The sequence below is a fragment of the Mastigoproctus giganteus genome, chromosome 4 (genome assembly GCF_048544385.1).
Source record: "Mastigoproctus giganteus isolate SK-2022 chromosome 4, ASM4854438v1, whole genome shotgun sequence".
In the NCBI taxonomy this organism is placed as follows: domain Eukaryota; kingdom Metazoa; phylum Arthropoda; class Arachnida; order Uropygi; family Thelyphonidae; genus Mastigoproctus; species Mastigoproctus giganteus.
This window is the reverse complement of record NC_143578.1, coordinates 185,370,091-185,442,179: the sequence shown is the minus strand read 5'-3', so window position 1 is coordinate 185,442,179 and position 72,089 is coordinate 185,370,091. Positions and strand designations below refer to the sequence as shown.

The 72,089-nt window shown below is 37.0% G+C and overlaps 1 long non-coding RNA gene across 1 annotated transcript; it reads left to right on the top strand.

Moving 5' to 3' along the window:
* The first annotated feature begins 21,950 nt into the window (after positions 1–21,950).
* LOC150087254 (uncharacterized) lies at positions 21,951–43,830 on the top strand. Its single transcript, XR_016546875.1, has 3 exons — positions 21,951–22,025; positions 37,884–37,983; positions 43,763–43,830. It is a non-coding gene; the product is annotated as an uncharacterized LOC150087254 (long non-coding RNA).
* Positions 43,831–72,089: the final 28,259 nt, after the last annotated feature.

Sequence of the window (72,089 nt, the reverse complement as noted above, 5' to 3'; positions counted from 1 at the left end):
TCCATTTACTACTCAAAGACTCATGAATTTCATCTATCCATCTCCGCCTTTGTCTTCCAGGTTTTCTTCTAGCTCCTCTTGGGTACCGTTCTGTTATTTTCTTAGTCCATCTGTCATCATGTCTTCGAGCTATGTGTCCTACCTAAGACCATTTTAGTTCTTTAGTTTTGATAAGAATGTCCTTTACTTGAGTCTGCTGCCTAATCCATGTGTTTCTCTTCTTATCTAACAGTCTGATTCCCAATATAATTCGTTCCATTCTTCGCTGTGTAGTTCTTAGCTTCTCTTCCATTCTTTTGGTGAGTGCCCAAGTTTCACTTCCATAAGTCATGGTGGGGAGTATACATTGGTTCATTATTTTACGTTTCAGACAAACTGGGATATTGCTCTTCAGTATGTGACTATATTTCCTGAATGCTATCCATCCAAAATTTATTCTTCTCTTGACTTCCAGCCATTTATCATTATTACAGCTAATAACTTGTCCCAGATAAGTATATGACTCCACCTTTTCAATTACTGCTCCTTCAATCATTATTTCCCTTTCCGTGGCATACTTGTTCATCATTACTTTTGTTTTAGCCATATTCATCTTTAGTCCAAAATCCTTACTAACTGTGCATAACTAATTAAGATTTTCCTCTAATTCTTTGGGATCGTGGCTTATGACCACAATGTCATCTGCAAATCGTAAATGGTTTAGGTACTCTCCGTTCACATTGACTCCTTTCTGTGACCAGTCTAATCTTCTGAAAGCTTCCTTAAGGGCAGCAGTAAACAGCTTCGGAGATATTGTGTCTCCTTGTCGAACTCCTTTCTCGATTTTAAATTTGCTACTGTCTTTGTCTAGTCTAATAAAGGATATAGCACTCTCATATATTTTATTCAAAATCATAATATATGGAGTATCTATGCCTTGTCTTTCCAGTGCCTGAAACATTGCCTTATGCTGTATGGAGTCAAATGCCTTTTCATAATCCACAAATGCCAGGCATAATGGTGTTTTATATTCATTTGTTTTCTCCATTAGCTGTGATATTACGTGAAGGTGATCCATAGTTGAGAATCCTGTCCTAAAGCCAGCTTGCTCTTTCGGTTGATTCTCATCAAGTATTCTTTCTAATCTGTTAGTAATGACCCTTGTGAACAACTTGTAGATATGGGATAACAAGCTAATTGGTCTATAATTTCCAATTTCTGATTTATCTCCTTTCTTATGCAGCAAAACTATGATTGCATTATTCCACTGCTTAGGCATCACACCTTTTCTAATGCACTTTGTGAAGAGCCTTCCCAGTTTTTGTGTTATGTCTCTTCCTCCCAATTTTAACAACTCTACAGTAACTTCATCTTCCCCCGGGGCTTTCCGATTCTTCATTTTCTTCAATGCATGTTCTACCTCATCAGGAAGAATATCGGGTATGTCGTATGTGTTGCTACTTTGCAATCCATGTTCCCCACTGCTGGTATCATTCCCTCGCTCCTTGTATAATTCTCTATTGTAGTCTTCTGCTATTTGAATTATGCCTTCTCTGCTGTTTATGAGTACATCATCGCTATTCTTCAGTTTCAGTATCATTTGTCTTTCTGTATTACTGCTCATGGCTGCTGATTTAAATCCTTTGTTTTCCCTTAATGCTTGTTCTACTTTTCTTGTGTTAAATCTTCTTATGTCCTCTCTGAGTCTCTTTCTAATGGCTTTGCATAACTTAGTATACTCAATTTTCTCCCTGTCAGTGTTTTTCTTGCTCTTCATTTGTCGTCTTTGGTTCATCATGACAAGTGTTTCTTGACTAATTTTTTCTTCTTTGGATTTCTGTTTCCCTATAGGTTTCTTGGGCTTTATCACTTTCAGAAAGTTGTAATATTCCTCGTCGATATCTTGGTCCTGAGCAGTCTGCAGAAGCTCAAACTTGTTCTTAAGTTCCAGTACATACTGCTTTTTCTCCTCCTCTGTTATTTCAAAGACCTTTGTATTATTTACTCGAGTCAGTTTTTTCCTTTCCTTTCCTACATCTATATCAAGTGTACATCTTACCATTCTGTGATCACTTCCAACATTTACCTTATTCAGGACGTTAACATCATTCACAATATATCTTCTGTTAGTGAGGATGAAGTCGATTTCATTAGTTGTTAATCCATTTGGACTCTTCCATGTCCACTTTCTGTTCACCCTTTTCTTGAAAAAAGTGTTCATTACTGACAGTCCTTGAGATTCTGCAAATTCCACAAGTCTTTCACCTCTTTTATTTCTTTCACCAATTCCAAAATTTCCTATAGTTCCTCTTTCTGCGCTGCTTTGCCTTTTTCCAACCTTAGCATTGAAGTCCCCCATAATAATAGTGTAGTGGGTTTTCTGCTCATCTAGAAGACTCTCAATTTCAGTGTACATTTCTTCAACCTCTTCATCATCATGGCTCGATGTTGGTGCATAAATCATTATAATCTTTAGCTTGTACCTCTTAGAAATCTTGAATATTAGTCTTGACACCCTTTGTGATGTACTTTTGAATTCCAAAATTTTGTTTTTAAAATCTTTATGGACCAGAAACCCAACTCCACCTTCACTCCTTTCACTGTTTCCATTGGTGTACATCAGATTTCCACTTGATAAAGTGGAAATCTGATGTACACAGTGGAAATCTTAAGATTATAGGGTATATTCCATCAACTCCAGGAGCCTTACTGGTCTGTAGGCTCGAATGTTTTTTCATTAAATAATCTTGCGAAATTTCAATATCATTAATTACATATTTTTTAACTTCGCTCCCACAATTTCCCATTGCCACAAAAGGCTTTTTATTTGTAAATATCGATGCAAAATAACTGTTGAGTTCATCTGCAACGGCAGCTGGTGTATTTATTACTATCCCCTTTCCCTTACGTAAAGGTCTGATCTGGTTTGTCCTGCTCTTCTTGGCATTTATATATGTGAAGAATTCTTTATCCCCCCTCTTTGCTCTGTTTGCTAGTGATTTCTCATAAACTGCCTTTGCCTGTCGAACCTTTTCTGTGGCTCTATTGTAGATCACCTTGTAGCTGTTATATGCTTCAGTACTTTTTATTGCTCTGTATCCTTTCCATGCCACATTTTTCTGCTCAAGTAATGTGGCAACTTCTTATTCATCCAACTTGGAACCCTACTCGCGGAGTATTTTTTTTAGTGGTAAATACGCATTCAAGGCATCTGTGATTAATGTTTTAAAAGCGTACCACAGTTCAATTGTATTCATTCTCTGCACGATATCTACCCAGTTAATAGAGGCCATGTAGTACCTTAAGGCATCGTAATTTCCTTTTCTGAAATTAAAATCCATTCCTTTGCCTTTTACTTCTGCTACCTCTCTCGTCATCATCCACCGTAGAACTCCGTGATCACTTCCTGCTACTGGTTCCTCTACTGTCAGCCCTGTTATGTCATCTGATTCATGTGTGGTGATGAGGTCTAGGATATTCTTTTCTCTAGTACTTTCCCTGACATGTTGATACAAATAACAGTCATATAGTTGATTTAAAAATTTTGTTCCCCATGTCGAGTTTCCTTCCCATTTACTCCAATCAATTAGAGGCAAATTGAAATCACCCATAATAAGGCATTGACGCTTACTTGCCCATTCCATTTGCATGTAGAGGCTTTTGTCATAATCTTCACAATCAACTGGTCTGTAGAATACTCCTACTCGCATTATACCTTTGTTTCCAACTATCTCACACCATACAGACTCTATACTAGCATGTGAAATGTCTGAATCCGGGAAAGCTATCGTAGCACTCAGGCTGCTTCTGATAAGAAGCATTACCCCACCACCCCTTCTATCTACCCTATCCTTCCTAAATACATTATACAAGCCATACTGAAACTCATCATCCCCAATTTTCGGGTGGCACCACGTCTCTGTAAGCCCTATTATGTCCGCGTTACTTGTTTTAACAAGCAGTTCGAATTCGCTCCTTTTATTGATGACACTTCTTACGTTACTGTATGCTGAGGCTTTTGCATTTACTAATGACCTTGCATAGATTGTTCATTTACCTACAAGAATACCGGACAATCCTAATCATACAGCCAACACGCTTGATCTTTTTCTCACAAACAACCCTTCTAAGTACACAGTCTAAGTGAGAGGCCCTTTAGGCACTTCAGATCACAACTATGTGATTGTCTCTTCTCCAATGAAGCCTTTATCTCATGGCTATTCCCAACCTTGTGTTGTTTGGCATTACAGGAATGCAAAATGGGATGACCTGCGAGATTTCTTTTCTTCTTTTCCTTGGTCGGATTACTGTTTCAAAACTTCTGATGTCAACGTTTGCTCAGATCGTGTCAGTGAAATTATTCTTGCAGGAATAGAATCCTTTATCCCACACTCCACTTTAAAATCTCGTCCTTTATCTAAACCTTGGTTTTCCAATAAATGTGCTAAGGCTGTTCAAGAGAAGAATGTTGCATATTGTAATTGGCTTGTTTCTAATTCTTCAGTTTCATTTTCTGCCTACACCAAAGCTCGTTACAATTGTAAAGCAGTTATTAATCAGTCCCAACTAGAGTTTGAACAGGCTAAGAGTAGAAAACTTGCTTCTTGCCCTAATGGTAGCCGAGCATTCTGATCTCATTCTGGTCTCTTGCCAAAGCTATTGGCCGCAACTTTTGCCCATCTCTGCTCCCACCTCTGTCCAAACCAGATGGTTCTGTTGTCACTTCAGCCAAGGATAAAGCTGACCTGCTAGCATCCCATTTTTCTTCCAACTCATGTATTAATGATCTTGGTGAAACACCTCCCACCATTCCTAACACGCTCCATTCAATGCCTCTTGTGGTCTTCTGTCAAAAGGATGTCAGAAGAATTTTGACGAATCTTAATGCTAAGAAAGCTCCAGGTCCCAATGGTATTTCTCCACTTGTTCTCAAAACCTGTGCTCCTGAACTTACTCCTATTCTTTGCCACTTTTTTTCACTTTCTTATTCCAAAGGTGTTTTTCCTTCTGCTTCAAAATTTGCTTATATCCAGCGAGTTCCTAAAAAGGGTGACAAATCCCTCCCATCCAATTATTGTCCCATTGCAATTACTTCTACTCTCTCTAAAGTAATGGAGAAATCAATTAACTGCCAACTCTTAAACTACCTAGAAACCTTCCGTCTGATGAACGATCATCAGCATGGATTCCATCAGTGTTGATCCACTGGTGATATTCTGGCTTATGTTACCCATTTATGGCCTAATTCAATGGAAAGGTTCACTGAAACACAAGTAGTTGCTCTTGTCATCTCAAAGGCTTTCGATCGTGTTTGGCATAAAGGTCTTCTAAACAAGCTTCCATCTTATGGTTTGCCAACTGTTTTTAGTAATTGGTTATCCAGTTTTCTCTCTGATCGCTCACTGAGGGTGATGGTAGATGGCTCTGTGTCTTCTAACTTCTCCACTAATGCTGGTTCGGTTCTTTCCCCCAATCTTTTCCTCTTGTATATTAATGACCTTCTTCCATTGACTGGAAATCCTATCCATAGTTTTGCCGATGATAGCACATTGCATTCCACTTTCCATTTTGAGAAAACTTGCCCAGCTCAATCAGCTTCAACTTCTCGAAAATCTTCTACCAATTCCTTAAATGCCGATCTTCAGGTAATTCTCCACTGGGGCAAAGACAACTTAGTTGATTTCAACCCTTCTAAAATTCAGTCTTGTCTTATATCTCGCAAAAAGGATTCTTCTGCTCCTGTGCTTATCTTTAGTGACACTCCGATTTCTAGGCAAAATGATATATCTCTTTTGGGGATTACCCTGACTTCTAATCTCTCTTGGCACAAGCACATTACAAATCTTGCTTCCTCTGCATGTAAAAAATTTGGTTTTCTCTTTTGCTCTCGGTGTTACTTTTTTTCCAAACAGCTGTTCACTCTGTATAAATCGCAAATCCGCCCTGCCATGGAATACTGTTCCCACATCTAGGGTGGTGCCCCCAAAACCTCTCTCAGGCTTCTTGATTCCATTCAGAAGAGGGCAGTTAGATTAATTAATGATTCATCTCTAACAGAGTCTCTCCACTTGCTGTCTCATAGACATACTGTTTCTGCTGCATGCCACTTCTACAGATTCTTTCATGGGCACTTTTCTTCTGAATTGGCTTCTATAATTCCCGCTGTCTCTTTCAAAATAGTCCGAACACGTGCCACCACCAGCCGACATTCATTTACTGTCCAACTTCAAACTCACAGAACCAATTTTTCCTCTTTCTCATTTATTCATTCAACTGCCGTTTTCTGGAACAATCTTCCTTTATACGTATTTCTTGAAAATTACAGTCTACAGTCTACAGAAGTTCAAGTCCAATGTCAACAAATATCTTCTTTCACCTTCTCAACCTCCAACCCAAGCATGGTACTAAGTACTATAGGTTCTAATACCTACCGTGTTTGGGATTTACATAAAAAAAAAAAAAAAATGGCGCTCCATTGTCCCTGCATCAAGACAAGAAGAAGTAGTCCTTTCCAGGGCAAGAAGAGGTCATACCCATCTGACCCATCTTTATTTACTCACAGGAAACAATCCACCACAGTGTCCACATTGTTATATAAATCTGACTGTTAAACATATTCTCACTGACTGCCCCTACTATAGACAAGACAGAGCTTCAACCCTTCTATCACTGGTAAATCTTGATAAACCAATAACTTTGGAGAATCTCATTAGTGACAAAGCAAATATTTCTGAATTTTTCAACTTTCTGAAGCAAATTGGACTTTTTAATCATTTCTGATTTTATGAAAATTTCTCATTTCCTTATATTAAAAATGAATAGGTGCATTATAGCCATAGTAGCCTACGCTCTATTAAACCCCCGTAACAACAAATTTAAATAAATATTTTTTTTGTTTAACTAATTATTTATATTTTCCCTTACAGGATGATATAAATAATGATATGGAAGCTTTGAGAAATGGTGTAATAGTAGCTAACAAAAGGCGAAGAAAAGGAGCTCTTGTCTATATTAGCAAAATGATTAGAGGTTTGGATTATAACATTTATTCTGAAGGTAATATTTCAAAAACAAAGCTTCATTCTTTAGTGTAAAAATTTGAAATGTGTGTACAAACATGTAAAGATTATAATTTTTGAGCAGTCATGCTGTTGCACTGTATGCAACTTGACTTTTTTGCATGCCCTGTAGAGGATTAATTATTCGCATGTTTCAGTTAAATAAAATAGCAAATCTTACTGTTCTCTGTGATTGAATCCCTTAAACATATGATCTAAAATAAATCAGAGTATAATAGAAATTAGGAAGTGACAAAAAAAAGAAAAAAAACTTCCACCAAAGGAACCGAGTTTGCCATAATCTATAATGTTAATGTAATAACATTTGTATCAATTGTGAAAATCTTGGTTTTATCACCAGAAATTTTGAATTTATTTTATTTACTGTTTTTTGAGAATTGCTGATCCAAAACAAAACATTCACCAATTTTTCTTAATAAAAAATGTATTTTAATATGAACAGTTGCATTAAAGCATATAAAAAAAAATTATCAAAAGTGGGGGTTTCCTAGGATCAGTTCTGGGACCACTGTTGTTTCTGCTTTGCATAAATGACATTGATGAAGGGATAGAGAGTGTGATGTCAAAAGTTACAGATAATATTGAAGATTGGGAGAGTGATTAATTGATCAACACCAACCAGCACTCCTTCAGGGTGACTTGGAAAAGCTTCAGGGATGGTCAGAAAAGTGGCGGCTATGTTTTATTTTAACAAAATGCAAGGGCTTATACTTAGGAAATAGCAATGTCAAAATAACTTTTACAGCTAGTGAGGCTAAATTAAAAATAGTAGAGGGAGAAAGGGATTTGGGTATGGTCAGATATGAAGTTCTCCAAGCAGTGTAGACAGGTGGCAAAGAAGGCCCATGGTGTTCTCTCAATAATTTATCAAACATTTGCTTATAGTGGTAGGTAGGTCAACAGTTTGTAAGGCCACACTTGGAATACAGTGTTTTCAAGTATGGAGACTGCACCTAAAACAAGTCATCTTTTTGAAAGAGTCCAAATATAGGCATCCTGCTCACTGAGATCTGCAAATGATCACCTGTAGAGGAAAGACAATGTATGGGCTACAGAGCTTGGCAGTCAGGCACTTTAGACAATGATATTATCATAGAATATATTTTGACTGCCTAATATAACTCTTAATTGGTTTTGATCTTGGGATTTAAGGAAAAAATTTAAAAAAAAAAAAACAGAGGAAGGGGTGACTGATGGACACCATTTGAAATATCTTGAAACACAAAATACACAATTTCTCCCCAGGGCCCACATTAAAAATACAGATCTATATTCGTACTGAAGACTATCAGACAAAGCCAGAAAGAGTTCACCGAACTTCAAATCATCTGATGGTTGTATCCCTTTACTATAATCAGAAGTCTATGAGGGAACCCACCCATTCTCTCTCAGGTTACTATTTTTTCAAATCCCCAAAAAGCAGTAACCTGGGAGAGAAGTCTCTCCCGGGTTACTACAGAAAGTAGTTACTTCTCTCCAGAAAGTAGTGGACTTCAGAAAGTAGTTACTATAGAAAGTAGTGACAGACCTCTCCCGGGTGCTACAGAAACCTATGGTAGATATAAACTAGTCTGCGATCAAGTAAGAAAGTAAGTCAAGCCAAGGTAGATTATGAGAAGTCTCTGGCAAAGAAAGCCAAGAAAAGCAACAAAGACTTCTTTACTTATATTAATAGTAGTAGGAAGGGTTTGAATCACATTGCTCCACTTGATATTGATGGTTTAACTGTTGATGAACCTTCACACATTAACTGTTGATGAATCTACATTCACACATAAGGAATTCTTTAGGGAAGGGGATGCCACAAGTTTGATAAAACTCTAACGTGGAGGTAAATGATTTTGTAATAGCTTAAAGGAAAGTGGAAGGGAATTTATTGCAGTTAAACATAAGAAAGGCACCTGGAGTGGATAGGGAGGCAGCAAAGGAGGTAAGCAAACCCTTAGCCATAATTATGCGAGCATCTTTGGATTCAAAGGAGGTCCCTGTGGATGGGAGATGTGCTAATGTATTCCCAATTCACAAAGGAGAATCAAAGGGGGTGACAAGACCAGTTAGTTTAATGTCTATTCCAGGGAAAATAATGGGGTCACCGGTTAAAGAAGTAATGCATTACCATCTAGACCAGTGGTCTCAAACTCAAATTGCACGTGGGCCGAATGCACAATCTGAAAGCAGCTGACGGGCCGGAATTTTTTTTTTAACAAAATGAGAGTGAATATATATATATATATATATATTGCATCGTACTTATCCCTAATGTATGGATACCACCCCTTTATAACCTGGTGTTACGTGTGTGTGTGTGGTGTGTTGCGTGTAAGTTTATAATAAGTTTGGATTAATTTATTTATTAAATGTTTCTTCGACGCATACAGAAAAAATACATATGTTTGTATGTAAATAATTATAAACTTCTTTATTTCTTACTACAACTTGACACTTGATGGTGTTTTGATTCTGATAAAGTTTATAGCCTTGGAAAAAAAATTACTAGAAACTATCTTCATCACGGATTGTAGATGCTCATCGGTCAATCGGGTTCTTTTCTTAGACTTATTAATTTTCAACTGCAAGAAAAACTGTTCACATATAAATGTACTCCCAAATAAAGAGATTATTCTTAATGCAAAAATTCGTAACTGAGGGTATTTATCTTTTGACAAGTACGAATAAAGGTTAATCAAATCTGTATCTTCAAATCTTTGAATAAGATTTATATCACACTGTAAATTAATTAGCTCCGTTTGTAGATTTTCTGGTGCATTATTCACGTTCGTTTTTAATGGTAATGAAAATAATGTAAAATCGGACTGCAAATCATTAAAATATTTAAATCTTTCTTCAAATTCTTGTCGTAATAATGCTATTTTTCTTGCATATCCTTGGGATTTTTCATTTGAAATAATAGGGCAGGATTTAAGATGTAGGAAATGTACGAAATTTTTTGGTGTTTCCCATAATTGCAATTTAACTTTAAAAGCTTTAATACAAGCATACATGTCAGTGATAAGTTTATTCTTTCCTTGCAGCTCTTTATTGAGAATATTTAAATGGCCGGTTAAGTAAACAAGAAATGCTAAATCTGTTATCCATGTATCATTATGTAGCTCGTCTATGGTTTTATTTTTTTGTGTCATGAAAATTTTGATTTCATTTATTAAATCAAAAAAACCGTTTTAATACAGCTCCTCGACTTAACCACCTCACCTCGTTATAATAAATCATTTCTCCGTACTCACTTTCAATTTCTTCAAGCAATGCAACAAATTCTCGATGATTCAGAGCTCGTCCACGGATAAAGTTTACTGTTTTAGTTACTGTTTCCATAACATTATCCATCTGCAAACTTTTGGCACAAAGTGCTTTTTGATGAATAATGCAATGTATAGTGCAAAAATTAACTGTAACTTTTCTTCCCTCAGTTTGCCTTCCAACATTTCAAATTTTTCTTTATGATTCGTTTCGTAATGGCGACGAAAATTGTATTCTTTTGGAACTGATATTCCCTTATTACAAATAAAACACAATTCTATTGTGCACAACACCACAAAAGTACATAATTTCCCATTTATCTTGAAAAACACATCCTTCCTCGTCCACTTTTCTTTTACCCTTTGTTAAAGACATGGCTTGCAGTTTAATCTCTTAATTAAAATAACTATTATAATTTTATTTACAACTTTAATTTAACAATATGAATTTTCGTATGAAAGCAACACTCAAAAGTTATGCACAATTCTAAACGATAGGTATTGATATAATGTAGAATCTACATTATATCAATACCTATCGTTTATCGTTAGATCTACATTGTAGACCTAACAACAAGCACAAATAAACAGGGTTTATAAGCCATACGTTAGTTTGTCTCCATCTATATAGCAATATGAACTGTGTAGCTGTGCATCCAGCTAACCAACTAGTGACTGACTCAAGGAAAATTCTGTATATATCAGAAGTACCAACTCAATACAAAAAATCGGAAACACCAGAATACTGAAGCGCCACCAACTGTCGGCTGGTGAACTAAATTTACTGATTGTACCGATGTGGGAAGTTCTCCCACCTTACCCCAGTCACGTGGCCTGGCATACAAGAATACAGTGACAAAGCCCAACCTATTCATTCTATCTCTTTTTCCTTCAATATCAGTCACGCATGTAAGCTCAGTCCATATCTCTATGTCTCTAAAACTATAAGCACCGTATTTACAACAAATACATAATTGAAATGTATTTGCGGGCCGTGTAAAATTGCTTCAGGGGGCCGGATGTGGCCCGCGGTCCGCCAGTTTGAGACCACTGATATAGACCATATAGAGCATGAGGTTTGTTAAGGGGATCTCTTGTCTGACCAATTTGATTGGATACTATGATGCAGTAACAAAAAATAATTTTGCATCTAGTTCCTTTGTTACTGCACCATTTCAGTTTTGGATTTTAGGAAGGCTTTTGATACTATTTCACATAAGACTTCTGTACAAACTGGAGCAGTTGGCATTAAGGGCAAGTTACTGCTATGAATAAAGGGATGGTTGAGTGGGAGAAGACAGTTGTTATCAATGGATGCTGCTCTTCATGGACTAATGTTATCATTGGGGTCCCCTAGGGTTTGGTGCTGGGCCCACTATTGTTTTCTGTATTTATCAGACTTAATGTCCAAGTTTACACACAATACAAAGGTTAGCAGGGTTGTTAATGACACTAATGGCAATATGCTACTGCAACAGGATCTAGAAAGTTGAGCAGATGAGCTGAGAGGGGGCAACTGAAATTTAACATTGACAAATGTAAAGTACTGCATATGGGTAGCAGTAACCTCAGAGTAACGTATCAACTGTGTTGTGCTATACTTAGGGTAGTGGAAAATGAAAAAAGATCTGGGAGTAATTGTGTAATGAGATATGAAATTCTCTGAGCAGTGCAGAAAAGGCTGCTAGAATGGCACATGGGGTTTTGTCAGTAATATACAGGAATTTTTCTAGCAGGGATAAGGAGATGATTATTCCATTGTATAAGGCAGTGGTCAGACCACATCTTGAATACTACATACATGTCTGGAGGCCTCATTTTAGGAAGGATATAGAGCTGCTGCAATAGGTACAGAGAAGGGGAACAAGGGGATGTTCTTATCAAGAACAGCTTGGGTCCTTCAAACCACAGTGTCCGGAGACTAGGCACCTGCCAGACAATCTGATTGAGATGTTTAAGGCTTAGAATGAATGAAGGAGCATAAATTCAAATTTAAACACACATGAAGGAGCATAAATTCAAATTTAGGTAGGATGGTTGCAGAATAGATGTGTGGAAGTTTGCCTTTAGCCAACAGGTAATGATTGCTAGAACAAACTTCCATCTGATGTTGTGGAAGTGGATAGTCTGAATAAATTCAAGGAAGAACTAGACAAACCATTGGAAGGGATGGATAGGTGAAATGGGATTTATTTTATTTTTTATTGTTTGGCTGATACTATATAAGCTTGTGTTCTTCCATCATCTGCACCATTAATACTAATATACCAAACACTAAACATATCACTAAACATACCTGATCCAGTATGGACCAGGTATGTTTAGGATAGTAAAAATTTCCATACTGATACTGTATAAGTTTGTGTTCTTGCATCATCTGCACCATTAATACTCATATATCTAACACTAAACATACCTGATCCAGTATGGACCAGGTATGTTTAGAATAGTGAAAATTTCCATACTAGCTACAGGACAATTTTTTCCATCCACTGCTATCTAGTCAGAATTATTACTGCCCTCTTAATTTTTATTGATAGAATGATCCATCAATGTAGATGCAGAGGTTTCAACGGGGCTGGATCATCATTATATGGTTATCTGTTTTCTTTGTATAGCTTCATAGTACCCAGTTTAATTTTCAAATACTTGAATTTCCCCCGAATTTTGTATTTTTATTTATTAAAAAAAATTTTTTTTTTTTAGTTACCTTTGGTTTGTGGTTCCTGTAGCATGCTTCTTTATAATAGCATTATGTACACATGGATATCTACAGGAATTCTTTTCTTACTTTTTTATTTTAATCATTTGTAATTTTACTCAGTTTATTTGAAATCTGATTTTTAATTCCTTTAGTTTTTATGTTGTATTTTATTTTAGATGGAAGCTATTTTTAAATAGCTCTATGTGTGACATAGGGTTTTTTTATGTCTTGTTCCCTATCCATAGACTATTTCGCCCCACTCCTCAGAAGAGTATTTAGGGAAGTAAGGTTGGAGAAGGCAGATTCCTTCAGTTGTATATTATTAATATTATTCTGTCTCTATTTATTGTAGTCTTGTTTTTTATTACTTTAATTATACCTTAGTTTAGATATCTCTATTTTTATTTAATTTCCTAAGAGTGGGTATTTAAAATCATAATTATTATGCATTATTGAGAATTGGTTTAGTTAGTCTTTCTTGTTCCCCCCACCCAGAACCAACCATTTTTTTCTTCCTGGCATGCTTTGACCATTATTTTATTTTATTTTTTCCTTGTTTTATAATTTTTCCATGTTCTAGACCCTACAGCTGGGTTGAACAAGACTGATCATTGCCTCAGTGGACTTGGAATGACTTAGGATGGCCTATTAAGGCATAGCATCATTATAGAAATGACAGCTGTATTATAGATATATCTGTTGGCAGTAGTTGTTCAGATAAGCAAAAATAAATAAGTGGATTGTGGAGTTTGGACAAAATCCAAAATAGATTTTCCAAACACAAAAATCTGCCAAGTGCTCTAAAGAACAAGTTTTAAATATTTCTAAATTTGACCATGCTCTAAAGGTTTATTTAACTGAAGTTGTAAATTTTGTAATGCTCTAGAAATCTGTCCTTTTCATTATTTCTAAATATTTCTAGCAATTAGTGTGGGGATAATGATTGACACCAGTTGTACTCTTTGCATTTTTATTCTGGTATAATGAGTGTGTGAGTAATTATTATCAACCTTTGTGGATCATACCACTTTGAACAATGACCCATTTAAAGCCATGATTATATTGTGACAATATTTGTAAATTTCGAGGGACTGCAGTGAGATTTGTAGTCGCTTTGCATTTTTGAAATTTAGGATTTAGCAGTGGCAAATGATGCAAGAAAGCAAGCTTATACAGCGTTAGCAAAAAAAAAAAAACCCACCTCCCATTTCACCTATTCATTCCCTCCAATAGTTTGTATAGTTCTTCCTTGAATTGATTAGCATTTTGTCTTTCGGCAATGATAGGATGTAACCACCCTTTTCATGTTTCCTGTATCTACTTTCACAGTAGTTATCAGTCAATGAATACAAAGTAGCAAAATTGGATATTTTCTCCAATTGCTAGCCCACTAGGAGTCAGTTTGCTTGTCATAACTCCATATTGGATAGGTGAAATAGCCACATTTTTTAGTGATTTTGGTCACTTGAAACACTGCTATTGCTTACAAAACAGTTCATGTAAGACACCATTTAGTCATTCTTATGATAAGAATTTATTATAATTCTTGTAATATATGCATTGATTATATTACAAGAATTGTTTTAAGTGTTATTCTTTTTGCCATTGAAGTAAATTTCATTACCAAACAACTTACTCCAACTGTAAATAGTGCACTCTATGTCAATGTATGCAAGGTATGTGTTATTATTAAGGTAATAGCCAAACAACTACCAAACCAACCTTATTTTAGCTGAAAGAAGAGTCAGACATTTTTTCACTAAATTTAGAATTTATATTAGAACCTTCAGTTTTTTGGTAGGCTGACAGTAAACTTTCTTTCTCCCCCTCATATTTGACATAGTATATCATGGTATATTTGACATGGTATTTGGTTTCAACTTATATTCAAAATAAATCACATTTGCATAACCCCTCTATGTGTATACCTGTACATGGTGAGGGGATCTCCCAGTGACATTGCTGGTTCTTCCACATTAGCATCACTGGGATCCAACACCCACAGCCTAGTTTCCAGGCTAATACCATAGGAATCTAGCATGTTTGCCATACACTATGACCTGTGGAAACTTGGAAAGGGGGATCCTGGTGGTTGAGGGACCCAGCTTCAACTTTTTGGTCTCTGCTTTGACAAGACAGGTGCCCAGTCAGCTAGTGCCTGAAAGAGTCAATCGTGTTGATACCATGCCCCTACTCTCATGGTTTTAGAGACAGGATTCAGGCTAGTGTAGATATAGGTAGCCCTGGCATTCCACTCCCCAGCACATTTATTGCTTGCCAGGTAGTGGGCATCCCATTTGGACTCCGTGGTGGTTGGGGAGCCTGGGCACTGAACAAAAATAAAAAGTAATATGAATCCTGATAAATTAAACTTTTCTTCAAGGGGCCCCCAACTCAGTCCCTACCAGAAAATAATGAAACAGAAACAAACACCACCACTTCAGCAAAGAGGCCTAGAACTGAAACAATATCAGGTCTTACACCTAGATACCTGATATTTCATTCAACCGGAGTAAAACCTATAGGGAAAAGTCACCCTTCTTTATCCAGAAGGGTTAGCAAGTCCCCCTTGAAAAAATGGATGTTGAAACCAAGGAGGTACATGACAGAACATTCTATTACCTAAGTGACCAGCTGTAAGGTGGTCTGGAAAAAAAATCCAGTAAATGAAGGGAAAATGCACTGCACACCCCTCATCAGTCCTGGAATATAATGGATGTACTATTGCAGACTCAACTGCATTAGCCATTGCACTTGGGGAAACATTTTCTAACCTCTCAGCAGCATCATCTTACTTCCCAGAGTTTCTACTCCTTAAATACAAAACTGAAAAAGAGGCCTTGGATTTTATATCAAAGGATATTTACTTATATAATGGTATTTACCATTCACAAGCCTGGAAATAGCTCTCACTCTTATGAAGGCAAGTACCATTGGACCAGATGACATTCATTATGAAATAATTAAACACCTTTCATCAAAATCCATGGACTATCTGCTCTTTCTATACAATAGAATCTTTCTTGAAGAGCAGGTTCCGGACACCTATTTTTGCTTTTGCTAAACCAGGAAAGGATCCCAAAATTCCAACATATTGCTCTGATTAGCTGTCTTTGCGAAATACTGGAGAGAATGGTCAACACTCGTTTTTTATGGTTCTTAGAATCAAATGACCTTCTCTCTCTTGCATTCAGTGTGGCTTCAAAAGAAATAGGCCCACTTTAGACCACTAGGTTAGAATGGAAACATCTGTTCAAAGTGCTTTCCTAAAAAGAAAGCTCTTGATGCCCATCTTCTTTGATATGGAAAAAAGAGTGCGACACAATTTGTATTTTAATAGATCTTTATAAGCTTGATCCTAGAGGTCACCTTCCAATTTTTATTAAAAACTTTTTATCCCGTCATTTTTTCTAAATTCAAGTAGGATCCACCCTCTCTTGGTACTTTTTGCCTAGAGGGAGTACTACAAGGATCTGTTTTAAGTGTTATTCTTTTTGCCTAGAGGGAGTACTACAAGGATCTGTTTTAAGTGTTATTCTTTTTGCCATTGAAGTAAATTTCATTACCAAACAACTTCCTCCAACTATAAATAGTGCACTCTATGTTGATGACTTCAGCATATTTTCTCAGTCATGCAACATGAGGGTTATTGAGAGACAACTGCAACAAGCCATTGGTTGTCTTGGCTTCCTTCTGGTCAATGGTTTCAGGATCTTACTGGATGAGGTCATTTGCATCCATTTCTGTTGCAAGCATAACCTTCACCCAGAACTTGAATTAAGACGTGGACAAAGCACCATTCCAGTAATAGGACGAAATTCTTGAGACTCATATTTAACAAAAAGTTGACATTTCTCCTTCAAGATGCTCTCTCTCTCTCTCTCTTCTACTTCTTGGATTGACGCTCTCTCTCTTCTATTTCTTGGGGTGCAGACTGGTGCACTTTACTCCATCTGTATTGTGAACTTGTGCAATCAAAATTAGATTATAGGTCTCAGGTATGTGTGTCTGTCAGAAATAGCATCCTTTGGCAGCTTGACCCCATTCACCATCAGGCTATTCATATCGCTCCTGGTGCATTCAGAATATCTCATGTTCAATGTCTATATGTGGAAGTGAATGAACTATCCTTGTTGCCTCTATAAAAACAGTTGTTGTCTCTACAGTATGCTTTTAAATTGAACTCCCTGCCAGACTACTCTACGTGGACATCCGTGTTTGAGCCACGATGTCAAAATCTTTATAACACCCATCAGACTGTCAACTGCCCATTCGGTATTCATATCCAAGAGCTACTCAGAGAGCTTAGCATCATGGTAGACAAGGTTGCCCAATTACCAAAGCAACCCCTTCCACCCTGACATGCTCAAATTCCAGCATGTGACTTCTCCCTTAAGAACTGGATGAATTCTGATATCCTGTCTGCTGGCTACTTTCAGCTCTATTCACAACACCAAGCCAACCTTTCTGACTTCTTTCTTATACACAGATGGCCCAAAGTGAGAATTGTATAGGATCTGCTGCTGTCTTTTCTGACTATATATTATATCCGAGCAGATTCCCCCTGTATATACAGCATATATACTGCAGAGCTACAGCACAGAGTTAGCCTTGACCACATAAGGACTTTGCCAGTACCAGCAGTTTATTATATACACCTATTTGGTGAGTTCTCCACAGGCAATGAGGTACATTACTCATCCAACCCTGTCCTGGGTTCAGTAGATGATATGCACTCTCTATGAAGGTGGTTTTGATATCAACTTCTACTGGATCCCCAGCCACATCAGGATTAGTGGAAATGACTTGGCTGCAGCCAAATCAGCTGCCCCACCAAATCTCTGGTCTGTAAGTCCCCTGTACAGATTGCAGGCAAGTAATCTGCAATAAATTATATTCCCAGTGACCAGATCCTTGGCATCGGCAGGTAACAAACAAACAAACTTAATCAGATCAAGCATTTAATAAAATTATGGCAGTCTGGTCTGTGCAAGGACTGTCAAGAGGAAGTTGTTCATGCTCAGCTCTGCATAGGACAGTCATCTGACACATTTCTTGCTGCTTAGGACTTGAAGACCCTCCTGTCATGAGCAATGTGATACTGTTTTATCTGTGAAGCACATTTTAACCAAATGTACAAATTTTAGAAATTTGTTTTACCACCTTTTACCATTTGACAGCCTTATACACTCAGCCAGTGGTGTATTCGGGCCAGAACACACCGAAACAACGTTCTGGTACTTTTTTTCTAAATGTCATAATAGAAAATCATTAAATTTATACACCTAATATTATGAAACAATGGCATAATAAAAGGAGAGGGAGAAATAGTATCTATTTTACCCATTGCTACTAAAAATGTATATTAATAGTAATCTTTAAAATTAATAAATTTCTTTAAAAATTTATTTAAAAACAAAAATATAAATTTCACAATGAAACTTGAACGTTTCTTACTAAAGTACAATGTCTTAGATAAAGAGATCAACAAATGAGATATACTGTGATGCATGCGAGCACTGCATTTTGATTCGCCATGAGCTGAATGCTAGAACTGGTTGTTCTATGAACCGTGAGTCTAAAGTCTGATTCAGTTACTGTACAGTCGATGTGGCGTGATCATATAGTCTTCTGGAGAACAACGTACAGGATTTTTTTTTTTTTTTTGTCATTCTTATATGAATTATATATACTTGTATAATATGTACATGTGAGTTTATGACCGATCTCTACTATTTAGATTAATTAATTTATTTATTAGTTTCTTCTAAGGTAAAAATTAATCTTTATAGGATTAAATATATAAATTTAAATTTACTTAATTCAAGTATTTCAAAAATTAAAAGAAGAAATTTTCGTTAAATACAAAATGAGCAAAAAATGCAAGCAAACAACATTAAATAGATTTCCTGATAAAAAACCGAAAACTGTGCAAGAAAATGTACAAACATGGGGAAATGATAACGACATGACCTCTTCTTTTCCATCAAGATCTAAAGATGAGAGAAACAGTGACACAGAATTAAAATTTAATTGGCCCCACGTTTGGAATGCTGATATGTGGACTGAGAAGAAAAAAGCATATCCTTGGCTTACATGTGACGTCGAAAAATTAGGATGTTTGATTTGTGCTGCTGTAAAAAAAAATTAGGGCCGTCTAAAACACAGGGAGTTAGCATTTCAAAGGAATGAAGTTTGGTATTGGTATCATTTTATGGCAAAGATAGAAGTGCACAATTGACATCTTTGCATAAGAAAATTTATGAACATTCAAAAAGTACTTCACATATACAGGCTGAAAAATCTTGCAAGCTGCAAATGAACAACATTTAGGAGCCGTAATTGATCAAATGAATAACTCTGAAATTTCTAGCACCTGTAAGGTTTTTAGAACTGCATATTATTTTGCAAAACATGATTGACCATATTCTGACCGTTCTGAGTTGTAACTTCAAGAATTGAATGGCACTGATATTGCTCACAGTTTGCATTCAAGATTAACTGCTACTAATATAATAGAGCACATTGGAAGGCAAACGAAATTAAAATTGTGCCAACAAATTGTGGATATACATGGAAACTTATCAATTCTCATTGATGAGTCTACCACTCTAAGTAAGAAATCTACTCTGATTATTTATTTAAAATGTGAAACTAATAAAATGAAAGATCCACATTACTTGTTTCTTGATTTAGTCGAATTGCCAGATCAAACAGCTTTTACAATAACAAATGTCTTGAAAAATACGGATTTTGACGACAATTATTTAAAACACTTAATTTCTTTTATGAGCGATGGGGAAAGTGTTATGTTGGGCAAAAAATCTGGAGTTGGAAATAAATTATTAGAAAAATATCCAAATTTGATCATATGGCATTGATTAAACCATCAACTTGAGTTGGAGATGCAATATCAGAAGTTCATGGAATTAACCATTTTCAAATATTTATGGACATGCTGTACACTTTGTACAGTCAATCTCCAAAAAGCCAGAGAGAAATAGAAGCATGCGCTACCAGCATCGGCGAAGAAATTAAAAGGATTGGATGGATATTTAATGTAAGGTGGGTGGCCAGCTCCTTTAGGACCGTATCAGCAGTTTGGCAAAATTTTGCGTCTTTATGCCATCATTTTGAAAATTCCAGTAAAGATAACAACCGAAACAAAACTCAACAATCCATGTTCAACGGATTATATAAACAAATTTCATCCAAACAGTTTGTTCTAAATTTAGCCCTGAACCCCTGATGTATGATGTATTGTTTGAGCTATTGATTCTTTCAGAGTCATTGCAAAAAAGAGATACGACAATAGTATATGCAGACAAATTGATTTGCCGTACAATTCGTTACTTGGAATTTTTAAAAAACCTCAAAAAGGAAAAAAGTTGTTAGAAGCCTCAGATGCTATTGAAAAAATGCAATTATTTTCAGTAACATTAATGGACAATAACAAAGTAACATTAATTCATAGAAATCAATTTCTAAACAGTATTATTAATAATATGAAGCATAGGCTAAGCATTAGTACAGATTCTACTGAATTTACTGAAGGAATTTCAACTTCAGGCATTATAAAAGATTTGCGAATTCTTGAACCAAGTGAATGGCCATCTGAAATTGATCTTGGATTTGGAGAAAATGAAATAGAATCTCTCTGTAAACGTTTTAATTTTATCTTTCACAAAATGTTTGAATGCCTACAGGGATTATTTAGCTAATGGTGGTCGTAGCATGCTCACACATTTGGAACATTTAAAAACTTATTCCAAAATTGCAGTACTTCTGAATGCAAGCATGGCTTCAGCAGTATGAATTTAATATTAACTGAGAAAAGATCCCATATCCTTGTCAAACATGTGACAAGTTTGTTGTTTATTAAACTACATGGTCCACCATTAGAATTATGGAATCCAAATTTTTATGTCCGAACTTGGTTGCAGTCTCATCGTTCTGCTATTGACCAACAAACAAAAAGGACAGTCACACAAGAATACGTAATCGATCCTGTATGGGAATTTCTATGATTCTTCTGAACAGTGTTTTTTATATTATTGTGAAGTTTTTATTTTCATTTTTTTCTTTTCTGATTTTTTAAAATTTTTTGTCTTTGTTTATTACTTTTGAAATTGTTATTTAATAGTTATAAATAAATACTGAACAAATACTCTAATCTTTGACTTATTTATTTTTGCAAATGAAAAAAGCATGGGTAACTACTTGTAGTTAATCGACGAGTGTTCCGGTACTATTTTTTTTAGCAGTACACCTGCACTCAGTGCAGTTTTATCTGACAGTGACCACATGTCAGCAGTTTTTAAGTTTTTACAAGATATTAATATGTATACACATGTGAAATAGACAATTTTCTTTTACTGTTATGCTGCCTTTTATTTATTGATGTATATGTATAAACCTTTTATGAGGTAACCTTTTATAAAAGTTACCAATATCCCAATCTTTTTTTGAAATCTTAACATTGTCCTGGTGCATTATAACCATAGACTCAAGTAAATAGTGTAGCTTAATTTTATGGTACTACCAAGGACAAAGATGTGCACTTCTATTTCCTTGGGCATATTTTAACCTTTGTTTTAAAACTAAATTTATCCATATTAATCCCAATTTAAACTCAAATTAGTATCCATCCTATCCTAAGCATCAACTGCAGATTATACAAAAGGTCAGTACCGTAAAATTAAGCTACGCTATTTACTTGAGTCAATCTAAATTGGTATCTTAAGAAATTCTACAAATCATTAAATTATAACCATAGTAGTTTTTGCGCCATTAAAAATCAAATCAAACATTTGCATAAAAGCATTTCTCAGATTTAGATATCATTACTTACTTTTTTTTTTTTTTTTTTTTTTTAGAGGAAGTTTATGCTGAATTATGTTATGCTGAATGCTTACTGCAGATGGCCCTCTTGAATTTTGTTGCTGATCAGAGCCTGGTAAATTTTGTCAAGGGAGGATTAAGAGTGTGAACATGCTATCATGCATACAAGTAAATATAAAATTATTACATAAAATGAACTCTATGTATTTTTAATAATTTTATATGTAATTTTAAAGATAAATACTATTCTGGTTTTATGCTGGAAGTAATAAGTATAATTTAATGTATGAAATACTTATGTATTTTGGGACAACTCTCAGTAATTATCTGTAGGCAAACAAGATGTAATTAATATTTGGGCACTTGTGTGCTTGACTAGCTGATTATCATGATATGTGTCCAGAAAGACTGTGCACAATGTGAAACCAACCTAATTGAAATTGTGCATAACTGAAATTTAACTGAAAAAAAAAAAAAAAAGATGATTTAAATTGTGAAGTCATCTATGAGGTTGTTCAAAATAATATAAAGTGTTTTATAAGTAAAACACTTCATATATTTTGGAAATGTTTAAACTGTATTCAGTTAGCATATTAAGATTAATATTTAAGCAGGTATTGCTCCCTTGTTTTTTTGAATGGATAATCCATTCTTAAAGAAAATCATGGGTTTTATTTTAGTAGACAACATAAGACTAAGCACAAATGTGAAGTGCACAAAAAAAAAAAAAGAGAGAGAGATTCTCCCATAAACCTGTTGCCAGTCTCAACAGACTTTTAACTGTCAGTAGTTCTTTATTGGTCTTAAGTAATTTTACCAGCCCAGTTGCAATTTACAATAATACCCTTCCAGAAATATTTGTAAGGAAACTAGCATTCTTTTAAACACTGATATTGCCTTATTAGTAGCAGAAAATATTCTTGCACCCCTTCTTGTTAACAATCATAATCTATGCTGAGAAAAAATTCTGCCTCAGGACACAATTTCTTCAGTATTGTGCTGACTAACAGCACTCATCATTAATTCCTTCCTCTTGTGCTTTGACAAATTCTGGACACTTTCAAACTGACTCCTAACTCACAGCTTTTAGCATTAGCAATAGTAGAGGCATATGATGCAAGAAAAAAGCAAGCTTATGCGGCATCAGCAAAAAAAAAAAAAAAAAAAACCTCTCCCATTTCACCCTTCCGTTCATTCCAAGTACCTGTCCAGCTCAGCCTTAAATTTATTTAGCCTATCAACTTCCACAACAAAGGATGGAAGTCTGTTCCACCAACCAACCACCCGCTGGCTAAAGGCAAACTTCCGCACATCTATCCTACATCTGTCTTTCCTCAATTTGAATTTATGCCCTCTCAAATGATTATTTTGAGCAAGAGGAAGAATTCCATCAGCATTGAGCATGCTCAAACCATTCAGGGCTTTATACACCTCAATCAAATCACCTCTCAGGTGCCTGGTCTCCAGACACTGCAATTTGCAAAATTTAAGCCTTCCTTCTTAAGAGCAACCCTTTGTTCATTTCACTAATCTTGTTGCCCTTCTCTGTACTTGTTCCAACAGCTCTACATCCTTCTTAAAATGAGGCCTCCAGACCTGTATTACAGTACTCAAGGTGTGGCCTGACCATTGCCTTATATAAGGGGATAATCACCTCCTTATCCCTGCTAGAAAGATTCCTGTATATCATTGACAAGACACTATGAGCTACTCTTGCAGACTGTCTGCACTGCTCAGAAAACTTCATATCTGCCTGCACAATTACCCACAGGTCCTTTTTGTTCTCTACCACTGTCAGTGTAGTACCACAGAGTTCATACATCACTCTGGGGTTGCTGCTTCCCATATGTAGTACTTTACATTTGTCGATGTTAAACTTCATTTGCCACCTATCAGCCCATCTGCTCAACTTTTCTAGATCCAGGTGCAGAAGTGTACTGTCATTAGTGTGCTGAACAACTCTACCAACCTTCGTATCGTCTGCAAACTTGGACATTAAGCTTGATATACCATCATCAATATCATTTATAAATACAGAAAACAACAATGGACCCAATACTGAATCCTGAGAGACTCAACTAATAACATTAGTCCACGATGAGCAGTGTCCATTGATTACCACTCTCTGTCTTCTCCCACTCAACCATCCCTTTATCCATAGCAGCAATTTGACTCCAGTGCCACACTGCTCCAATTTGTGCAGCAGTCTTCCATGTGCAACAGTATCAAGAGCCTTTCTGAGATCCAAATATATGATATAAAAGTTATTCCCTGCTTGCAGTTCCTTTGTGACCACATCATAGTATTGAATCAAACTGGTCAGTCAAGACTTTCCCTTAACAAAACCATGCTGTGTCTGAGCTATAACTGAAGTCTTGTGTAGATGATCCCGCAGTGCTTCTTTAACCAGTGCCTCCATTAATTTTCCTGGAACAGAAGTTAAACTAACAGATCTATAATTACTTGTGTTGCCCTTTGATCCTCCTTTCTGAATTAGGGCCACATTTGCACATCTCCAGTCCATGGGTACCTCCCTTGTGGCCAAAGAAGCTCTCATAATTATGGCTAAGGGTTTGCTTACTTCCTTTGCTGCCTCCTTTAATATAACTGGATAGATCCAGTCCACCCCGGGTGCCTTTTTTATGTTTATCTGCAACAATTTCTCCTCCACTTTCCTCTGAGTTATTACAAAATCATCCAGCTCACTGCCAGAGTTTAACTAACCTCTGGCATTCCCCTCCCTGAATAACTCCTCATGAGTGAATGTAGATGCAAAATACTCATTTAGTTTGTTAGCCACCTGAGCAGGATCATAAACAGTTGAACCATCAATATCCAGTGGACTAATCTGATTCATCCCTTTCCTTCTAGAGTTTACATAGGTAAAGAACTTTTTGTTGTTTTTCTTTGCATCCTTTGCCAAGAATTTCTCATAATCTGCCTTTGTCTGCCTAATCTCCTTTGTGACTTGGTTACAGACCAGCTTATATCTATCATAGGCTTCCATGTCCCCCATTAATTTATATGTATCCCATGCATTTTTCTTCTCTGCCACATGTCTCATTAGTTCATCTGACATCCATTTAGGCCTAAACCTTGAATAATATTTCCTAGTTGGTATGTAAAGCCTAGTAGCTTCCAAGATAAATTCTTTGAATGCTTCCTATTTTGAATTTGCTGTTGGTAACATCATCAGTTGGTCCCACCGTATAGAATTTAAATACTGTCTCAGACCACCGTAGTCACCTTTACGAAAGCAAAAACCTTCCCTTTACCCCTGATGGTAGTTACCTCTGAGTAAATCCCACTTCAGCACACTGTAATCACTGCCACCTAGTGATTCCTTTATCTGCAGATTCTTAATGCATGAAGAATCACTACTGATAATCAGATCAAAAGTATTACTCCCTCTAGTTGCCTCCCAAACATGCTGATGTAGAAAACAATCATCCAGTAAATCTACGAAAGCCTTGCTAGTCACAGTCATTTGGCCTATAACACATCACAGTCATTAGGCCTATAACACACTCCTACTCCCAATTTTTGATCTCCTAATGCTTATGTCACACCAAACTGACTCGACACTGCACTGTCCACCGATGTCGACTGGCTTCATTTCCTTGGATTTTATGTGTTTCTTAACTAATAGTATAACCCCTCCTCCCATCCTATCTTGTCTCTCCTTCTTGTACACATTTTACTCCCCAAATTCCAGTTCTGCATTCCTTATATCTGTGTGACACCACATCTCTGATATCTCAACAATAACTGCCTTTGATGTTCTGAGCAATACCTCAAATTCATCAAATTTATTTACCAAACTCCTAGCATTGGTGTACACGCAAGTATACATGCACCTTTTCCTATTATTAGCTACCCTAACAGAACCCATGTGTTTACTTGTACCGCAATGACTCCCAGCAGTCTCTGAAATATGCTGCATATTGTTTTCCAGGTTTCTGCTCATTCCAATAGAAGCAGTGCAAGAATCACTTACACCTCTGCCAGTGGCTACTGTTAATCTATTAGTCCTTGTATCTCCCCAAGCTAACAGTTTTCCAACCCATCTAACACTGCCTCGATAGCATCAGCAAATATTCTTGAACCCTTTCTATTTAAGTGTATCCCATCCCTGTAGAAGCAGTCTCTCCTGTTAACAAGTACAGACCAGGCTGAAAAAAAATTCTACTCCTTGAGCCTTGCACAATCTTTCCAGGGCCGTATTGATCGACAAGGCTCTCATGATATACTCCCTCCTATCGTGTCTGGGCAGAATTGCAGACACTTTCAAATTCAACCATAATTCACGGTTTTTTTCAACAGTGACCTGTACTTGTTAAGTAATTCTGCCAGTCTCCTACTCTTAATATCATTAGTGCCAACGTGTACAACAATATCACCCTTTGTGCCCTTAAAAGATGATATCTGCTCTACAACGTTATCAACTTTTGCCCCTGGCAGACATACTCTGGTCCTGTTCAACCTATCCTTTTTACATAGCATGTTCCCCGTTTCCCTGACAATAGAGTCACCAACAACTACTAGTTCCTGTGGGACCAGCGAATTCTGTCTTGGGGGTTGCCGCTGTGTTGCATGATGATCAAGTGCAAGCTTTGGCATTGATGTGGGTAGCTGAGAGCTTGATGGGCCCTCAACTTAGATCCTTCGAGGGCATCCACCCTGTCCTTCAAGCCCTCATATAAGCCCATAACAATGCTGAGTTGTTGGCTCATTTCCTCATCCTCCTTACATCGCGTGCACACAAAGACATCCTCCTTGGCAATATCATGTCCTGTACCTGATTGTCCACAAACATCAAGCAAGCAGTGCATTTTAAAAGGCTGTGATTCAGAGGACAACTGCCTCCCCCCCCCCTCAGTTCTCCCCTGAGCCACAGCACTCCATTTTGCTTTAACCTTTTGCTTTGCTGCTCTGGTCTGAGTCATGATTCCGATTCAATTTCAATAAAATTTCAATTTCAGTACAAAATTATTACCCTAAACTTGTATCCCAATGCAGTTGTAACACTATATATCTATATATATTTTTTAAGTGTCAAGTATTATCTTCGAGTTTCTTTATATAAGTTCCGTATCAAGTTATGTATTAATTAATTATGTTACGTTCGTAAAATCTAAGTCTTTATATGTATTTAATTAAAAGTACAATTTAATTGACAATGACGTTCAACAAGATTAATAAATTTACTGATTAATTGATAATATTATATACTATACTAAGCTAATGCTATCTAGTTCGGGATATAACGTTGTATCGTATAACAATGGCGGCAAGTTACGAATGGTAAATCTACGGACACTTAAATATTAATTAACTTCCAAAATCTCGCTGTCCTAATTCAGAATAAATCAAGGATCTTGCTTAGGTCTATAAGCTATTTACAGAAAATAATTTAATATAACAATTGGTCAATAAAGCTGCTAACTATAGCTAAAAAACTTCCGGTTCGCTGGCTCTGCAAATTTGTAAAACACGTGGATTGGATACCCTTACCGATACTAAGTAATAACCTACAAAATCTCTATCTACATTAAAATTTAAACTAAGTATCCTAATTATGAATATTGAGCTACTCTAGAAAATAAGTTAATATGCCAGTTCAAGCCAATTTAAGTTAATAAACAGAAAAAACTTCTCTATGTTCCTCAGCCGTAAAAACTTTGCCTGCACCAGGCTACTCTCATTCCCAGCATCTCAGCATCTTCTGTTATTTATAATACACACTAGGCAAAAAAAGAAAAAAATACAAATCTTTGTATTAAGACAGTCACACACAGAAGAAATGCAAATAAATGTGAATAAATTCAAATAGATGCAAAGAAAATTGTGACTTGGGAGTGATGACAGGTTACCTCATTGAATATAAAGACTACAAAAGCTGATCGACTGTAATAATCTGATGCTAGAATGGGGAAAATGCATGATCTATCAGACTTTGTAAAAGCTCCTATTATGGGTTCAAGTTTAGTAGGAGGTACGATTCAAGAAACGAAAGACATAATTGATTTCATGAAGGCATCCATCTCAGAGGTATTTAATGACTGGAAAGCAAGTAATTCTTCCACATCTAAAAAGTGTAAATGTTGCAGAAAAACAATACTTCAAGAGCAAAGCCATTGTACTCTAAGGAGGACTGTATGGAAAAATATGACATCCAGTGTGTAGCAAATAACAAATTCAGCAAAGCCCAGAATCGCCCTATTTCATAGAAAATCAGAAAAATTTCTTTGCAGCGGTGCCAAAAATGTCTGATTGGACAGTGGAACAATGTAACTTTGTACTTTGTTTTGCACTGATGGTAGGTAGAGAGTGTGGTGAGAACCTCGTGAAGCAATGGACTCTGCTTGCCTTGTTAAGACAACGCAAACATCTGGAGGTGGTATCATGGTACGGGGAATATTTTGTTGGCATAGACTGTGTGTGTTGATACCAGTGGAAGGTTCAGTGTCACACAGGGCTTATCTATGCTGCTACACCTTGATCCTGAAGGTGATGAGCACTTTAGGATGATACAATAGCATATCATGCCAGAATTGTGCAAGAATGGTTCGGAGATCATGACATGCATTTCCATCACATTCACCTGATCTCAATCCCATTGGGAATGTGTGGGATATGCTGGAAAGAGCTGTTTGGCAATGAAGCCTTCTTCCTTCAGCTTTATCTTTATAGCTACACTATATTTTGCTGGAAGAATGGTTACAATTTAACCAGTGTCGTAATTAGAAAAAATGAGCCCCAGTGCAAAGTTTAGCGTGGGCCCACCCCTTGAAAATATTTGTTTTGGTAAAAATAAAAAAAATCCTTAAAAAAATTGCCCTGGAAGCAGCAGCTATGCTAATACCATTGCACTTCTATTCACTGCAGTTTCTCTTGTGCTGTGTAGCTAGCTAACAATAAACATGCTTCATGTGAAAAAAATTATTGTTTGTAGACCTAGTAAATTTTATCATAAACATAACTAAATAACTTACATTTTTACTCAATTAAATTTTTTTCTGTTTCGGGCAGGAGAGCAGTGGGCTCCCTTTCAGTTGTGGGTCCAATGCACTGCATTGACATAATTACGCCACTGAATTTAACCAAAAGGCACTAAAACACCTTATAGACGCCATGCTGTGCTGCACACTTGTTGTTATTCGAAATAAAGGTGACTCGATTCAGTTCTGAATAAAGGTTCTTAGGCAATGTTTTTTTGGCCAGTCTGATGCTTGCCAAAAAAACATTGCTTAATATTAATGCTCAGGGCCACCGCAAGTGGGTAGATGAGGTAAGTGTCACTTATTTGCAGCAGTTGAGGGGGGCGCAAAAATTTTTTTCCGACATGAACAAGTCGGACCTCTGTTTAATGAACTTATTTAAAATGAATTTTCTATTTAACGATATTTTTTGAGTTCCCCTTGGTAATTACATTTAAAATAGTTTCCATAGAAAAAAAAATTTCCATATAATGAACGGATTACGAGAGACTTAACTGGGAACTCATTAACAGTTCGCATCTCTGTCCTTCAGGCAATTGAGACAATAAGTGCTGCTACTAAGCACGAATTAAGAGTTAAAGAGATTACCATTCTGTAACTTAGCAGTACTCATGAAACCTATCCAACCTCCTGTTTCACATACTCAGAAGTCGTGCTGGTCAGCTGATTGGTTGTTTACCAGTATTCAACACGGCAAGCAAATAATTCATTTGAATAAATACAGTACATGACATTTCAGACTTACATTAATTTTCTTATTATCTGGATCTGTGTTCAGTGCTGGATTAAGGTACGGGCTAGCAGGACTCTCTTTTGGGGCACCAAAAGCAGAAAATCATTATCATTCATCATTATCCAACCATTGTGTCCGTTTCGATATCTCAAACATGGACCCGTAAACTTTGCACATTCATTGACAATAGAGATATATAATTTTGTATGAAATCTTGCAGTTCATCTTGTAGAGACGGCAGCTTATTATTTTTCAAGTGATCTAGTTCACCACAAAGTTCTATATTACTAATAGCATTGCCATGGTGAAATGTAAAATCATCGTGGGGATTTTTAATATATAAACCTTGCAATGAGGTCACTCGAGATAACGCCACATATACAAGTTGCTGTTGATGATCTTTCTCATAATTATATACAACTTTGTCGAAGGTCCCTCCTTGAGATTTATGTATGCTCAAAGCACAAGCACATACTAAAATAAATTGTGTACATCTATATGTTAATTTCCTATTGCTCATGAATGGAATCATAGTTGTTCGTTTTCTAATAGGTACTGATTGACTAGGTAAATGTTTATCTTTCACATATTGTTTATAGTGAGATTGAAGGTTATGTCCTATTTTTGACTCAGGAAATTTCATCCATACTCGTTTAATTGTTTCATCATCCTCAAATTCAAAATATACTAAAGTACCAATTGCACCGTTTACCAATCCATCGACCACATAAATATTTGTAATAATCACGTACAGTTATTCTTTCAATAATGGTAGAATATATGGAAGTCCTGCAGTTTCAGTCACTGACATTTTATGAATTTTGTTTTGCATACTTTCTAATTGTTCTTCAGAATGATATCCATGTATAAATCTTGTGCAACCACTTCATGGTTTTCATCTGTAACTAAAGCATTTTTATTATAGGAATTTACATCACTATTTCTTAAAAATAGTCGAATCCCTTGCAGACATAAATTAGTAGCATCTTCTTTGGTAAAAAACCTTGATTCTATAATTTTAAGTTCATCTGGTAATAATGCTTCTCCATTGCCTATTTTTGTAAGAATTTTAGAAAATGTACTATCGGACTGTCGAACAACTTGTACTAATTCACGAAATTGTAGTGAATGCCATAATTCTGGAGCAGTCTCTAATGACTTGTTTAAAATTTTTTCGATTCCAATATAGAATGAGTAATGTTAGCTGTTATTCCTACTGATTTAAATGCAATTTTCAAATTTTCTGTGGTACGCATTTGCATAATTTTCATTGCCATATATAGCAAATGTTGGGGAGTTACTCCCCGATGATCAGATCTACGAATTTCACTTGATGCCATCATAAAGGGAGTAATTTTCAATCCATTTTTAAATTTTTGTGCATGTCCCAAATATATAGCTGGAAAAGAAAGTTCTTCTGCATGTATATCAAATATGAAACTTGTTGGAGATGATTTCTGATCCGTTGTTATACATAAATATTTATCTTCAGACAATAATAATGTTTGTTGTTGAATTAACAATAGTTCATCATCATTGTTGTCAGGTTCCACAATTTCATCTGAATGTCCCCAAGAAATTGTCACTCGCTTTTATGATGTAGAATTTATACAAAGGTGAATTTATCAAATACCGTAACCATATTTTCACTATTTTCTTCTGCACACATCCTTGTAGATATGATGATTTATGTATGAGTCTTTGTTTTATATGTACATCAATGGCATAATCGTCATCTAATCCTGTAGGTAATTGATGAACCATCGTATTTACATTAACTGGTACATTTATTACTTGTCCAATGATCCCATATTGTCGATCTTCATAACGTAAATGATGAATTTGCATAAAGGATAATCGGGAGGTGATAACAAACGCTCAGTTACAACATCCCGGCAAATGAGTAGGATATGTTGGATATATAAATCCATTTGAAGTGTATGATTGATGACTTTTGAGGTTATGATGAACATCGTGGTGAGACCCAATATTTCTTACATTTCGAGGGTACAGCTCTAAAACAGTGTTCGCAGGCCGGCCGCTAGTTAGTACACCGGACCAAACCTATTGGTAACTCTCTAGGAGGCTTCCGGATCAGCTAGTGTATAATCTTGCTACCTCTAATCTGTCAGATAGTGACTGGAGGGAGTCCGAGTAGTGTGTATGCAGGGAGCATTGTCGAGGCCACGTTATGTCAAGGATCTGAGTATATTCTTACCATGTGTATGCCATATCCAAAAATTTCATTACTTCATACAGCATGTCCCACCCACTTTTTCTTACTATTGAATACACCATGAATTGTCAAACTAATAGAGCAAGCTTATCTGCAAAAAGATGTAAACCTCCCAAGCACTTCCTAATTCATTTCACAAATATACGTGGTCTCAATTCTAATCTCAATGATGTTCATTACAACTTGCAGTCTGCCAAACCCCATGTACGTTTTCTGGCAGATCTGAGTTATTGGTTGATTCAACTACTGCTCATCCCAGATGCCCAAATTATTCGCTGTATGATTCCTCTCGCCTCAAAGGTGGTACTTGTTCATATGTCCATTCTGATATTCCCTGTCAGAGATTTGGCAATTTGGAATCTCCTCTCTTTGATCTTCTCTGGCTTAAAATCTCTCTACCTCATTGTGTCAAATTCATCTGTTGTCTCTACCGTTCTCCCAACTCCACTGATCACTTGGAGCTCTTTGACTTCCCCTCTTTGCAACTTGACTTTCTCCAGTCCAACTTTCCTAACAGTGAGGTAATTTTCCTTGGTGATTTTCCAGCTGGTTTCCGTTTTCTAGTCACACCAACCCAGCTGGTCGAGATGCTGAGGCTTTTGCAATTACTAATGACCTTGCACTGATTGTTCATTTACCTACGGCACCTCCGTAGCCAGGTGGGCAGGAGCAGAAGTGCGTAGCACACGCTTCTTGATTAGACCGGGGTTCAAGCCCCTGACCACCAAATACGGAGGATGCGGAAAGGTCAGAGATTGACCACCGCATATCCACGGAGCAATATGGCCTTAGTTGCTAATGCTCCTAAAAACCAAATAACAAAAAAAAAAAAAAAAAACATCATTCACCTACAAGAATACCGGAATCCTAATCATACAGACAATATGCTTGATCTTTTTCTCACAAACAACTCTTCTAAGTACATGGTCGAAGTGAGAGGTCCTTTAGGCACTTCAGATCACAACTTGGTGATTGTCTCTTCTCCAATGGAACCTTTATCTCATGGCTATTACCAACCTCGCGTTGTTTGGCATTACAAGAATGCAAAAGGATGACCTGCGAGACTTCTTTTCTTCTTTTCCTTGGTCGGAATACTGTTTCAAAACTTCTGATGTCAACGTTTCCTCAGATCGTGTCAGTGAAATTATTCTCGCAGGAATGGAATCCTTTATCTCACACTCCACTTTAAAATCTCGTTCTTTATATAAACCTTGGTTTTCCAATAAATGTGCTAAAGCTGTTCAAGAGAAGAATGTTGCATATCGTAATTGGCTTGTTTCTAATTCTCCAGTTACATTTTCTGCGTACACCAAAGCTTGCAACAATTGTAAAGCAGTTATTAATCAGTCCAAACTAGAGTTTGAACAGGCTAAGAGTAGAAAACTTGCTTCTTGCCCTAATGGTAGCCGAGCATTCTGGTCTCTTGCCAAAGCATTGGCCGCAACTTTTGCCCATCTCTGCTCCCACCGGTGTCCCCCAAGGTTCAGTTCTTTCCCCAACTCTATTTCTCTTGTATATTAATGACCTTCTTCCATTGACTGGAAATCCTGTCCATAGTTTTGCCGATGATAGCACATTGCATTCCACTTTCCATTTTAAGAAACCTTGTCCGGCTCAATCAGCTTCAACTTCTCGAAAATCTGCTACCAATTCCTTAAATGCTGATCTTCAGGTAATTTTCCAGTGGGACAAAGACAACTTAGTTGATTTCGACCCTTCTAAAAGTCAGTCTTGTCTTATATTTCGCAAAAAGGATTCTTCTGCTCCTATACTTATCTCTAGTGACACTCCGATTTCTAGGCAAAATGATATATCTCTTTTGGGAATTACCCTAACTTCTAATCTCTTTTGGCACAAGCACATTACAAATATTGCTTCTTCTGCATCTAAAAAACTTGGTTTTCTCTTTCGCTCTCGGTGTTACTTTTCTTCCAAACAGCTGCTCACTCTGTATAAATCGCAAATCTACCCTTCCATGGAATATTGTTCCCACAACTGGGGTGGTGCCCCCAAAACCGCTCTCAGGCTTCTTGATTCCATTCAGAAGAGAGCAGTTGGGTTAATTAATGATTCATCTCTAACAGAGTCTCTCCACTCGCTGTCTCATAGACGTACTGTTTCTGCTGCATACAGATAATTCCATGGGCACTGTTCTTCTGAATTGGCTTCTATAATTCCTGCTCTCTCTTTCAAAACAGTTTTGAAAGAGAGAGCTGGAATTATAGAGTAAATAGATGTTGGCTGGTCACGTGCTGCCACCAGCCAACATCTATTTACTATCCAACTTCAAACTCACAGAACCAACTTTTCATCTTCCTCGTTTATTCATTCAACTGCTGTTTTCTGGAACAACCTTCCTTCATACGTATTTCCTGAAAATTACAGTCTACAGAAGTTCAAGTCCAATGTCAACAAATATCTTCTTTCGTCTTCTCAACCTCCAACCCAAGCACGGTACTAAGTACTATAGGTTCTAATATCTCTCGTGTTTGGGGTTTACATAAAAAAAAAAAAAAAAAAAAAATTTGAGGTGGTCATAGTTGGTATCCATCCCTATTTTAATGAAGTATGAATTGTATTACAAGTTATGAAAGTACTCACTTCTTGTAAAGGAAATTCATTTTGAAGTAATTCATAGGAAGTTGTTGGAAATGGTTTCAAATCTAATTTAAACCATGACGAAGGTAAAGAAAGCCAACACGAGAACGACGAAAAATGTCGGATAACTTGCGCAAAAAATTAGTTTCCTGATACGTCACTCTTGCGCTGCTGGCTCGGTAAACAGACGGTAGGTGTTATTGGTCTGGAGCAGAAGTCGAGAATGATATATTGATTGACAGGTAGGCATGGCAAACGATGTGCTGATTGGTGCATGAGCACAACACACAATAACATCGGTTTAGTATCACTTTAGTAGTACTCAGAAGCACCACTTTAGTAGTACTCAGAAGCACCACTATAGTACTCAGAAGCACTAATGGTCACTTGCCCTAATCGCATCTGCCCTAATGAACACTTTCCATAATGGTGAAAAAAGGTCAGCTTGCCTCCACTTGAATCCCATACGAGCTTGAACCCTTCCCGAAGTGGAGGGCGTAACCTAACCTAACCTTTTTTCTTTAGAATCATGGTCATATTTAGAAATACATTCATAAAAAAATAAATTTTTTTTATGAATGAGGCAAGTGACCATTAGTGCTCAGAAGCACCAATGGTCACTTGCCTCAATGGTAACTTGCCCTAATCGCACCTGCCCTAATGAATGCTTTTCAGGTAATTAGCCTTTTCCATCTTGTCCTCAAGGGTTATGTCCGGTCTGTTGTGCGGGATGGTCTTATCCAATATTATGGTGCGGTCCCAGTATAGCTTATGAGTTCGGATCTCTAGTACTGCCTGGGGTTCGTACTTGTAGTATGGTACACTTTCTTTGGTAAACTGGTATTTCCTCACTAGCTTCTGATGTATTATTCTGGCTACCTGGTCGTGTCTATGAGTGTACTAAGTCTGGGTGATCACCTTGCATCCCGCGGTGATGTGTTAGATCTTTTCTGAGTACAGGTGGCATCATCGACATATGTCATCTGACATTCTGGGCCCCTTTGCCATGTATTTTCTGTAGTTTCTGGTGTTGATTACCTGGTCTTGGATGGCCAGCATGAATCCTTCAGTCTCGGGGAAGAACGTCCCACTTGTGAGCCATGCATTGGATGCAGTGTTATCGATGTGATCTTGATAGAGGTCATTGTAGTGTCTTCCATGGAGTGTCTTCTTTGCCCATCTTTCTAACTTCATTTCTTGTGCCGTCTGAGTGGGTGGGGGTTCCTCACTTAGGTTGAGTGGGGTACTAATCTATCTTCCTTATGGCCTGGTGGAGTAGTGCTGTGCTGTTCTCGAAGTAATCCTTCAGGTTAACTATTGCTGTTTTTTGTTGCTCTATCAGGTCTATCAGGCCCCTTCCTCCCTCTTTCCGAGGTATTGTTAGTCTCTCCACTGCTGACTTCGGGTGGTGTTGGCGACTCTTGTTCATCATTGTCCTTGTCTTTCACATGATATCTTCTAGCTCGGTGTTAATACAATCTATGACCCTGAACATGTATGTTAGTACTAGAGCTGCATAAGTGTTTATGGCTTTAACTGTGTTCCCTCCATTCAATTTTGTTTTCAGCAGGCTTCTGAGTCTCTGATGATATTTTTTGGTCAGGCACTTCTTGATTTCCTTGTGCTCTAAGTGCTCAGCCTGCAGCATCCCTAGCCGGGTGGGTAAAGTGCCTGCTTAGCAACCCAAAGGTCGCGGATTTGAATCCCGCCTCAGGCATGGATCGGAGTAGTGCAAAAACCTTGGGAGGTGCATTATGGCCACAGAAGCCGATGCGCCAACAAATAACAAAAACAAAAAGAAAAAAAAAAGCATCATCCCTATGTATTTGTAGGTCTCTGCTTCTGTCATAGCTTCGATCTCTTTACCAGTCAGCAGCTGGTAGTTTCGGCCAAAACTAATTTTCCCTAGTGCAGTGTGTGGATCTTGCTTTTTTTCTAGACCAAATTCCATCCTAATGTCCTTGCTGAATTCTTCTGTGATCCGGAGTAGTTGCTGGAGTTGCTTCTCGGTTGCCGCATAGAGCTTCATGTCATCGATGCACATCAGGTGGGTGAGGGGTGTACAGGTTCTATCTTCCTTCTTTGAGGTTATATCCATACTTTCTGCCATTGAGCATGGTGGATAGTGGGTTGAGTGCTAGACAGAACCATAGTGGGCTCAGAGCATCTCCTTGAAGATTCTTCTTCTAATGGGGATTGGCCTGGTTGTGACGTTCTTGACCTTAATGGTGATACTCCATTTCGCGATTGTTGCTCCTAGGAAGTTTGTCACTATCGGATTGACCTTGTAGATCTTCAGGGTCTCTATTAGCCAGCTATGAGGTACGAAGTCGAAGGCCTTGCAGTAATCAATGTAGGCCGTGTATAGGCTGCAGTGCTTCTTGAAGGCTTGCTCCATAACTGCGGCATCTATGGTTAATTGCTCCTTGCATCCTTTCTGCTGTTCGGCCATTATGTTCTGACTCTCTAAGTGGTCTGATATCTTCTTGGTTATGCAGCTGGTCAGGATGGATCTTGTACATCGTTGGGAGGCATGTGATTGGCCTGTATTTCACTGTGTTTCTTTTATCTTCATCTTTAGGCTTCAGATATGTGACTCCTTCAGTGAGAAATTTTGGGATTGTCTCTGGGTGCCTTATAATTCGAGTGAACTGCTCTGCTGGGTGCTTGTGTTATTATTATTATTAGCTATGTGGTACAAGGAAGCCTGAAGCTTATGCTGCACCAGCCAAAAAAAAAAAATTTCTGAATTACCCTGAGAGAGAGAGAGAGAGAGAGAGAGAGAGAGAGAGAGAGAGAGAGAGAGAGAGAGAGAGAGAGAGAGATTGTCAGGGATTAAAAGATCTTGTCATATAAAGCAATGTTAGGCAACATTCTCAATAATGCAAGCAGGTTTGGAAAATTCATCGTAGAAAGCATGTAGATCTGTTGGTACAGTGCAGAGAACAACAACAAGATTAGTTTGGGTGTAGCATAAAAGGGTACTCTTACCAAGAAAGACTTGAGTTCTGTAAATTGTAGCATCTAGAAACTAGTAATCTGCAGGGTAGCCCAATTGAATTGTTTAAGGCTTTAATTTGTTTGAATAGGGTGTGTTGATAGCTTACTTATTTTCTTTTTCAGATCATAGGTAAGGAACAAATTTAAATTGGAAAAGGATCTTTCAGACTGAGGTAATTGATTTTTGGCTGAATAAACTTGCACCTGATGTTGTGGAAGTGGGTAGTTTGAATAAATTTAAAGGATTGGAAATAATTATTAGAAGGGATGTACAAAGTTGGCAAGTTTTTTTTTTTTTTTTTAATGGCTGATTTATAATTATGTTTTCTTCAGCAATTTTTCTACTCTTAATGCTAATATTGTAATAGGTTTTTTTTCAATTTTAATGTTAGTTTTCTCAGTTTTGGTATTGTAAAACTTAACAGTTAATTTGATGAAAAGAATTATTTTGATTATAGAGAATGCTTGCAAATTCTGGAAAACAGGTTTTGGGAAAATGAGGAAAGCAAAAGGCATTATGAAAGTGGTGTAAGAATGGGACTTGGAATCTTTAATGTGGTAAGATATATACCAATATTTTTTATTTTAATTCTGACTTCAGATTTAGTAAGTTCAGATTTTATAGATTTATCTGTTATTTACTACTATGATGTAAACAAATTGCACCCAGGCCTTTCCACATTTGTTACAAGTTTTAATCGCTGAATCCATCATAAAGGATCATCAATATAATAATAAAAAAAAAGAATAGTGGTAGCAAAGTGCTTTGATTTTATGGTTTTTATGGTCCATTTTGTGGTTTCCTCATGGTTTTTAAGATTTTGCGAATCATGAAGGTTGCCATTAATAGATAATTTTATTATCTATGATAATTAGCTATGCCACTTATAACTTTATAAGTGTAACAATATAGTATAAACTCGATAATGTAATACATAAATAGTAAACTTGATAATGTAATACATAAATAGTAAACTCGATATTGTAATATACATATTTAATAACATAACCTTGTTAGCATAATACATATTATTGCTGCATAACTAGCGCATAAAGTTATTATTGCATTTAAGTATATTAGTTTAGTGTACTATTCTCCATTAAACTGAATTTGAATGGAAATGATACCTCAGACGACAGCAAGCAAAGCAAAGGGTTCAAAGTAGTGGGGGTGCTGTGGTTCAAGGGAGAACTGAGAGGGCAGTTGTCGTCTGAATTATGGCTTTACAAAATGTACTACTTGTTTGATGTTTGCAGATTTATCTGGAACGTCACGATACAGCCAAGGAAGATGTCTTTGTGTGTGTTCGATGTAAAGAGTGTGAGGATATTATGTGTCAATACAGCTTTGAGTGGTGTTTATCAGAGCTTCGAAAACAGGGCAGATGCCCTCAAAGAAATTAAATCATTGGGTCCACCTCTACACCAGAGCTTGCACTTGTGTGTCAGGTAACAAAGCGGCAACCCCCAAGACAGAATGTGCTGGTCCCACAGGTGTTAGTTATTGTCATTGACTCTATTGTCACAGAAACAAGAAATATATTGTGCAAGAAGGATAGGTGGAGTAGGACCAGGGTATGTCTGCTAGTTGCAAAAATAATGTTGTAGACAGCAGATATCATCTTTTAAGGTCATGAAACGTGAAAACTGTTGCACAGGTTGCCACGAATGATGTTAAGAGTATGAGATCTGAGGACTTACTTAAATGATTTTGTAATAACTGAGAGCAAAGTTGAGAAATTGTTGAAGTTATATTAGAGGAGGCAGCAAAGGAAGTAAAGGCAATGCTGAGAAAAGGTTGCAAGTTAGGGTTAAATTTGAAATTTTTTAAAATTCTGTCTAGACATGATAGGAGGAAGTATATGATGAGAGCCTTTCAATCAATTTGTCTCCAGAGAAATTGTACAAGGCTCACGGGGTAGAATTTTTCTCAGTCTAGTCTGTGCTTGTTAGCAGGCAAGACTGCTTCTACAGGGATAGGATACTCATAAATAGAAAGGGTGCAAGAATATTTGCCAATACTATTGAGGCAGTGCTAGGTGGGTTAGAAACTGCTAGCTTGGGGAGGACACACAGACTAAAAGTTTAACAATAACTGCAGGCAGAGGTGAAAGTGATTTTTGTGCTGCTTCTTTTGGAACATACAGAGGATTTCAAAGATTGCTGTGGGTCATCATGGAACAAAGAAATACATGGGCTATGTTAGGGTGACTAAGGGTAAAAAGTGCATTAATACTTGCATGTACACCAATGCTAGCAGCATAGTAAATAAATTTAATGAATTTGAAGTGCTGGTCAAGTCATCAAATGCAGACATCGTGAGGATATCAGAGACTTGGTGTCACACAGATATAAGGAAAGCCGAATTTGTATATGGGGAGTAAGATGTGTACAGAAAGCATAGATGGAGGGATTATGTTCTCAGTTAAGAAGCATATAAAATCTAAGGCAGTGCAAAGTTGAGTCAGTTTGGTGTAACAAACACTCAGAAAACAAAAATGAGAGTAGGAGCACTTTATCGGCCTAATGACTGTGATGAGTACAACAAATAACTATACAGAGAAATTGAGTTGGCCAGTAAATCAGTGTCTTATAATGGGGAAATTTAACTTTCTAGATATTGACTGGAATGGATCAGTCATTCACACACTAGCAAGACTTTTGTAGATTTATTGGATGACTGTTTTCTACAGCACTATTTTAGAGAGGCAATAAGAGAGCAATACTCTTAATCTGATTATCAGCAATGATTCTTCATGCATTAAGAATCTGCAGATAAAAGATCCAGTAGGTGGCAGTGTATTGATGTAGTGATCACAGTGTATTGATGTAGCATTTACTTAAAGGTATAACTACCATCAAGGGTAAAGGGAGGGTCTTTTGCTTTTGTAAATTAGACTACAGTGTTCTCAGACAGTTTTTAAATTCTGTGCTTTAGGACCAACTGATGATGTTATCAACAACAAATTCTAAATGGGAACCATTCAGGGAAATAATCATAAAAATTACTAGGCTTTTCATACCATCTCTAAGAAATACTGTTCAAGCCTTAGATCTAAATGGACGTCAGATGAACTAACGGGACATGCAGCAGAAAAGAAAAATGCATGGGATGCATATAAATTATCAGGTGATACAGAACTGAATGGTAGATAGAAACTAGTCTGCAATCAAGTCACAAAGGAAGGTTAAGCAAGTTAAGGCAGGTTATGAGAAGTCTCTGGCAATGAATGCAAAGAAAAGCAGCAAAGACATCTTTATTTATGTAAAGTCTAGAAGAAAGGGGATGAATCAGATTGGTCCGCTTGATATCGATGGCTCGACTGTTGATAATCCTGCTCAGGTAGTGTACACACTGAATGAGTATTTTGTATCTACATTCACACATGAAGAATTCTGTAGAGAAGTGAACAGAAAGTTTATCAAACTCTAACAGGGAGCTAAATGATTTTGTGATAACAGAGCAAATTGGAGGAAAAATTGTTGAAGTTAAACATAAGAAAGGTACCTTGGGTGGATGCGATCTTTCCAGTTATATTAAACCCTTAGCCATAATTATGAGAGCATCCTTGGATTTAGGGGAGGTCCCCATGGAGTGGAGATGTGCAAATATATTCCCAGTTCACAAAGAGGGGGATCAAAGGTGATATGAGTAATTACAGACCTGTTAGTTTTGCTTCTGTTCCAAGAAAATAATGGAGTCACTGGTTAAAGAAGCATCAGTATCATCTAGACAAGACTGTACTTATAGTTCAGACACAGAATGAGTTTATTAAGGGAAAGTGTTGTCTGGCCAATTTGACTGGATACTACAATGTTGTCACAAAGGAACTGGATGGAAAATATAATTTTTATATCATATACTTGAATTTCAGGAAAGCTTTGATACTGTTGCACATGGAAGATTGCTGTACAAATTGGAGCAATATGGCATTAAGGGCAAGTTGCTGCTATGGATAAAGGGATGGTTGAGTGGGAGAAGACAGTGTGTTGTAATCAGTGGACACTGCTCTTCGTGGACTAATGTTATTAGTGGAGTCCCACAGGGCTTGGTGTTGGTCAGTTGTTTTCTCTATTTTTCAGTGATATTGATGAAGGCATATAAGGCTTAATGTCCAACATTGCGGACCATACAAAGGTTGGCAGGGTTGTTAATGACAGTATGCTACTGCAAAGGATTTAGAAAAGTTGGGAAGATAGGCCGAGAAGTGGCAACTGAAGTTTAACATTGACAAATGTAAAGTATAGGTAACCCTCGTATAACATGGTAGTTAGGTTCTTATAAAATCTTGTGTAGTGTGAAACCATGTTATATGGGATAAAAGGGGGGTCATGTTCCAAAAGCTAACAAATATGCATAATTTTTTTTATAACTATTGAAAACTCAATTTTTATTAAAAATAGTAATAACTGAACAAATGTCTTACAAACTGTGATACATATATATCAGATAATGTACATTCATTTAATTTTCTTCCTCTTCATTGCTGCTAAGCACTATCAAATGAGAACATTTTCTCTGTTGCAGAATATCTTCACCTTTTGAACTTTCTCCTGCAGAATCTATTCATGTATCTTCTGCTCTCTTTAAAAAATCAGTTTTCAGGGATTGTTTGCTTTTGCTTGATAGATATTTGTAAATTGCATGATATATAGTTAAGAATTTTTGAAGCTCCCATTTGAACTTTGTGTTCCTTCCAGTCGAAGGATCTGCATTAAAAAAAATAATAAGATTCTAATTGCTCGGCTAAGTTTATGCTTTTTAGTGTACAATTTGAAACTTCAGAATTTTCATCTGCACTATCATCCTCTGAATTGATTTGGTTTTTCCTCAATGCCATTTTTCCACAAAATCTGCTTTTCCAACCTCTTTTCTACCAGTAATTTGTGAACGTCTTCAGTAGTCATATCATCAAACCTTCCCCTCCTACTGACTTAGCAAGTTCTACTGTCATACGGATTCTGTTTGCTGCCATTTGGACCACATTTCCTGAATGAACTGACTCTGGCCATAAATTTTGCAACACACATTTAATATTGACAGTTTTACTTCTTTGAGTGATAAAGCTATGATTTTGATACAGTACATAATTGAAAAATATTTCCATGCCTCCCATCACTTCAATAGATTCAGAATCAATATTTTCCAAAATCCATTGTAATGATTTTCTGATGGAATGAGTTTTAAAGGTTGATCTGATGGCTGAATTAAATAAGTTGTATTTGGTGGTAGGAACATTACTTCAATGTTTTGATGACTTAAATCTTTTGGATGGCCTGGTGCAATAGTAATAAAACTTTAAAATCTAGATTTTTCTGTTTTAAATAGTTTTCTACAGCTGGCACAAAACAATTTAGAATCTATTCTTCATTAAATAAATCGACAGTTACTGAAATCATGCCTAATTTCCTTAGGCATAATTTAGTGCTGGAATTTAATTCACAACAAAGAAATTATTCCAATATGCTTTTTAAGAACAAACTTTAGTAACGCATACTCAGAGAAATTTATAAACTATCAACTAAAAACCAAAATAACCTTACAAAAACCTTAAGTTATGAACTGCATGCATCGGAGTCACAAATTTTTATGGTCTCAAACAAGCACAAGTTCAATAGCACTGAACAAGGAGATTTCCCAATATTTTTTTTTTTGCATAGTGACTAGCTAGTTAACAGTGGGGATTCACAAAAAAGAATGTGAATGTGGAAAAATTACATCCAATATAATAGCAGGTTTTTCCCCATACAAAAGCTGAAAAATACAGTGTTATATGTAGCCTGATTCACTTTTTTCTTCCCTGTTTTCCCATACACAAAAAATTGCTTGTCCCCATTCTTTTCTCTCTGAGCCAATGCTTTCTCATACACAGCCTTCGCCTTCCTGACTTTATTTGTGATACAATTACAAATGAACTTGTACCTGTTGTAAACTTCAGTACTTTTTGTTGCTCTGTAACTGTCCCATTCTATCTTTTTCTGCTCTGTTTCACCAGCCAGCTTGTCATCTATTTCGGCGTCTTCCTCCTGCAATATTTTCTTAATGATATGTATGCATTTGTACCAAAAATTCCTCAGCAGAAAAGATGTAAAAACATAATTCAGAGTAGTGTTATTTTCTGAAACCATTCTGTAGTATTTATTTATTTATTTATATTTTAAGATTGATGCACAGACGCATTGGTAATACTAAAATCATATGCATTATAAAATTTTATAGATATGAGCTGTAAAGTTTTAGTTTCAAGTGTCAGTGAACTATAAAGTGTCAGTTTTAGCTAATTTAAACAAATTGTCTGAATTTAAATATAGTTTGTCATTTTTTTTTTCTTTACAGATTATTTCTCATCTACCCTCCAGAGTTACAAAGCTATTAGAAATTATTGGATTTTCAGGAAATAGGGTAAGACTAGAAAATAGGACAACAGGGTATAATGAATATATTTAATAAAACATGCAATTGAGGTTCTTTGGTAATTTGATTAATTTTCTTGGAATTAATTTGTTCATGTTGTTTCCATAATTTTATAAGTACCATTATCCATTATTTTCACTTCCCATTGTATACAGTGAGAATGAAGTTAATTTTTTACTTTAAGATTTTGCTTTAATGTCTTAAAGCAAAAAGAAGTGAAGACTTTAGTTAGAAATATAAGGCTTTGCTGGAAAAGCTGAGGTAAGTCAAATGTTTGTCAGCATGGCCTGCCTTAGTTGGGAGAAGGAATTCTTTTATTAAAAGTCTAAAAGTGGAATTCAGTTGAACAGAGAAGGTGCAAAAGCCTTTGTTAATCAGAGAGAGAGAGACCTTAAAGGTTCAGGAAAACTTCTAATAGTGGATCTGAGGAATGATAAAGGTTAATGGCATGAACCAAGATTCTTGAACTGCTATGACCTGTCCCATTTGGAAATATATTAACTTAAAAATAATAGGGTTAACACAGGGTCTGCTGGTTCTTATAATACTAATACAGTGAGAGATGAAACTGAAGAAGATGAACTATGGAACCATGGGAAAATGGGAAGTTACCAAGAAGTTGTTTAGAGCATGCTACAACCAGTCAAATATTCATTTGGAAAATTTTTGCGGGAAAGAACAGCCATAATTGTAAATAGCTTGAATACTTCCTTGTAAATAGTGGAAAAATTTTCTGGTAGGTATTGTAATTGCCCTGTTTATAATTATTTCAGCATTTTTCAATGTATTTTTATCCTTGCATTACGATTAACTGAATATTATTTTCTTTACTACACACAGAAATTAATTAAAATAAAATATTCAGCTACATGAATGTTTTAGATATACAAAGAACATAAAAGTACAGTCCTTCACACGTTTGTATTCTAAAGCTAGAAGTATTTAGGGGTAATGATACAATTTCATGTGAAGTTCTTTCAGTAATGCCTACCTGTTGCTAGCAGAGTACATGAGATCCTATTAATAATGCACAGTCTTAGTTCTCAGCCAATGGGTCAACTTCATAGTGCAGTGGTTTTCAACCGGGGTGCTGTGTAATTTGGGTTTAAGTTAATGAAAGTTATTATTATTATATATTTTTTTAAATTGTATATTTATTTCATTATAAAAAGGTGTACGTTATCCATTGTACCATATCTTTTTAATTTTGTGGTGATCTTTATTTAGTACCCCTATATAAAGAATAAAATTATTATATAGGTATATATTAAAAGGTCGAAAACCACTGTGTTAGGTATTTCTTTTGGCCTAGGGGTGCCATGAAAAAATTACTGGGACACTAAGGGCGCCGTTAACCGAGAAGGTTTGGGAACCTCTGTCCTAGTGTAACAAAAATCTGTGTCTATACGTTTACATTTTCTGTCTATACATAGGGACAGATTTTTGGTTTTCTGCTATGTACAGTATTGTGTGTGGATCAGTTGTATCTTGCCAGTGCTTCAAAATTATTCTAACTTTAGCTTTAACTGTCAGTTTTAGCTAAATTACCTATCCTACTGTATTATAACCTGTACATACAGCAGTACAAGTTAAAAAAGTAAAGTAATTATTGAAAGGGAACCTGGTCAAAAAAGAGAAAAAAAGTGTTGAATTAAAAAGTGATGATCCAATAACTCTAAATGTAGAGTTATTGGATCATCTTGTTAGTAGTGGTATCTACTAACCAGATGGATGCAGCGATGATATAAATGAGTTTACAGTGTGATAAATATAGAAAATGAGAAAAATATTTAGTCAGGTATTGCAGCAAGTGTGCCCCAAAGTGCTAAAAGCATCTATTCGTATGCTTTGATGCAGTACAGTCGGTCTTCGTATAACACGTGTTTACATTACACGAATTCGATCATACACGATTTATAAATAGGGGAACGTTATCTTATATAACACGAACCGAATTCGCTTATACACGATTCGCCTTTGTATTTACAAGAAATGGCAGTCGAACGCGGAATCACCCCAACTGAACGCAACACGATAGGAATGAAGAAGATTCTGAAAACGTATTTATGTGTTTTATATAAGTGAAGGGGAAACACATTTCACCATAATAACGTAAAAACCAACACAATTCCAGCTATCGGTATAATCGCAAATGCAATTAGATGGAGTTTACTACCAGTTTATAACAGATTCCACTAGCAGAAATGCAACTGGAAATTGTTTTTATTGTTTTATGGTAGTAACCCCCAGAAATGTGCTTTAGTAAAATGTGAGGTGTTAATAGTGTATCTCGGCCTTTACGGTGTTGTTTATTCAGTTGCTACACGCGCGCAGCTTCGTTTATGTGTATCAAGCGTGCCTCCTCATTTTGTAATTGTGCTTTATTCCCTAAAAATGAGTAAAATACTTAAAAGGTGTGAAAAGGAAGCGTTCTGGCTAAGACACTGCAGATTCAGAGAAAAAAAAAAGCAATATCGATAAACAGAGGCGGACTGGATCAAAAATTCTTAACCGGGAAAATTTATAGTGGCCTCATACTACGGTTTATGGCCAAAATCACACAGGCCTCCGGCCCACCGTGGTTTCCCCCGTAAGGCTTCTGTCCGCCTCTGTCGATAGAGAAAAATTATGAAATTGTGAAACGCTTTGAGCGAAATGAAAGGCCATGTGATATTGCACGTACTATAGAGTTAAATCAGGCAACGCCGAGAATTACAAAGAATGCAGAGAAAATACAAACAACTTTCATAGCAGGAACAACTCAGTGTAATTAAAATCCATTAGATTAAGACACAAGAATTGGAAGAGATGGAACGGCTGTCATCTGTTTGGATAGAAAATCAAACAAAAAGCAAGTTTGCTTACGATAGAAGCAAAAGCATTAGCAATATTTTATTACGACTTATGTATTATAATTTATACTTACGTATTATAAAATACGTAAGTATTTTATTACGACTATTTTATTTAATATAATAATTTTTTTACGAATAAAATACGTATTTTATTCGTAAAAAATACTTTTTTAGTATTAAAAAATACTAAAAATACTTTATTATAATATTTTTATTACGTATTTTAATCGTTATAAAATACGTAAGTATTTTATAACGATTAAAATTACCCGATTATTTATTGTTTGGTAATGTTTTGGTTCCAAATGTGTGTTCAATCTTGGGTGGTCGGCACCTAACCCTACTTTTCCCATAGGGCTTGTTGTTTATATTGCACGATTTCACATTGCACGAGGGTTTCTAGGAACGCAACTATCGTGCTATACGAGGACAGACTGTACTGAAGAAAATGGTGAAGATGCTCTGTTTATGGATTGAAGAACAAAGTGAGAGAAATATCCCTTTGAGTAAACTTACAATAAGGGGAAAAGGTCAAGCATCTCTACTTTCATCTCATGGACCCTCTGTATGCAAAGGTGGTTTTTTTTTTTTTTTTTTTGATAGTTGTTGGCGCATCGGCTTCTGTGGCCATATTGCACCTCCCAAGGTTTTTGCAGTACTTTGATCCAAGCCCGAGGCGGGAATCGAACCCGCGACCTTTGGGTTGCCGGGCAGGTACTTTACCCACTCGGCTAGCCCGGTCGGCTTGCAAAGGTGGTAGTACAGTGCATATTCTCATGGCTTAAAAGCAAGTAAAGGTTCTCTTTGAAAATTTTGAAAGATATAATAACCTCCATAATGTGAAACTAGCAGAAGTGGTATTGGCTGACCATGTTACAGCAAAAAATTACCTTTCCCAACTTAAAACCCTTCATAGAGAAGAAGGGTTATAATGTGCATCAGATCTTCAAGGAGGATGAAACGCCTTTTTTTATTTGTAGAGAATGCCCTCTTGCATTGTTTCCAAAGGAAGAGAGTTCTGCATTGAATTTAAGGTGAGTAAAATCTGGCTAACCATTCTGATCTCTGGAAATGTAACAAGCCACTGATGATGTACAAATCTATAATTGCGAGGGCCTTCATGAGAAAAAAATAAGGATGTTCTAATGCCTGGGTTGTTTTTGGAATGGTTTAATAAGTGTTTCCATTCATGAAGTGAAAAGTACCTTGCAGCAGCCAAAAAATTAGTATTCAAGGTCTGGCTGAGCTTAGAAAATGCACTTTGACATCCTGAATCTGCAGTTTGCTCATCAGTATATGAGTAGTATTCCTATCATGTAATACTCTCTCTTTTCCAACCAGTGAATCAGGGTCTCATCCCAACATGTCTAATTACACCCACCTCACATTTCTGAGAATCTTTGACCGTGTGGAGAGAAACTGCACTTGCCAGCCAGTTATTGATGGAAAATGTACATCATTGGTTGTCTAACAAATACAAAGGAATCCCTAGATAAAATCAAACCACTGACTTGGAATGTGTGTGTGTCTGTGTTGGAAAAAATGGTTCCCTGGTGTGGTGAAAGAGCTGAAAGGGTTCTCATCAGTAGGAGAAGAGGATTGAGGACTGCAAGTTTGGTAAAACTTACAATCCTCAAGAAAAAGCAGTGTGGTTTTCAATCACTGCATTTTGAACATGTCTAACGTTCTGGGTGACAACATGATTGAAATGAACTCTTTGATGAAGTGTGATTTAACATTTGAGGATTAGAGGCTCTTTTAAAGGAATATCTGCAACAAAAGATTAAACAAATGTCCTTAAGTTCCCAATCTTTACAGGGATTGATGACTTGTGAATGAATCCCTGTTTACCTACAAGGATACCGAACAATCGTAATCATACAGCCAATACGCTTGATCTTTTTCTCACAAACAACCCTTCTAAGTACATGGTCGAAGTGAGAGGTCCTTTAGGCACCTCAGATCACAACTTGGTGATTGCTTCTTCTCCAATGGAACCTTTATCTCATGGCATTTCCCAACCTCGTGTTGTTTGGCATTACAAAAATGCAAAATGGGGTGACCTGCGAGACTTCTTTTCTTCTTTTCCTTGGTTGGATTACTGTTTCAAAACTTCTGATATCAATGTTTGCTCAGATCATGTCAGTGAAATTATTCTTGCAGGAATGGAATCCTTTATCCCACAATCCACTTTAAAATCTCGTCCTTTATCTAAACCTTGGTTTTCCAATAAATGTGCTAAAGCTGTTCAAGAGAAGAATGTTGCATATCGTAATTGGCTTGTTTCTAATTCTCCAGTCTCATTTTCTGCATACAACAAAGCTTGCAACAATTGTAAAGCAGTCATTAATCAATCCAAACTAGAGTTTGAACAGGCTAAGAGTAGAAAACTTGCTTCTTGCCCTAATGGTAGCCGAGCATTCTAGTCTCTTGCCAAAGCTATTGGCCGCAACTTTTGCCCATCTCTGCTCCCACCTCTGTCCAAACCAGATGGTTCTGTTGTCACTTCAGCCAAGGATAAAGCTGACCTGCTAGCATCCCATTTTTCTTCCAGCTCATGTATTAATGATCTTGGTAAAACACCTCCCACCATTCCCAACACGCTCCATTCAATGCCCCCTGTGGTCTTCCGTCAAAAGGATGTCAGAAGGATTTTGACGAATCTTGATGCTAAGAAAGCTCCAGGTCCCGATGGTATTTCTCCACTTGTTCTCAAAACCTGTGCTCCTGAACTTACTCCTATTCTTTGCCACCTTTTTTCACTTTCTTATTCCAAAGGTGTTTTTCCTTCTTCTTGGAAATTTGCTCATATCCAGCCAGTTCCTAAAAAGGGTGACAAATCCCTCCCATCCAATTATCGTCCCATTGCAATTACTTCTACTCTTTCTAAAGTAATGGAGAAACCAATTAACCACCAACTCTTAAACTACCTAGAAACCTTCCGTCTGATCAATGATCGCCAGTATGGATTCCGTCAGTGTCGATCCACTGGTGATATTCTGGCTTATGTTACCCATTTATGGACTAATTGAATGGAAAGGTTCCCTGAAACACAAGTAGTTGCTCGTGACATCTCAAAAGCTTTCGATTGTGTTTGGCATAAAGGTCTTCTAAACAAGCTTCCATCTTATGGTTTGCCAACTGTTTTTAGTAATTGGTTATCCAGTTTTCTCTCTGATCGCTCACTGAGGGTGATGGTAGATGTCTCTCTCTGTCTTCTAACTTCTCCACTAATGCTGGTGTCCCCCAAGGTTCAGTTCTTTCCCCCACTCTTTTCCTCTTGTATTTTAATGACCTTCTTCCATTGACTGGAAATCCTATCCATAGTTTTGCCGATGATAGCACATTTCATTCCACTTTCCATTTTGAGAAACCTTGTCCTGTTCAATCATCTTTAACTTCTCGAAAATCTGCTACCAATTCCTTAAATGCCGATCTTCAGGTAATTCTCCAGTGGGGCAAAGACAACTTAGTTGATTTCAACCCATCTAAAACTCAGTCTTGTCTTATATCTCGCAAAAAGGATTCTTCTGCTCCTATGCTTATCTTTAGTGACACTCCGATTTCTAGGCAAAAGATATATCTCTTTTGGGGATTACCCTGACTTCTAATCTCTCTTGGCACAAGCACATTACAAACATTGCTTCCTCTGCATCTAAAAAACTTGGTTTTCTCTTTCGCTCTCGGCGTTACTTTTCTTCCAAACAGCTGCTCACTCTGTATAAATTGCAAATCCGCCCTGCCATGGAATATTGTTCCCACATCTGGGGTGGTGCCCCCAAAACCTCTCTCAGGCTTCTTGATTCCATTCAGAAGAGGGCAGTTAGGTTAATTAATGATTCATCTTTAACAAAGTCTCTCCACTTGCTGTCTCATAGACGTACTGTTTCTGCTGCATGCCTCTTCTACAGATACTTCCATGGGCACTGTTCTTCTGAATTAGCTTCTATAATTCCCGCTCTCTCTTTCAAAACAGTCCGAACGTGTGCCGCCACCAGCCAACATCCATTTACTGTCCAACTCCAAACTCACAGAACCAACTTTTCATCTTCCTCGTTTATTCATTCAACTGCTGTTTTCTGGAACAACCTTCCTTTATACGTATTTCCTGAAAATTACAGTCTACAGAAGTTCAAGTCCAATGTCAACAAATATCTTCTTTCGTCTTCTCAACCCCCAACCCGAGCAAGGTACTAAGTACTATAGGTTCTAATACCTCTCGTGTTTGGGGTTTACATAAAAAAAAAAAAAAAAAAAAAAGAGATTTCTTTAAGAATACTTCAACTTCTTTGTGGTGTTCTGCAGACTGTTTTAAGATTACTTGGAACAATATTGAAGTACTTTTCTATCTTTCTATGCCATCTCTAATTGCTGCTACCTTCATCTTTTCAATATTTTAACTGTCAGTGCATTAAAAGTTTTTATTTTATTTTTGAAAATTATATTCCTATATTCCTAATAACATATTCATAGTATTTTATATCTACTTTATTATAATAATGGAGGTTTTCCATGCACTTTTGTAGGAGTATAATCATTATCAGAAGTGTTTTTATTTATTAGGTCTATAAACTATAAATTTATAGCAATACAAATGTGCTTTTCTAACATAGCTTTATCACATAGTATGTAACATAATCTAAAACAATGGAATTTGTTCTGCTGTCAGATGAGTGGGATTAGTTTAGTATTATTATTTTTGTATATCTTAGTTTCATGTGTTTGTAAATTAAATTTAGATTAAAATCATGCCTCAGACTAGAGCAGCAAAGCAAATAAAAAGTAACGAGAATGATTTGGTTCAAGAGAAAATTTCTGAGGGTAGTTCTCCTACAAATCAGTATTACATTATATATGTTATTTGTGCCCCCTTTGCAAAGCTGTCTTTAGCATGACATGATGCAGCTATAGAGGATCCTATGTGTGTCATTGCAAAGAGCTTGAAGAGTAAACACAAATTCAGTGTTCTGGTGGGCTTATGTGTGAGGGCTTAAGAATAGGTTTGGTACCCCAAAGAATTAAAAGAGAAGCAGTAATCCCTGCACTCTGGAAGAAAAGAAAATAACACATCTGACATCACTCCTAACATGCTGCAGGCAGTGTTTCTGAACATGTCTCATTGTGTTCTGGTATGTTGTGATTCCAATGGTGATAATTTTCAACATTTTTGTGACAAGTAAATGAAGAAAAGTAAATTCTTCAGAAAATGAAGAATGTTACTTGTAAATTTCATATCTCCTGTTTTACACAGAAGTTATTTGCATTTTTCACAGATTCTCATTTAAAACAATTACACCCTGTACTTCATACCTATAGCAATTAACCATGAAGGCACTTACAGTAAATTTAATCACAGTAATATTAAGGAAACTTTCTTTGACATCATTGTCTTCCAATTCATTATGTAAGTGAACTCTGAACTATGTAGTGCATTATAGTCTTGACACTACTGTGCCAGTAAATGCTAACAAAACCAAACTCTGATATACAAAATATCTCTCTCTCTCTCTCTCTCTCTCTCTCTCTCTCTCTCTTCTCTCTCTCTCTCTCTCTCTCTCTCTCTCTCTCTCTCTCTCACACACACACACACACACACACACACACAACCATTGCCCAACTCAACATAGTGAACACTGGTGCCACTACAGCCAAAACCCAAGTAGTAGTAGCAGTAATGGAAAGAAAGCAAGCTTATGTAGCATCAGCCAAAAAAAAAAAAAAAAACACAGTTCACCCATCTGTAGCCTTCAAGAAATTGTCTAGTTCTCCCTCAAATTTATTCAACCCATCCACTTCCACAACAACAGATGATGGAAGTCTGTTCCAACAATCAACTACCTGCTGACTGAAGTCAGTCAAACTTCCGCACATCTATCCTGCAACCATCCTTCCTGAACTTGAATTTATGCCCCTTCATGTGTGTAGTCTCAGAAAGTGAAAGAATACCATTAACATCCAGCTTACTCAATCCATTCAAAAATTAAAAACCTTGATTAGATCCCCCCCTTAACGTGCCTAGGCTTGAGACTCTGCAATTTGCAGAACTGAAGCCTTTCTAGGTAAGAGCACCCTTTTGTTCCCTTTGCCAATCTGGTTGCTCTTCTCTGCATCTATTCCAGAAGATCAACATCTTTCCTAAAGTGAGACCTCCAGACCTCTATACAGTACCCAAGGTGCAGCATACGTTTCTCATAAGGCCATGGTTATCCATGGCCTTATGAGAAATGTACCAACTTTGTGGTACTACACTTAGGGTGGTAGAAAATGAAAAAGACCTGGGAGTGATTGTGCAGTCAGATATGAAGTTTTCTGAGCAATGCAGACAGGCTGCCAGAGCAGGTCATGGGGTATTGTCAATGATATACAGGAATTTTGCTAGCAGGGAAAAGGAGGTGATTATCTCTTTGTATAAGGCAATGGTCAGGCCACACCTTGAGTACTGCATACAGGTCTAGAGGCCTCATTTTAGGAAGGATGTAGAGTTGCTTGAGTGTGTACAGAGAAGGACAACAAGATTGGTGATGGGAGCAAAGGGGTACTCTTACTAAGAAAGGCTTAAGTTCTGCAAATTGCAGTGGCTGGAGACTAGACACCGGAGAGGTGATCTGAATTGAGCACACTGAATTCTGATGGGATTCTTGCACTTGCTCAGATTACAAACCTGAGGGGGCATAAATTCAAATTGAGGAAAGACAATTGTAGAATAGATGTGTGGAAATTTGCATTTAGCAAGTGGGTGGTTAAACTTCCATCCATCTGAACAAACTCCCATCTGTTGTTGTGGAAGTTGACAGCTTAAATAAATTCAAGGTGGAATTGGACAAACTTTTAGAGGGAATGGATGTGTGAAATTGTTTTTTTTTTTTTTTTTTTTTTGGCTGATGCTACATAAGCTCATGCTTGCTTTCTTGCATCACATGCCTCTATTATTAATACTACTTATACAAAGGAATAATCACCTCCTTATCCCTGCTAGCAAAATTTCTGTATATCATTGTATAACATGCTGTGCTGACAGCTTGTCTGCACTGCTCAGAGAAATTCATGCCCAAGTCTTTTTCATTCTCTATTACCTGAATGTAGTACCACACAGCTGATAAGTTACTCTGAGATTACTCTACCCATGTGCAGTACCTAGCATTTGTCAATGTTAAATTTCAACTGCCATATCTGTGTTCATCAACCCAGTTTTCCTAGATTTTGTTGCATTAGCTCACCCTGATGACTTATCTCCTCATTAGAGTTTGATAAACGTCTGGTATCCCCTTCCCTAAAGAAGTCCTCATTTGTATTCCTAATGTAGATGCAAAATACCTATTCAATTTTTCTGCAACCTGAGCAGGGTCAGATAACTCATAGAAATCAATTTCACTAATGTGATTAAACCCCTTCTTTCTACAGTTAATATAAACATAGAATTGTTTGCTGTTTTTCTTTGAATTCTTTGCCAGCGACTTCTAATAATCTGCCTTAGCTTGCCTAACCTCCTTTGTGACTTGATTAGAAGACTAATTTATATCTATCATAGGCTTCTGTATCAGCTGATAATTTATATGCGCCCCATGCACTTTTCTTCTCTGCCACATCTCAATAATTCATCAAGAAGATAACCAGATCAAGAGTATATTTCCATTTAAATACAACATAATTGATTAATTGACAACACTAAGTTAATAGATTCCTAAATGTAGTGATATGTATTACACTATCTAGTTTTACGTTACACCTTATGCTATAAAGTTCAAAATAAATGTTACGCCATACTGTAATGATCACAATGTTAAATTATTTATATCCATTTAGGTCTAAGCCTTGAATGTCATTTCTTTGTTGGTATGAAAAGCCTAGTAGCTCCTTTAATTACTTACATAAATAATTCCCATTTAGAATTTGCTGTTGGTAGCATCATGAGTTGGACCCACTGCACACAATTTAAAACATGTCTGAGACCTCTGTAGTCACCCTTGCAAAAGCAAAAGCCCTTCCCTTTACCCATGACAGTAGTTATGTCTTTAATTAAATTCCACATTAGTACACTGTGATCATTGCCACTTACTAAGTCTTTTACCTGCAGATTCTTAATACATGAAGAATCACTGCTGATAATTCAATGCTGATAATTTGAAGGAACAAAGATGATTGCCTATGCAGATGATCTTACTATCCTTTTCCGCGGAAATTCAAGGAAGAAAAGGAAAATTAGATAGAGAACGTCCACTACTTGTAAAGTATAGAGAATAGACAATTAAATATATCGCCATAACAAAATATTTAGGTATTCAACTTGATGATGCCTTAAGTTTTCTGCCTCATACAAGGTATGCGAAAGAGAAGCGTGAGTCTTTCTTATCCAGATAGAGACAGGAAACCAGGCAGGAATGGGGCCTGAGAAGTCATTCATTCAGGTTTTAATATAACTGTTTTTTTTACCTATCATTGCTTATGCAGCTGGAGCGTGGGGGATATAGGGCCAACGTCTGCAATTATGAAACAGCTTCTGCAGGCCCAGAGTGCTGCCCCCCTGATGATGTCACAGGCGTGTAGAACCACTTCTACTATGGCTTTGCAAGTGTTATTGGGAAAATTACCTCTACGCTATGAAATACAATACAGATATATGATGTATCACCTGAAGAAATCAATACCTGTCACTTTGGATTATGTGCAACTTGACCTAGATGCTTTAACATCTGAGAAAAGAAGGCTTCGTTCCATTTATGTAGATAAATGGCAAAGAGACTGGACAGCTTCGGAACTTGGCGCCGTGACCAGAGAGTTTTTACCATCGGTGAAGGAGTTCAGGAAGAGAGAATCTTCGTGGTTTGCACCTGGCCTGCATGGTACATTTTTACTCACCGGCCACGGGAGTATTAACAGCAAATTATTCAAATTAGGATTGTCTCCTACCCCGCTTTGTCTCTGTGGATAGGAAGAGAGTATTGACCACATTATTTTCGATTGTCAATATTATCAAGACTACAGGCGTGAACTGCAGCTTGTTTCAGATACCCTCACAATGGGAAATAAACCTGCGCCGATCCGATCTCAAGTAGCATTTATAGCACTGAACACCTTTGCCTCACGTGCTTTTAAAAGAAGAGAGGAGCTTAGACTCACTAATTTGTGATAATTTTATCAGGTGTTGGTGATGATTGGATACTCATTGTAATCAAATATACCCTGCTGGACATTGAACGTGTTGTTGTGGATAGTGTGAATTCTTGGTCTTCTTCTGAAGACGTGGAACCTGTTTATAGCGTGATCGAGGTAAAAAAATAATAAATAATAAATTTTATTCCGTGTCCCTGTCTGCGTGGTTAGCACGGTGGTACTGTCACTGTCCTCCCCACACCGGGTGGAAAAGGCCTGGGTTCGAATCCCGTCGATGACGCGAGGAACTTCAGTGGGCTTTTTTCATTCTGTGGGTGAGTTTGCCGATCTCAGGCAAAGATAGCAAGGTTTTTCCCCCAGAAACTGGGGTTTTTCATCCGCAGGCAAATTGACCAGAGAACACACGCAATTTACGGATACAGTACACAAGGATATATGAATTAACTTTTGGTGACCCTATTGTAATAGTTTGGTTTTTTTTTTTTGTGGTACTACAACCACAGTAATCTGTCTTTTTCAGTAGCTGGTGATAGAAGTTGTTTGCTTTTGCGTTTATAAAACTTAACTAATTTGTACAAAGATAATGGGGAGGCCTTGAGAAGTTATATATTCTCATAGATGTCAGATGGGTCCTCAAAACTTGCAAAACAAGCCCTAGATGAATAACGATATAACGCAATGTGAAGAGTAACTAATAATCACAAACCTTTGCTTCCTGCCCTGCAGTCACTCTGCAATCCATCCAAGGAATTTCTCTCGCTTTTTTAAGTTTGACTTTGACTCAGTTTGACTCAGAAAAAATACTTTGACTCAGTTATCTTTTAAAATGGATAATATTGATGGAATAATGGGTGGAAAATAAAGACCAAGCTGGTCTTTATTCATTCATCTCGTCATTCTCCTTGTGCTATATTTTCTTAATGGTATAACGCATTCAAGGCTTCTGTGATCATGTCCAATGACAACATAAAGGTAGTGATAGTTGGCTTTGCATTGACAACACCCCCTTGTGCTGGAAGGGATTGGTCTTTGACGCTGGCGAAGTCGAACACGGATGATATGAGTGTAATTTGCACACATAGCGATCAGTTTTTGAGTGTCCACGAGGAAGAATAGATAGATGTCGAGTTCTTTTTGACCTCGAAGGTGTTTGTTTTGGTTTTTAGGAGCATTAGCAACCAAGGCCATATTGCTCCGGGATATGCGGTGGTCATTCCCTGACCTTTCCGCATCCTCCGTATTTGGTGGTGACGGGCTCAAACCCCGGTCTAATCAAGAAGCGTGTGCTATGCACTGCTGCTCCTTCCCACCTGGCTACGGAGGCGCCGGAAGGTGTTCGATTGTGGGGGCAAGATGTACAGGTGTCAGGTGTCTGCATGGGTAGCACAGTGTCACCGTCCTCCCCACACTGGGTGGAAAAGGCCTGGGTTCGAATCCCGTCGATGACGGGAGGAACTTTAGTGGGCTTTTTTTCTCTCCGTGGCCGAGTTAGTCAGTTTCAGGCGTAGATAGCAAGGTTTTTTCCTCAGAAACTGGGGTTTTTTCGTCCATCAAAACAGGCAAATCGACCAGAGAACACACGCAATTTACAGACACCAATACGGGTTAATGTATTTAATTACGGGAAATCCTAAAATAATAATAATAATGTACAGGTGCCAGTATTTCGATAAACAGCCAACATGGTTAGGTGCTTTCGCCCTGTGGGGTCACGAATCTACTGTGACGGGTTCAACAGCGATGGAACAGCCAGCCAATGGTCACACGTGTGGTCGACGCCCGTTGTTATTGTTTTGTGTCCCGTCTCGTAACACAGTAGAAACGCAGCACAATATCCCAGTTAATTACCCAGTACAACGTACGAATAGCAAGAGCAATATCCACATGGACAAAGCGCTGGTCATTAGCTTGTATAGGCTATGGCAATCGAAGGCCGTCACAGGTACCCATGCTCGCTTCGAGACAACAAATGCGCCTTGCATTAATACGTCAGCAACAACATGTGGAAATCTGTCTTCTGGTCGGATTAATCTCGTTTCCAACTTTATCATGCTGATGAGTATTTGGAGAAAACAACTTGTGGCCATGGCACCTGGATGCAGGAAGGCCAGAGGCAGTGCTGTTATGGTTTAGAGACTGTTTTTCTGGTTTGCCCTGGGTTCTGGTTTGCTACAGGGTTCTCTAATCACCTAAAATCAATAGCTCGATAGGAAAACACCTTTCTGTCATCGCCGGCCAAGTACATCCCCTCATGGTTACAGCTCGAGCTTCTATCAACAAGACAACGCGCCATGCCACATGGCCCTGCAGATTGTTAACAGGTTTCAGGAACAAGACAATGAATTTTCCGTCCTCCCATGACCGCCGTTCTCAACCCAACTGAGTATGTTTCGGACCTACTGAAAGAGGACAATTGATGCTACGTCCATCCGCCTGACAATGTGCGGGCATTACTGGACACACTGTGCAACACATGAGTACCACTGTCCCAGGACATCCCGCAACACCTTGTGGAATCCATGCTCAGACATGTACGGGCTGTATTACGGGCCAAAGGCGGCACATTGAATATTATGTGGGTATTGCTAATGCAAAGCCAACTCAGCGTAAATCCACAGGCTGAAATAATAGTTTTCGATATTTTTACAGTTCGTTTCCTAATTTGTCATCGAGGTAAGAGTAAAAATTCGTTAAGGAAAGCAGCTATACAGTATAAGACGCTGTACAGGCGCAACTGTTCTCTCTCTCAAATATATTAACTTGTTAACAGAGGAGACTGCTCTCAAATCAAAACATATAAATGAGAGAGAGGTAACCATAGCAACACTATCATATACGAGTCTATCTCTTCAAGTGTTTTATTTACTGTTCGGCATATAAGAACAAAAAAGGATCTATTCGACGTTATGAACGTTTATTATAACACAGGTTTATGAAAGAAAAAATAAATAAAAACATATCAAAGGGAATACCGATTTTCTATTCGAAATGATGGTATCGCCAAAATCTGTATGCACGGATTAAAATTGTTTTAATAAAACGGATTGATAATTTAATAAATAAGGTACTTAAAATCAATTAAATAATTTAATTGATAACAGCAGAACACTGAGTGCTACAAACGCACCAAAGAAAATAAAATATGAGAAGGCTATTAATAAATTATTCAAGTTTAGGATTCTTAGCCCTAAGTTTTGCCATTTTATAAAGTAAACAAGAAACTACTACAGTTCCAATTAATCGCTTAGGTATTTATTCAGGGATTAAGATTAGTTTACTAAAGCTGATTGGCAAAGTTAATATAAACAAAATTTTAATGCTAATAAAACTTTGAGGTCTACGAAACACATCGAAGAAAATGAAAGTATTAAAATACATTTATTTCATTTAGCACCAGCGAGCCTTATAGATCATAGTATTATTGATCTTTTATATGTGTAAGCTCCTTTCAGACCATTGTTCCAACCTCTGTTACTGTTGTAGATAAACAGACGAAATGATTCTAACTACATTAGTGGATTGAATCGTCCTTGATAACTATAATGACATTGCAAAGGGAAAATATTAATTTGCTTACAGTTGTCTCCAATATTGTTTTGTTAGTGTACATCAAGTATTCTGTGGCCCTTTAAATATAGCATTGAACTTTAAATATAGCACATGGCCTTCATTATGAGTATGCTATTTTCATTGAAATACTTCGATTTGCAGAACTTAAATGCATTCATTTTAAAACAACATAGTTTTCAGATTCAACAATAATATTTTTAGCTCTAATTACATATGTTAAATTTCCACTTATGTCTTAACTCTCAGGCTACTGCTACTAGTGCCACTCATTAGTAAGTGTTGAGTATATGTTGGTCACTGTTAAATATGTGCTTCAGATTGATGAAGAATTGTTTGATAAACTAGAAGAAGCAAGATTACATTGACAAATAATTAGTCTGTATCTTCCTTGTCATCTCTTTTCCATTTTTTTTTTTTTTTTTTTTTTTTTTTTAATCTGGAGAACAGTTTATATAAGGCAATTCCTTCTCCAGTATTAAACAATAGGCACAAAGATAAATAATATTTTCATAGAATGAAAGCTTTTTATTTAAAAAAAACAAGTTGATATTAAAACTTACTAGCCATAAATTATATGCCTTACTATACATAAATATGCATATATAAAGAAAGTATGTTTCCGTTAAAAACAATATTTCACAAACTTCAGTTAATTATTCAGGACATTTTAATAATTCCCTAGGTGCCTGTATGCTATGAAATGTAAATGTATATGTGCCTTTTGCTTCAGTGATTAGGGAATTTATACTTTCTGTTAAAATTTATGCAATTTGGATGTTTAATAAATTTTCTTTTTAAATTAAATACAGTCAGACCTCTATTTAACAAACTTCCATATAGTGAAATTTTCTGTGTAGCGAACTTTTTTGATTTCCACTTGGTCATTACATTGAAAATAGTTTCCGTATGATGAAGAAAATTTCCATAGCATGAACTAATTTAGAGAGAATTGGGTATGCATTGTTCGCACCTCTGGCCTTTAGGCTATAAGGCTTGATGCATTAAGAATCTGCAGATACAGGAACCACTAGGTGGCAGTGATCAGTGTGCTGAAGCGGGATTTACTCAAGGAGGTAACTACCATCAGGGGTAAAGGGAAGGGTTATTGCTTTCGTAAAGGCAACTACGATGGTCTGAGACAGTATTTATATTCTATACAGTGGAACCAACTGATGATGTTACCAACAGCAAACTCAAAATGGGAAGCATTCAAAGAACTTACCTTGGAAGCTACTAGGCTTTGCATACCAACTAAGAAATATTGTTCAAGGTTCAGGCCTAAATGGATGTCAGATGAACTAATGAGACATATGGCAGAGAAGAAAAATGCATGGGATACATATAAATTAACATGAAACAAATTAATATAAATTAATGACACAGAAGCCTATGATAGATATAAGTTGATCTGTAACCAAGTTACAAAGGAGGTTAGGCAGGCGAAGGCAGATTACAAGAAATCTTTGGCAAGGGATGCAAAGAAAAACAGCAAAGAGTTCTTTACTTATGTAAACTCTAGAAGGAAGGGGATGAATCACATTTGTCCACTTGATATCGATGGTTCAACTGTTCATGATCCTGCTCAGGTAGCTAACAAACTAAATCAATATTTTGCATCTACATTCACACATGAGGAGTTATTCAGGAAGGGGAATGCCATAGATGAAGTAAACACTGGCAGTGAGCTAGATGATCTTGTAATAATTGAGAGTAAAGTGGAGGAGAAATTGTTGAAGATAAATACAAGAAAGGCACCTGGGGTGGATGGGATCTATTCAGTTATATTAAAGGAGGCAGCAAAGGAAGTAAGCAATCTGTTAGCCATAATTATGAGAGCTTCCTTGGACTCAGGGGAGGTACCCACAGATTGGAGATGTGCAAATGTAACCACAATTCCCAAAGGAGGATCAAAGGCTGACACAAGTAATTATAGACCTGTGATTTTAACTTCTGTTCCAGGAAAATTAATGGAAGCACTGGTTAAAGAAGCACTGCAGGATCATCTTGACAAGAATTCAGTTATAGCTCAGACACAGCATGGTTTTGTTAAGGGAAGGTCTTGCCTGACCAATTTGATTGGATACTATGATGTAGTCACAAAAGAATTGGATGCAGGGAATAACTTTGATATTATATATTTGGATCTTAGAAAGGCTTTTGATACTGCTGCACATGGAAGACTGCTGCACAAATTGGAGCAGTGTGGCATTGGTGGCAAATTGTTGCTATGGATAAAGGGATGGTTGAGTGGCAGAAGACAGAGGGGCCTCCGTAGCCGAGTGGTCAGGAGCTGGAGTGCAGTAGCACACGCTCTTTGAGTAGACCGGGGTTCAAGCCCCTGACTGCTGAATACGGTCGATCTGCCAACCCGCATTGGACCAGCGTGGCAGATTATGGTCCATTTCCCTCGGCATGAATTGTTGAGGAGGCTTCCATCCTGCAGTGTGTTGATAATGGCTGCACCTTACCTTTTTACCATCGTGGACTAATGTTATTAGTGGAGTCCCTCAGGGTTCAGTGTTGTTTTCTGTATTTATAAATAATATTGATGATGGTATATCAAGCTTAATGTCCAAGTTTGCAGACGATACAAAGATTAGCAGGGTTGTTAAGGACGCTACTGATGCTATGCTGCTGCAACAGGATCTGGAAAGGTTGAGCAGATGGGCTGAGAGGTGGCAAATGAAGTTTAACATTGACAAATGTAAAGTACTACATATGGGAAACAGCAACCCCAGAGCAACGTATCAACTCTGTGGTACTACACTGACAGTGGTAGAGAATGAAAAGGACCTGGGGGTATTTGTGCAGGCAGATATGAAGTTCTCTGAGCAGTGCAGACGGGCTGCAGGAGTGGCTCATGGTGTATTGTCGATGATATACAGGAGTTTTTCTAGCGGGGATGGGGAGGTGATTGTTCCCTTGTGTGAGGCAATGGTCGGACCGCACCTTGAGTACTGTATACCGGTCTGCAGGCCTCATTTCAAGAAGGATGTGGAGCTGCTGGAACGAGCAGAGAGGGGCAACGGGGTTGGTGAACGGAATGAAGGGTTGCTCTTGCGAGGAAAGGCTTGAGTTTTGCAAATTGCAGTGTCTGGAGACTAGGCGCCGGCGAGGTGATCTGATAGAGGTGTACAAGGCCTTGAATGGTTTGAGCATGCTCAATGCTGATGGGATAATGCCTCTTGCTCAGAATAATCACCTGAGTGGGCATAAATTCAAATTGAAGAAAGACAGATGTAGGATAGATTGTGCGGATATTTGCCTTTAGCCAGCGGGTAGTTGGTTGGTGGAACAGACTTCCATCCCTTGTTGTGGAAGTTGATAGCCTAAATTAATTTAAGGCTCAGCTGGACAGGTATTTCGGAAGAACGAAGGGGTGAAGTGGAAGTGTTTTTTTTTTTTTTTTTTTTGGCTGATGCTGCATAAGCTTGCTTTCTTGTGCCTCTACTAATGCTAATTATTATTATTATTAGCAATATGGTACAAGGAAGCCTGAGGCTTATGCTGCACCAGCCAAAAAAAAAAAATATTCCTGAGTTACCCCCTATATATGTGTGTGAGTGAGTGAGAGAGAGAGAGAGAGAGAGAGAGAGAGAGAGAGAGAGAGAGAGAGAGAGAGAGAGAGGCATCACCAAAAAAGAGAAGAATGATGATATCCAGCTCAGGACCCTGGGTTTGCCAAGCCCATACTCACCAGATGTGAGCCCCTGGGGTTAAATGCTAAGCTGATGCTGTAGAAAGCACGAATTAAGAGCTAAAAGGATTAAGCATTAGTCCCTTTAGCTTTTAATAGCTAAAGATTTAATTCTATGAATTAAGAGCTAAAACATTTTACAATTTAATGGTGCCTGTAAACCATGCAGGAGGAAACTGGCACACAATGGCAGGATAGAAAAATATGGAAGTTTGGGAGAGGCCTTTGCCCAGCAGAGGGTCTGCAATGGCAAAAAAAAGAAGTAAAACCTATACAACTTATACACTACTATGCCGAGAAGTCACACTAATCAGTTGTCCACAGCCATTGGCAAAGATTAAGGCATCCCGAAGCAAGCATTGGCTCTGGTCAATCTATTTTCTACTGTAAGCATCCTATTAGAGAATTAGGAGAGAATGATTTTCCTTTACTGTTCTGTGCTTGTTGACAGGAGAGACTGCTTCTACAGGGATGGGGTACACTTAAATAGAAAGGGTGCAAGAATATTTGCTGATGCTATCGAGGCAGTGTTAGGTGGGTCGGAAAACTGCTAGCTTGGGGGATACACTGACTAAAAGTTTAACAGTGGCTGCAGGCAGAGGCAAAATTGATTCTTGCACTTCTTCTATTAGAATGAGCAGCAGCATGGAAATCAAGGCAATGGAAATTTTCAGGACTGTTGGGAGTCATAGTGGAACAAATAAATACATGGACTGTGTTAGGGAACTAAGAGTAGAAACAGGTGCATGTATGCCAATGCTAGGAGTATAGTTAATAAATTTGATGAGCTTGAAGTGCTAGTCAAGACATCAAAGGCAGATATTGTTGGGATATCAGTGACGTGGTGTCACACAGATATAAGCAGTGCAGAATTGGAATTTGGGGAGTACAATGTGTACAGAAAAGATAGACAGGACAGAAAGGGAGGAGAGGTTATGCTGTTAGTTAAGAAACACATAAAATCTAAGGAAGTGCATCCAATTGATGTTGATGAACAACACAATGTTGAGTCTGTTTGGTGTGACATAAGCACTGGGAAAGGGAAAATGAGAATAGGTGTGGTGGTAGTGGTGGTGATAGGCCTGATGAGTATAATGAGCAATTGTGCAGAGAAATAGTGGGCCAGTAAATCAGAATGTCTTATAATGGGGGAGGGGATTTTAACTTTCCAGATATTGACTGTAACTTGTGGGTTGGTTGGTCACTCACACACTAGCAAGACTTTTTTGGATATATTGGATGACTGTTTTCTATAGAAGCATATTTGAGAGACAACCAGAGGGAGTAATACTGTTGATCTAATTATCAGCAGTGATTATTCATGCATTAAGAATTTGCAGATAAAGGAACCACTGTGTGACAGTGATCACAATGTACTGATGTGGGAATTACTTGAAAAAGTAACCGCCATCAAGGCTAAAGGGAAGGACTTTTCCTTTCGTAAAGGTGACTACAGGGTTCTCAGACAGTTTTTAAATTCTGTACAGTGGGATCAACTGATGATGTTACCAGTGGTGTATTCTAAATGGGAAGCCTTCGGGGACTTAATCTTGGAGGCTACTAGGCTTTCATTCCAACTGAGAAATACTGTTCAAGATTCAGGCCTAAATGGATGTCAGATGAATTAATGAGCCTCCTGGCAGAGAAGAAAAATGTATGGGATGCATATAAATTATCAGGTGACACAGAAGCCTGTGGCAGATATAAGCATGTCTGTAATCAAGTCACAAAAGAGGTTAGGCAGATTCTGAGAAATCTTTGGCAAAAGATGCAAAGAAAAACAGCAAAGCGTTCTTTACTTACGTAAACTCTAGAAGAAAAGGAATGAATCAGATTGGACCACTTAACATAGATGAGTTGACTATTAATGATCATGCTCAGGTAGCTGATAAACAATGAGTATTTTGCATGTACATTCATACATGAGGAGTTATTCAATGAGGGGAATGCGACAAGTTTATCAAACTCTAACAGGGAGCTAAGTGATTATGTAATAACTAAGAGCAAAGTGGAGGAGAAATTGTTGAAGTTAAACATAAGGAAGGCACCTGGGGTGGACGGGATCTATCCAGTTATATTAAAGAAGGCAGCAAAGGAAGTAAGCAGACCCTTAGCCATAATTATGAGGTCCCTATGAACTGGAGGTGGGCAAGTGTATCACCAATTCACAAAGGGGGTTCAAAATCTGACACAAGTAACTATAGACCTGTTAGTTTAACTTGTGTTCTGCGAGAAATAATGGAGTCACTGGTTAAAGAAGCATTGCAGGATCATCTAGACAAGGCTGCAGAGCAATAGTTAAGGCACAGCATGGTTTTGTTAAAGGGAGGTCTTGTCTGACCAATTTGATTGGATACTATGATGTGGTCACAAAGTAACTGAATGTCAAAAATAATTTTGATATCATATACTTGGATTTCAGGAAAGCTTCTGATACTGTTGCACATGGAAGACTGCTGTACAAATTGGAAAGGTATGGAAGTTGCCATAATGGATAAACAGATGGTTGATTGGGAGATGACAGAAAGTGGTAATCGATGGACACTGCTCTTCTTGGACAAATGTTATTAGAGTTCCCCTGGGTTCAGTGCTGTGCCCATTGTTGTTTTGTGTATTCATCAGTGATATTGATGAAGGTATATCAGGATTAATGTCCAAGTTTGCAGGTGTTACAAAGGTTGGCAGGGTTGTTAACAACAGTAAAGACAATATGCTACTCCAACTGGTCTAGGTAAGTTGGACAAATGGGCTAAGTGGCAACTGAAGTTTAACATTGACAAATGCAAAGTACTGCATATGGGTAGCTATAACCCAAAAGTGGAAAGTGAAAAAGACCTGGGGGTAGTTGTGCTGTCAAATATGAAGTTTGCGGAGCAGTGCATATGGGCGGCCAGTGCAGGTCATGGAGTCTTGTCAATGATATACAGGAATTTTGCTAGCAGGGACAGGGAGGTGATTATCCTGTTGTACAAGGCAGTGGTCATGCCACACCTAGACTACTGTGTACATGTCTTCAGGCCTCATTTTAGGGAGGATGTAGAATTGCTAGAATGAGTACAAAGAAGGTCAACAAGATTGTTGAGGGGAATGAAGAGGTGCTGTTACCAAGAAAGGCTTAAGTTCTGCAAATTTCAACACTTGGAGAGTAGGCACCTGCGAGGTGATCTGATTGAGGTGTATAAGGCCTTGAATCAGTTGAGCGGGCTGGATGCTGATGGAGTTCTTCCTCTTGCTCAGATTAGGGGCCTGAGGGGATATGGATTCAAATTGAGAAAGGACAATTTTAGATTGAATGTGCGGAAGTTTGCCTTTGGACAGCGGGTGGTTGATTCGTGGAACAGACTTCCATCTTTTGTTGTGGAGGTTGATAGCCTGAGTAAATTTAGGGCTGGGCTGGACGGGCATTTGGAGCGAGTGGAGGGGTGAAACTGGAGGTTTTTTTTTTTTTTTTTTGGCTGATGCTGCATAAGCTTGCTTTCTTGCATCGTATGCCTCTAGTAATGCTAATGCTCATGCTTTATCTCAGAAATTCATCTGTTGTTTCAAAGAAATTAGTCATCCACACTTTCACTAAATTTCACCTGTCATTGTTTACATGGTAGCTACAAGTAGTCCCTAATTTCAGCTTTGTTTTAATTGCTGTGCAAGTAACCTTACAGTGTCTAAGAGGAAATAATTGTGTAGTGTGAAAAAGTGGAATTGTTTAATAGTGTAGATCGCGGCGTTAAAAAAAAAAGAAATCACTTTAAAATTTGATTTCCCTGCCAGTAGTGTGTCAACCATTCTGAAAAACCTTTTTAAATTCTCAATCTGTTTGAGAAAACGGGACACAGTCAGAAGCGTGCGAAATTATGCCTTTGGGAGGATGTAGATGAAGTAGTTTTTAAGTGGATGAAGTAGATTCGAGACCAAAACATGCCAATATCGAGGGCTGTTAATAAAAGAAAAGGCTATGGAGTACAGATCTTTTCTGGGGCAGAAAACATTCCAAACCAGTTCTGGTTGGATGGACAAATTTAGAGCGTCATGGCTTACTCGAAAAAGTTATTTCTGATGAAAGTGGATTTGCAATCGAAGAAGACTATATCCATTGGAAAGAAACAGTTTTGAAAAAAGTTATGGAGGACTTGTCGACAGACCTACTCTGGCAGCCATTCTGCACTGCTCAGAAAACTTCATATCTGACTGCACTTTTGTAGTGTCTCTGAAAGCTGCTTTACTGGATGCTGCATTATTTGTTGGGATCTTCAAAAATCACTAGAGTATTATCTTAAACATCCCAAGAAACCACACCGAGGATAAATATTGAAGCCCTGGCTGATGAGATTACTGTATTATTAAATCTTTGAGATTAGTTAAATTTTGATAGAAATGAGGCATCATATCATATTCCACCATTTTGCTGGAATACAATACTGCTGAAATGCTCGTTTGTTTAATTTAGTTAAAACAAAGCCAGAAACAACCTAGGCTACCTTTTCCTAGTTAGTTTTAACATTCCATTAACTCCTTCAAAAACTGTGACACAGAGATAGGGACCATTCAGAAACTGTCATGAAGCCACACAGTATGGTAACTTTTTCATCATAGGAAGGCAGTGTAATTATTTGGGGGGGGGGGCAAGGGCAAAGTTGAGGGTATTATTGACAGTGCTATGAAGACAGATGAGCCTCATCTGTCCAGAACCTTTTAGTATTATTAGTAGCAAAATATGCAAGGAAGCAAGCTTCCTTAATTTATCAGCCCAAAAAAAACCCCACTATCCTCAATAACTTGTCCAAATCTGCTTTAATATATTTAAACTACCTACTTCCATAACATCAATTAAATTCCAGCTGGAAGCAAATTTTCCATTCATTTATCCTAGAACCATCCTGAAACCTGTTTAATGAACCCATTTAAAGCCTTAAACAACTCAAATGGTGGAAAATTTGCGCTTGCTTAGTTTCCATACAGCGTAATTTACACAACTCAAATGTTTCTTGGCAATAATAACCTTTTTTTCCCCTCCTAGCTAATCTTGTTTGTATTCTCTGCATCCATTCCAGGAGATCTACACCTTTCCTACCACACACCACCACCACCACCACCATCATTTAGCTGACCTTGCTGCCTACCTATGCTGGTCAGAGAACTTCCTGGACTCAAAGGTCTTTTTTTTTTTATTCTCAACTTCCTTGAATTTGGTACCACCGAAATGGTAGTAACAAACTCAAGGAAGTGGAGAATGAAATTCCACTTGCTATTCTGGAATTATTAGTACCCATAAAAAGTATCTTGCATTTCTCAATGTTCAGTTATAGGATACGAATACTGAGAACCTAAATTTTATTGTTATTTATTCTTTGTCTAAATAATTTTAATTTGTCATAATAAAAGACTCTCCATCCAGATCTGTTGTTTTACAATCAACAGAGATACTAGGAACTAAAAGCTTTGCATTGTATTTGTGGTTTTAATATTGGTGTAAAACTTTTAAATATTAAATCTTTTTGTGATAGCTTATCTATTATTTTATTGTCAAAATAGTATGGTTAATCTATATTGTTGCACATCCTGGGGTATATGAACATTTCATTAAACAAAATCTGAATAATGAAGCATGAAATGTAAGCACTGTCTCACATATGCTACATGTTTAATAGAGTTGATATATGCTCATTGCATATGACTGCCAGAGGCACTGGAGAAAGAAAAGAAAAAACTTTGGCAGAATTAGAAATGTATTATAAATGTTCATTGAAAAGTTTAAAGTTTTAAAATAAATTTTAAAGTTTAAGTTAAATGTTCTTTTCTGCAATAGAAAATCAGAATGTTTGTGTTATCAAACAAGAATAAATTCAGCAATACATTGAGTAAAGATTAGAAAGTTTCGTTATGAAGGTTCTAAATAAGACAATAATAAAAATCTCATCTATTTTTAAAGAGGAATAAAGAAATGTTTCCTGATTATTGATCACAATATAAGGTAGGAAGATTTTTATTATCATTTTTATCATTGTTAAGGAATTGGCATATAAGATATTAAATAGGCTGTCATGAATGAAGAATATGTTTTTTGCTACGTGTTCTTAAGAATATATGTTATCTAGAAATAATTCTATATGTGTTACAAGGTGGCATTTAAAATAAAAATAATGTTACAGTACTTTGTTTTAATCAGGTGGCCACCATCTTTGTTTCTTTTAAAGCTGTCTATTAGCATTATTTTGTTGAACGCTTTGAACTATTTTTCTCTATCAAGAACCTCAGATAAGTTATCTTTGTGAACTTGCATATGTATTATACAAATTTTTATGAAAGTATTATATCATTTTTTATGATTTTTATTTTTGTACACTTACAAGATTTACTTTTCTAAAAGAGTTGAATTTATTTTTTGATTATAAGTTAAACATTTGAAAAGTCAAATAGCAGATTACTTGGGTAACTGGACCTATGGAAATAAGTGGGTGAACTGAAGATTGGTTGTGGAGAGGGAAAAAAACAAACAAATAGATCTTAATTCTTAAGTTAAAAGGAATGCAGTGGGTTTTGCTCACTTCATTAGAGTTGGATTTTATATGACTGCAAAGTTGTAAGGAATTGGTTTTATGGTATATTAAGTAAAACACCTTTCAGAAAAATCTAAATTGTAACTTTTCAGTTCATCTGCCTAAATTTGTCCGGGTCTTTTTGAAGTAGCATGTGCTGATTACTGGTATTAACTACCCTGTCCACCTTTGCATTGTCAGTAATTTAAACATCTTATTTTAAAGTTATAGTAATTTAAAGATGTTTAAATTACTAAAAAAAACATTAATAAGTATTGAAAACAGAAATTTTAACAATAGCTTAATTATCACTCTGTCTCCTTGCCAATTAGCCATCCCTTTATCCATAGCAGTAACTTTCCCCTAGTGTCACACTGGTCCTGTTTTGTTTAGCAGTCATACATGTGGAACAGTATTGAAGGCTTCACTGAAATCTAACCGTATACAGGCACTCCTTGACTTACGCACTTTTTTTTTTCTTCTTTCTTTCCATATACATAAGTGTGTTTTATACGTAAGTCCAACTTCGGTCTTATAGATAATTACATTTACAGTACAGTATAACTCACTGAGACTTATGATTTGTAACCAAGTTAAATAAGGCCAAAAAAAAACAATGAATAATAATGTAGAGTACAGTATTTATTCAAAAGTAATTTAATCTAATACCTGTAAACAGTATTGTATAGCATATAAACAAGATACAACATACAAGAACAAAAATAAACAAGAGGGTTTTTTTTTTTGTAAAAATTAAAACAGTGAAAAGAGATAAGCAATCAATTGCACACACAAATTGCAACTAACATAATACATGCAAGTGAGATATGGAGTAACAAGTTTACGAAGCTAAAAAATAGGAATTAAGAGAAGATTCTGAAAATTTATGGAAGGGGAAATGCACTTTACCATAATAATGTAAACCAGAATTCCAGATTTCGGTATTAATGCAAATTCAGTAAGATCGAGTTTACTACCCGTTTATAATAAATGCTCTAAAAGAAAAATCCAATAAACCAGAAACTGCAAATTGTTTTATGGTAGTGACTTCCAGAAATCACAAAGGCATTCAGAATTGATTCTTATAACCAAACATAGCAATAAATGGTGTTGGAGTTGTTGAAGTAGGGTTTTTTTAGGAGCATCGGCAACTAAGGCCATATTGCTCCATTTATACTGTCTGTAAATTGCGTGTGTTCTGTGATCAATTTTCTGTTTGCTGGGCAAAAAACTTGAGTTTCCGGGACAATAAACGGTGAGAGTGTAGTGCATTTTAATGGTTTGGATTGGTTTTTTGAAATTTGATTCTGGAAAGCGACATGATTCTTCTGATCATGTTAACCACTTCCTACTTATTTCAGGGCTTATGATTGTCTCTGACTGGCCACGTAGTCCTTCCTCTCAGTCAATAGCAGCATTTGTAAACACGTTGGCTGCGTGTTTTGTTTTTGCATCCTTCGGTTAAAAGTGATTTTTGTGTTATGCTTATTTGACATTAGTTATTTGGTTTTTAGGAGCATTAGCAACTAAGGCCATATTGCTCCGGGAAATGCGGTGGTCATTCCCTGACCTTTCCACATCCTCCATATTTGGTGGTGACGGGCTCGAACCCCGGTCTAATCAAGAAGCGTGTGCTACGCACTGCTGCTCCTTCCCACCTGGCTACAGAGGCGCCTCTTATTTGACATAAATTTATATAAAACTAATACAATTTCCATTATAAAAACTACCTTTACAGAGATAAATAACTTAGTTATATAGCAAAAATTTCAACTCCTGAAGTCTTGGAACGAATTACCAAAAAATGTGTTATTGGTATCACGTTTGCGATATTTTAAAGATACAATGGTGTCTCTGGAATGGATTAATATCGTAAAGCGAGGGTCCACTGTACATGGCAGCTGATTTTGGCACTTTGTGCACGTGGTACAAAACTGTTGATATATTTTTGATATACAGTATTTTTATTAATTTTGAGAAGTTTTGTACGTATCTATGAGTTGTAAGTTGTTTGCATGTAAGTATAAGAGTACCTGTACTATCAAAATTATTTTTTCTCCATTCAGCTCCTTTGTGACTGTCTCAGCAGATGTGATATGTTAGATATCTACCCTTTACAAATTCATGCTGTGATTGCAGTATAACTGTTTTCCCCTCAAGATGATCCTGCATTACCTTTAAAGCACTGACTCCATTATTTTCTGGAGCACAGAAGTCAAACTTACAAGTTTGTAATTACATACTTTGCCCTTTGATTTCCCCCCTTGTGAATAAGAAACATCTTTTTTTTTTTTTTTGTGTTTTTTTGTTTTTTTTTAAATTTAATATCAATAAACATTTGTTAACAAAATTTCATATTTACATGGACATTCAGAGTTATTGAAACAGAATTGACCTTTTATAAATCTTACCTTAATGTTTGTCTCGTTGTATTTAAGCACTGTTCTGTAGAACATTAAAGCATCAGTTGAATTCCTTCCAAA